We start from the raw sequence: 72,089 nt of genomic DNA, 5'->3' as shown, positions 1-72,089 counted from the left end.
GTTTACTAAGTTTGGTCTTTTAAAAACACTGTTTTAATGCATTAAGCCACATTAAACGTTGGGTGTCCCGAATCATTCCAGTTGAATGACAAGAATCGCTCAAGTCACAAAATGGATATCGAAAAAGATACCAATTTATTATAAATAGATGATACTTTATAAAGTTTATCTCAATATTTGACAGTGGCTGTGAGACTGCACTTAAATAAGAGCACAAATATCATGAAATTTTGTTCATTACTATAGCAACGGTTTACAGGTATGTCCTTTCAGAATCATCACTGGCCAATAGAAATAAAAGTTTATCGATTTCTCCACTTTCAAATAGCAAGGAGCATCATATTTTCCTGAAATAAAGGGGAGAAAAAGTCTATGTTTTGCAATGTAGTGAAGAAAATTTAAAGTTTCATAAAAATGTAATTGGCAGACACATTAGAATATTGCAGTGTCATTTATCAACTGCATGACGTATAATTATTTGCAACAATAATTGTCTTGTCATGCTATATAAATTAAAACAGTAATGATACCCCTTTCATTTTCCTTTCTCATACTCTGATGATATGAAAATCAAATTTTCTAAAATTATTTAATTCATAATTAATTCTTCTGTCTGAAGACCTGATCATCTTACTGTGGATAATCAACCCAATTAATTTACTATATTCATATGTTAGCCTAAAGATCAGCTTAATTTAACAAAATCATTTCAGGGACATGGCGAGTTACAGGTTGATGTTTTTTTTTCTTTTGTGCATTATGAAGGCTTTATAAAACTGTACAGCGTTTTTAGCTTTTTAAACAGCATTCTCAGTCCTACACCAACTACGCACACATGACTATGAAAGACTATTGAACCAATCAGAGTAGGTATGGGGCGGGGCTGCACGTGCAACCCCACCCCAGGTGCAGCCCCACCCCGATCTGCAGGCTGCAGCCGGGTGCTTCTCGTTTAAGTCTATTACACTCAACTGTACTTCCCAAAACTCACCACTGGGGGGCGAAGCCAGTTTAAGTCTATTACACTCGACTGTACTTCCCAAAACTCACCAATGGAGGGCGAAGCCAGTATAAGCCTATTACACTCGACTGTACTTCCAAAAACTCACCACTGGGGGGCGAAGCCAGTTTAAGTCTATTACACTCGACTGTACTTTACAAAAATCACCACAGGAGGGCGAAACCAGTTTAAGATTATTACACTCGACTGCAACTCACAAAACTCACCACAGGAGGGCGAAACCAGTTTAAGATTATTACACTCGACTGCAACTCACAAAACTCACCACTGGAGGGCGAAGCCAGTTTAAGTCTATTACACTCGACTGTACTTCCCAAAAATCACCACTGGAGGGCAGAGCCAGTTTAAGTCTATTACACTCGACTGCAACTCACAAAAATCACCACTGGAGGGTGAAACCAGTTTAAGATTATTACACTCGACTGTACTTCCCAAAAATCACCACTGGAAGGCGAAGCCAGTTTAAGTCTATTTCACTCGACTGCAACTCACAAAAATCACCACTGGAGGGCGAAGCCAGTTTAAGTTTATTACACTCGACTGTTCTTCCCAAAACTCACCATAGGAGGGCGAAGCCAGTTTAAGTCTATTACACTCGACTGCAACTCACAAAAATCACCACAGGAGGCAAAACAATGTTATGTTTTACGTACGTACCACGTGAAAGAATCCATACCAGACCCCACAAGAACTGATTCTTGGCTGAACTGGATCAGTGGCCTATGGGGAGGATGGGGAACCTGGATTCTACATACTGTTATACCTGTTGTTTTACTAATATTGATTCTCCTACTAATAGCACCCTGTGTGATGCAATGTATTAGTACTTCTATTATGTGTTCTGTTGCAGCGCTCACTACGAGAGATACCTATCAAGCGATGCTGCAAATAGCCAATCCAGTACAGACAATTGCTACGGACACGGAGAAATTGGCGATGCATGTGATCACAGCTGGGGATCTTACATTAGACGCGGATAGTTATACTGAAGATGATTAAGTGCATACTTATGAGTAGGAGTTGTTGTATTATCCATTTTTATTCTTAAAATTGTATGACAAAATGAGTACTAACTAAAAGTATATCCCATATGATTAGTGTACGAAAGTAATCAAGAAACATCAAATACTGCCCAAGATTGTTCATGGTTAAGTAAGACATGGCTTCGACTCTCTTGAAGTGGCCATTGTGAGATTCTGCTTGTGCACGTGAACATCTTGTGTTAAAGGACATTGTGTGATGAAAGTATGATGTGCTGAGATTTGAACCTTACTCTTGTTTCATGCTATTTGATTACCCAATACAGTCAGTAATGCTTATTCAGTAAATTATTTTCCAGACATTTCCATTGCCTCATATCCTAAGATGCTGTATAAAAGTGACACCCAAGGCACAATAAAGTCAAGCTTAGAATGAACTGCACCACTTGTGTGTCTCATTCTTTAGTCCCTGGTACCAGCTCTCCTCTGCTCAGATAACCTGAACCAAAATTATATTTGCGATCTCGAAATCAAGAAAACAATTTATTTTTACAATTACACTGTACTTCACAAAAACAACCACAGGATGGCGAAACAAGTTTAAGATTATTTTTCCACTAAAGTATTTCACAAAAATCAAAAAACAACAACATGTAAATTGTCGTGGCAATTTTCTATTTCAATTAGAGTTACAAGACAAAAGTCTTTTGAATATTTATTTTCCTGCAGGAAAAGGTCTAAATTCATACAGTCGTTCAGGGTTGGCTGTGGATTGCAACAACGAGGAAACAGCATTTATACCTTTATCAAATCCAGATGATTTGATCTCATCCAATCATAATGCATGAATTTAATGCAAATCATTTTCTAAGTAGCCAGGACGTCTAAGAAACTACAATAACATTTCTGTCTGACACACTTGTCTTGCACACATAGATTATATATATAGATTGCATAAATAGATTTCCTGTTAGCTCTCAGCTCATAAAAAACTCTGGCATACTGAAGCACCCAGAGACAGTGTAAAGAATACTTTACAGTGAAGCAAATAATGCAAATATATTTCAGATTGAAAACATTTCTTCCACACAAATATAAAATGTAAACATAACCTAATTTGGCAATAATCAGATAAACATCTAGAAATACACATCACATACTTTCTTCCTCACATAGCCGGACTGTTAAATGAACAGTTGGAAATAATCATAAGGTTACAGGACATCTTAGACTACATTACTATGATTAATGTTAAGGATAAATCCACAAGACACTTCAAACTATACGTATGTAGCAACGTGGCGTCACGCAACAGAAACAGTGTAGAGACGAGTACGCCATAGGGCTTACACCCAGCGAAATACCACGCACCCTCAGGTGCTACTCAAGGGAACAGGTTCAAGACTACTAAAGAGAGCAAGAGACATGACATACCCAGATAAAAGGTTTAATTTTACATTAATCCTAAAACATTAAAGAATGGTCTCATCAACAGTTTACCAGTTAAATACCCAATAGACCAATACAGCTTTACCAATAACAAGAAGGGACAAACCCCACAGGAAATCAGTGCATACAAATCCAGAAGCAAGTGACAAACCAAAAATGAACTAAAGCAAAAGAAACAAATACACTTCCCTCCTGTTAAGCTTCAGTATCACAGCTCATCAACACATTCACCTGTAGATATAAATGCACAGAACACTCAGGGGAGCAGCAGTCCAGTACCATGATGGCCCACTGTTAGCTGCATGCAAAGGATAGGCCTAATGAAACTGCAGGATCAGATGGTATTCTTCAAAACAGATGAAGCCAGCGTGAGAAACGGCTGTAGATATAGGCTTGTGAAACAACAGCCAGCGCTCAGGCTACACCTCATTCTTAGACCACAGTAAGCTTTACGCTACCTGCGCTCATCACTTCAGACATACACACAAAAGAGGAAAGCAACAGGACATAAACCCCTTGACCTTTACGGAAGATGGAGCGAAATAACCCTGTGCCACTAGACTTCGGTCTCTGCAGAGCAAAAGTGGGCTTTTATCACCTTGTGGGTGTTTTCAAACTGCTGGGTGTTTCTTAATCATGCAATCAAAACGATCCCCCTTACCCAACCCCACCCCTAAACCGAACATCACTATGACATCATCCAGTCAGGTCACCCTGATCTCTAGGAAAAAAGTGTGGTCTCTATCCAACAAATATCTAATCACTAATCAGGTTAAAGAGGTATCATTCAAGTTGCTACATCAATTTTTAACCAGTAAATCTTTTTATCAAAAAAAAAAAATGTTTCCTGAGTTTGATCCCCTATGCTCCTTCTGTGGAGTGGAAGACGAGTCTATACCTCACCTTTTTTATGGGATTGTGTTCATGAAGCTACTTTTTGGGAACAATTTTGTCTATTTGTACGCGTTTCCTTATTAGTCAATTTTTCTATGGGGTTTAAGGATGTGTTATTTGGTTCTTATAACTCTGACAAAAATCTAGAAGACAAGTATTTTCTTGTTAATCTATTTATTTTTCTAGCCAAGTTTTCTGTACACAAGTGAAAATGCGTCTGTCAAACCTCTTATTATTGTCTTTTGCAATGACCTGAAATATTATTTGAGTATATCTTCTTTCAAATTCCAAAAATTCCAAAGCTTTCAAGTCAGTTACATTCGTGCACAAAGCATAATATTTATGCTTTTTTATAATGAAAACAAAAGAGACTCGAGGCATTTCTATCTCTCTTGAATTTATTTAAAGGATATGTTACCCCTGGCTCAATTATTATTATTATTATTATTATTTTGTAAATATATTATTTATTTTGTTTTACTTTTGTCTTTTTTACTTGCTTTTTACTTTACTTCCTCTTTGTCTACTGGTTACAATTATATTATCTTTTGTTTTTGTAGATGAAACTGTATTTGCTATTATGTAACACTCTGATCTGGTAACTCCCATTACTATCCTTGCTAGCCACTGGACCGTCACTAGAACGCAACTCAATAACTGAGCCAGCAGGTGTAATCAATGACAAGGTATCGCTCAATGCCAGCGGGCGTGTCTTCCCATTGAGAAGATGCAAAAGTTAAAATGGAAACTGATTCCAAGGCATCCACAAACCATGATAACTCATCCGGTCACATTAATATGAAAAGCATTATCATGATTAATGCTACGAATAAATCTAAAAGACATTTTAGACTATACATATATGAAACATGACTGATGTTAAAAGGCATACGGTGTAAGCTTACTATTATTGTATGGAAGAAGTAAAGGTTTGCAAAAGCTTATGAATGAAACCTGTTTTAAAGGTAAAGTACATTTAAACACGCAGATTCTCAAAACTCGATTCACCAATGACCATGGTGTTGGTGTGTTTCGCTGGCCAGCAAACTCACCAGAACTGAACCCCATAGAGCAGGGGTCGGCAACCTTTTCGGCATGACATGCCATTTTAAATTTTTCTGGTTAACCACTGTGCCAAAAAGTATTATTAAAAGTTGACTAATATTAAATGATTTGCAGCTTTATCTTACCTCGTTCTCTTTAACGTTAAACTGACGCTCCGCGCTCTGCTTCTGTGAACCGTAAACCCCGCCTACTTTGATTTGATTGGTCATCTCAGTCATTTTGTCATTGATGAGCGCTGTTAGACCACTGAGAGGCTTTGATCTAAAGCGCTTATTATGTGCAGCGTTTGCGCGTGCATCTGTAGACTAGCGCAAATTAATCCTCACACTTTAATACAGTGGTCTCAAACTCAATTCCTGGAGGGCAGCATCTCTGCAGAGTTTAGCTCCAACCAGATCCAAATCACACCTGCTTGAAAGTTTCTAGAAATCCTGAAGACCTTGATTAGCTGGATCAGGTGTGTATGTTTGATTAGGGTTGGAGCAAAACTGTGCAGAGCTGTGGCCCTCCAGGAATTGAGTTTGAGACCAATGCTTTAATAGTATTTATAGCTCCTAACAGACTGTGTGACTATGAGGAGTTATTACCTCAAAGTGTTTTCACTATGCCATTGCTGGCACGCGTGCAGTAGTTTGCCGACCCCTACCATAGAGAATCTATGGGCTATTGCCAAGAGGAAAATGAGAAACAAGAGACCAAAAAAAAAGGAGATGAGCTGAAGGCCACTGTCAAAGAAACTTGGACTTCAATACCACCTCAGCAGTGTCACAAACTGATCACCATGCCACACTGAATTGAGGCAGTAATTAAAGCAAAAGGATCCAAAACCAAGTATTGAGTACATGTACAGTAAATGAACATCTTTTCCAGAAGTTCACTTTTTTTTTTTCTTTTTTATTGCTCTTATGAAGTATTCTAATTTGTTGAGATAGTTAATTGGTGCGTTTTTGTTAAATGTGAGCCAAAAACCATTAGAATTAAAATAACCAAAGACTTAAACTACTTTAGTCTGTGTGCATTGAATTGATTTAATACACAAGTTTCACAATTTTTGTTGAATTACGAAATAAATTAACTTTTCCATGACATTCTAATTTACTGAGATGCACCTATGTATTACAAAGCACACCACTTTTTGAAACTGCATTTGGTCACATTGTTTTTCTACACCAATCTGTACTGTGAAAAAGAAAATGAAATAATTCTACAGATCATACCCATCATAATTGTTTGATAAAATTATTAAAGTATGAATGAACTTGTGGTAAATGTTCTAAGACATTAAATGTTTCTGCAATAACAAAGAACCAAAGAAGCTTGAAACGCAGGACAAGTAATTTAGAATATGTATTAAGTGACACAAAGGCCTTTCCAGTAAACTTTCCAGTCATGTATTTCGAAATACAAATATATATTTATATTTTACATAATGCAACAACATTCAAAAGTACTTCAAATAGTAAAAAACTATTCTTACAAAATAACATTGCAAAATGACTGCAATCAAAGACATACAGTCACATACTGTGTAGAATATTACAAACAATAATTTCCTTAAAAAAATAAACTTTCCATTTAGCTCTCAGTAACAATAAAAAAAAAAACATTCAACATGGTCATCAACAGAAAGCTGCCACACATTTCAGCTAGAGTTATTGTGTGTAAACATACAAGTAAATTTAAGCAATAATTAAAAAACTTAGACACAGGTTAGCTGCTTAGGGTTTTCATAAGCTGCTTAGCTGCTAAATGACTTGTCTCTCTTTCACTATTGTACAATAGCTCGGCTCTGTGAGTCAAATGGTTTCTCAATGCACTCATATTTGACTTTAAGAGGTCCTGAGGTTTCAGTGTTTTTTTCTTCGGTGGTCCACTCTCCTGTGTTGACCTGGGGCTGGGAGGACAAGTCTTTGTTTTAGGTATAAAGGTGCTACTCCATTGATTGTGAACTTTTTGTTTAGCACAAAGCTCATCTGCATAGTCTTTGCAATCAGAGACTGTTAAGGGAGCAGGGGCTGAAAAATGCTGCTTTGGGGTGTGGTACTGTTTTTCTGTTTTGGACCCATATAAATCAAATCTCACTTTTTTTGGTTCAGTTCTTTTCTGTTTATTCACTACCAGAATACCATGCAGCACCAGCTTCTTTTCTGATCCGTGGGGTGATGCGTCACTTGAGTGACCAGACACTTTCTGCGTCTGGAGGTTTTCTCTTTGGTTTGTTGAGGTTCTGTAAGGATTATCTCGTTTTTCTTGCCGGTGTTCTTTTAATTTTTTCACTTTACTACAGTTCTGACTCTGACCACTACGGTGTTTGTTTGCAGATACACCAGGTTGAGTTTTCTTTTGTTGCCAGTTCTTTTTAACTATAATATCTGGAGCGAAAAGCACAAAATTATCAGAACCAGTACGAGTGCTATCAGATTTTAGCTTATGCATGGAAAATGTAGTTTTCATTGGAAGTGGTTGGCTGCACTGGGTGAAAGATTTGGGCTTGGGTATTCTAATTTTCTCATTTTTTTCTTTTTTCTGCTTTTTTGGTTGAATCTTGGTTAGCTCCCGTTCAGCTGACCCCTGATTTTTAGACATTGTCTCAGTCACTGATTTTACCAGTACTTCATCTGCAATGCATGTCTTTTGGAAAGCAAAATTTGACTTCTTGACTTTCACTTCAAGAGATGGTGAACAATGATTTTGTCCCATTTTTGATTTTGCCCTAGTGTCTTTTTTTGGTCCTTTCAGTCCTTCATCTGCAATGCATTTCTCCAGAGAATAAACTTTTGGCATCTTGACTTCTTGTTCAAGAGATGGCAGACTACAATTTTGTCTCAGTTCTGATTGTATTATACTGTCACTTTTTTGTCCTTCATCTGCAATGCATTCCGTTGTTGAAGCAACTGTTGTCGCCTTGATTTCTAGTTCAAGAGATGGTGGACTACGGTTTTCTACCAGTTCTGATTTTACCATACTGACTTTTTTTTGTCTCGTCAGTCCTCCCTTTAAAATGCATGTCTCCAATGGAGAAACATTTGGCTTCTTGATTTTCAGTTCAAGAGATGGTGATTTACAATTGTGTCCCTGTTCTGATTTTACACTCTTTTGTTCTGCCAGTACTTCGACTGCAATGCATTCATCCTTTGGGGGAGTTAGCTCCTTGACTTCTATTTTAATAGCTGGTGGACTATAATTTCCCCACGGGTCTGATTTTACATGACAATCATTTTTTTGTCCTTTCAGTCCTTCATATGCAATGCATTCCTTTGTTGAAGCCACATCTGGCTCATTGACTTCCAACTTAACACATGGCAGACTGTAATTTTGACCAAGTTCATTTGATTTAGCAGCAGAGCCCAGAAGATTAACCTTATCTGTCATAGGAGAGCATGGCTCCTCTTCTAGCTCAAACAACAGTGCATGTTCCCCACACTGGAGGCAGAAAAGATCAGCATCACTGTCCGACTTTGTCACATTAGTGGAACTGGATTTCACAATTTGGGAACCACAGCGAGAGCAAGTGTGTGCTTTGTTGCACTCCTGGTTAAGTTGAATGGGTGCATCAAAGCACGCTATAAGATCTGGGCACTTAAAGTTGGACTGGGATTTGGTTTTGATGGTACATTCAGGTTCTTTTTCAAGCTCTTGGAAAAATATTTTAGCATCTTCAGATGATAGCACCGTGATTCCCATAAACAAGGATTCATCACTTGAATTTTCATCAGGAGATTCATTTTTCACTGCACATATGTCTGCGGAGTTACTAGGAGTGCCCATATTGCCTGGATTCTCATTAGACATGTTTTCCTTTTTCCAGTTGTTTGAGGAATTAATAAGATCGTCCTTATTTCCAGAATTTTCATCATCAGAAATATCCTTTACCAGCCAGGTGCCTGAAGAGTTATTCAGAGCCTCTTTATAACCTGTATTTTCATCATCAGAAATATCTTCTACAAGCCATGTGTATGAGGTGTTATTAAGAGCTTCCTTTTTGCCTGTATTTCCATCATCAGAAATATCTTCTACAAGCAAGGTGTCTGAGGAGCTATCCAGAGCCTCTTTACTGCCTGTATTTCCATCATCAGAAATATCTTCTACAAGCAAGGTGTCTGAGGAGCTATCCAGAGCCTCTTTACTGCCTGTATTTTCATCATCAGAAATATTGTCTGCAAGCAAGGTGTCTGAGGAGCTATTCAGAGCCTCTTTACTGCCTGTATTTTCATCATCAGAAATATCTTCTACCTGCCATGTATCCATGGAGCTATAATGAGTCTCAGTAGAGAAAGACACCATAGAGTCTCCAGGACTCAGAGAAAGTGAATCTGAAACATTATCATGTGTTTGCTTGTGATCTTGTCTGAATACTTCTTTTGCATTGCTGAGGTCTGTAAGTTTCTCTGTAGACCTTTCAGTTAAAGGTGTGATGTCCAAAGGTTCTATGGTAAAAGTTTGGTTTTGACTGATGTCCTCTTGCTTCTTGAATGTCTCTTTCTCACCTACTTCTCTGAGCACTATATATGAATGCCCATTGTTTTCGGCAGCCTCTTCCCCCCTTTCATTTCCTGCCCTTTGTATGAAAAGATCTGTTGGACTGCAAGTGTCTGGATTTACACTTTTCTCCTCAGGCATGTCTGTGAGGGAATTTGCACCTAAACTGGCTGAAGCGACAACAGTGTTATCTGAAAATGACTGTGAAGTTGCCTTAAACACAGTTATGTCATCCAACAGTGGTTCTGATAGCACCTTTTCAATATCAGCTGGCTGTCCATCAACATTTAACCAAGAAGATCTGAACTCCTCTGACCATGAATACGTCTCATGTTTGAGAATGTCGCAATGAGCTAGCTTCTTCAGGTTTTCAGTTTCGATGCTTTTAAATACCACAGACCCATAATCCTTTGCATATTCTATAGATAACTGCAGTGCCTCTCTAAATGATTTAAAAGGCTCCAACATATTGGATGCTTTCCCATTCCAGTAGAGTTGCAATATCCACTGCAAAATGCTCTGAGATTTCTCAGGATTTCCGGCTGATAACTCCGTCATCTCTATAGACTTCACTAACTCCATCAGCTTCTCCAGTGTGTACTCAATCACTGGCACACTGGACAACTCCAATGAAGGATCATCTGAATCACAGTCACTTTGCTGCACATCATTTTGACATTCAACTGGGCTAGCAGAGCTTGTATCAAGATCTGCCATGTTGCCTGCAGTCGCATTTTCAAGGCTTTTGTTGTCCTGTTGAGCCATTTGTGACAGCTTGTCACTTACAGTTTTTTCTTGGTTAGATTCTTCAAAAAGTGACCAAACGGAATCAGTCTTTAACAGTGGACTTTCAGCTTTTTGGAGGCTGGTATCATCCATTGGTGCAGCTTTTGAGATCTGGTGGGAAATGGGTGGAACAATGGCAATGGCCTTGTGAGTTTGCTGAGCAGCTTTCTGTAGTGCAAAGACCACTTCAAGACAGTCTGCTGGGTTTGTGCTGTACTCTATGATGTGTTGGCTCATTCCTTTAAGTCTGTTCTCATTGCTACTTGTCTGATGGGTACCCTGTTGGGCAGACTGCACCCCACAATTCCATATGTCTTTGGACACTATTGTTTCTTTGTTCCGACAGTCTCTTTGAAACATAACATACTTTATTCTTTTACTGGGTGGTTCATCTGTACACTGTTCTCTTGGTTTAGAAAAAGGTTCCTTTGAGTGATTGTCACTTCTTTTGGTTGCACAAACCTCAGACTGCTCTGGACAAGTGTCCTGGTGAGCAGTTCTTTCATTTGATTGCTGATTATTTGCTTGTTCATTGTCATTTGAACACATTAATTCATCTATTATTGAGTCAGCATCATCTACAGTTGTAGATTGGGGCTGAAGCTGGGCTTCATTGGTCTGTGTCATTTGAGAAGTCTGATTAGTGTTATCTGTCTCATTGCTTGTGCCCAGAGACTGAAGTCCAGCATTTTGATTATTCTGAGACTGGGTCGCAGATACATTTGGACCAGCATTTGACTCCATTTCTGGCTGGTTCTGGTTAACAGGACTTTGGTTTATGTTATTGGAAGGTAATGAAACATTGCTCTGTGCTCCAGAAGGTGGTGTCGTAGAGTTGCGTGAAGTATTATTGGCCTCAGTCCTGCTCTGAGCTTGATCGTTACAAACTTTCTGGGAGACTCCACTGCTATAAGCCAGATAAGAGTAGTGTCTGTGGCGTCTTCGTTTTTTGCCTTCATATTTTCTAGAAAACCATTGTTGATTTTGTTGTTGTCGATGATGACGAGGAACCATTCTATGAGGCTGAAGTTGTTGCTGATTGTTCATGGAACAAAAGCTGTCATTGTTATAAATGTGTGAACCCCAACCCCTTTTTTTATCCACAGAGCTGCAATGGTACATTTGAGCTTGACTACAGCCTGTGTTTCTGTAGTTCTGTGGGGATGAATCATGCCATTGCCAGTGCTGCTGTGTGTTGGAGGTTGGAAACGGGTATTGGGGACGGATCTGGTTTGTCTGATTAAACCAATTATATCCATCTGATTTTGATTGGTCCATACTGCCTGAGCAAGTTCTCCACTGATGTTGTCCATTGGAAAATTTTCTCTGTAATGTGTCATGAAGCTGGGGAATGAGCTGGTCCTGCAACGCATTGGGTTGATCATTCTTGACAGCGTAGCACATAGATGAGAATTGTTCTTGGTTCTGAGTTGGATGCCATTTTTGGTACTGAGGAGGAAGTCGTTCTTGGTATTGATGTGGAGGACGATCTTGGTACCTCGTTGAAGGATGTTGATTTGAACTCCATGTGTATCCCTGCATGGTTATGGTTCCTCAGTGGCTGCTGCCGTCGCTCTTATGCTGAGTTATGCAGTAAGAGTTCTAAACAAAAAATACAGAAATTAGGTTACAAAACACTTGAAAATCTAAGAAATAACCTTTAAGTCAAATCAAGTCACCTTTATTTCTATAGTGCTTTATACAATACAGATTGTGTCAAAACATCTTCACAGTGATTAACAAGAAAATAACAGAATCAATTAGGGGAAACAACTAAGGATGAAGTGGTCTAGTGTAATATGCCAAGATGTGAAAATAGATGTCATTATTTTTTTATTATTTTTGTGTTATGTTTCCTTAGAATTTAATGCATTCTGCACTAAGTACTAGATGTTCTTTTGCTGCAAATGTTTGCAAAAATAAGATATATGGGGGAAGTCATGGCCTAACGGTTAGAGTGTTGCAATACAAGGATTGTGAGTTTGAGTCTCGGTCTGGCAGGAATTGTAGGTGGGGGCAGTGAATGTACAGCGCTCTCTCCACCTTCAATACCACGACTGAGGTGCCCTTGAGCAAGGCACCGAACCCCAACTGCTCCCCGGGCGCCGCAGCATAAATGGCTGCCCACTGCTCCGGGTGTGTGTTCACGGTGTGTGTGTGTTCACTGCTGTGTGTATGTGTGTCAGAGTATGGGTCCCCATACTTGGCTGAAAGTCACGTCACTTCTCACTTTCATATTTGTTTAACAAAAACCACAACAATCTATCAGACGCAGCATTGAGAGGTCATGTCAACCTAGTCACAATGTGCATGACATTGAAATGTACATGATGTAGGGGCTTTCCCTTGTTTTATCTTATTAGTGCAATGGTATAAAGAGTGTTTAGTTCTCATAAGTTTTACACTTTCTGCTTTGTATGCTCAAGGGGCCCTTTTGTTCATTGTTTTGGTGGCAAGATACTCAGACTCTATTTTACTCATTTTGTTTTTCATTTAAACTTACTGGTAATAAATTTTATTCACCTCCCCATTGTCAATCATTATCTTTGATTTATTAAAAGTTTGATTCACATTTTATTTAAATTTATTATTTATTTGTCATTCACTTATTCAATATTAAATAAAAGTTTGCTTTTTATCTTCATCTGACTTGCTCTCAAAAGCCCCTTTCACACTGCGATTCCGGAAAATACACGGTAATGTATCCCGGCAATTGTTCACGGGTCGCTAGATTTTGCACTTTTACACCGACATTGATTACCTGGAATATTTGTGTGCGTTCACACACAACCCGTAAAGGTCCCGCTAAAAGAGTCACGCGATAATGTGCGTCATCAATGCGACACACCCTTTATGGCATTAGTTTTGGCTTTCGTTCACATCGCTCGTTCCGGGACTGAACTGTTCCGGGGTCGCCTTCTGTGTGAAAGCAAACACGTCCCGGGATTGATTCCTGGATTGATCCCAGGTCGGGGACCTAAGCCCCTTTCACACTGCATGTCGGACCCGTAAAAATTGCCAGAACATTGCTGGGTCACCCTCTGTGTGAAAGCAAACATGTCCCAGGATTGATTCCGGGACTGATCCTGGGTCGGAGAACTAGTAACATTGCCGAGTTCAGTCAAGGAACGAGCGCTGTGTGAACAAAAGCCAAAAAGGGTGTGTGGTAGTGATGACGCACGTTAACGGGTGACTCTTTTAACGGGCTGTTTTGAAGGCAGATCAACGTTAGTGACAGAAAAAATATGTGCAAACTGTAATGAAGCAGAAATCAGTTAGTTTCTCAAATTCCACGCTGAAGCTGAGATCATTCGCCAGTTTCAGTGAGAGTTAACATGCCCAGAATTTTTGATTCGTACATTACACATCACATCTTGATAACATGTGTCTTTACAGGACCTTTACGGGTTGTGTGTTAATGCACGCACATATTCCGGGTCATCACTGGCAGTGTGAAAGTGCAAAATATAGCGACCCGGTAACAATTGCTGGGACACTTTACCCATGTATTATACGGAATTGCAGGGTGAAAGGGGCTAGAATTCCACATTCCACCTTCAACAAACATATTTTAGTCAATGCATGCAATCTCAATAGATGTTTATTTAATGAGATTTCCAACCTAAAATGAGTGTTCATTTCATTCATCTTTAAATTTCAATTCACATTTAAATGTTATCTTTAATGGGATTTTCTTTTTTGTAACCTTAAAATATCACTAAAAATAAATGTCCTTAAATGTCACTTAAAATGGATGACAGCCCCAGAAAATGTTTAATAGTTCAAAGCAAAAATATTTAGTACAGTGTGTAACTTGGTGTCCATTTCTATTGCAACTAGGCTTACTTACAACTTACACACAGCTGTTGCAACCCCCCCCCCCCCCAAACACTGACAGCTGTTGTTCATAGTCCATAGGATCCCTGAATTCCTATGTATTCTGAGCTGTGACCAGTCATGACCTTAAATGCTGTCTAACTACAGTTCAGTGTTTATTTTTAGTACAGTATGTGGCTTCTGTTCTTGTCACGTGGAAGTGAAAGCTCATAAAAGAAACCAATTTAATTCCATGTTATATGCAGACTACAAGCATCCTCTTCTTGAAAGAGTGGATGCTGAGTTGCCATATCCTTCATATTGATATTAATTATATTATAACATTGTTTCTTGTTTGACTATTAATCAAGTTATGGCAAAAGTGAAATGTGTTACCTTATGTGCGCTTATGAGATATTAAATAATCCTGCTTAATGCTGTACTTCTGCGCCCTAAGATGATGACTTCATAGTGTGTGTGTGTGTGTGTGTGTGTGTGTGTGTGTGTGTGTGTGTGTGTGTGTGTGTGATGAACCATACTGATAAAATTCTAGCTAGGGCAAGGAGACCTTGAAGTTATGATAAGTTTTCTGCGTATGTGTGTTAGTATCTGTCTGTACTGGGAGAAGCTTAAACAGTCCCAGGAAAAACATTCAACTGCCAATGTCCAGTGTATCAGATATACTTTGGAGCGACATACTGCGTTTGACTTCCAGTCACTGGTCACCAAAATAATTGTCAGAAGATATGTTTGAATCGTTAACCTCGTTCTACATTTCAAATATAGAAAATACAAATCCAAAATTAATATAGTTTTAAAAAGCAATCCATATATGATGTATTGTGCCCAACTAAAATTAGTAAAATGATTATATTATTCAAAAGTACTCAAACTGTTAAAAAATATAGAGTAAATAATAATACAAGGTATATAAGAATACTACGTATCCAAAAATCAAAGTATCAAAAGTCTAAGTATATAAAAAGTTAAAGTATCTGAGTTGAATAAACCTGTAAAAGTTCAAAGTTCAAAAATACCCAGATATGCCTTGAATACAGGGTTACAAATACATCAAGAGACTGACGGTACTGTGTTTCTCATTAAAACCCAGACATACAGAATCATAAATAGCTCAAGATACAGACATTGTGGAACTAAATGGAAAGCCACTGCAATATCTATTGCTGTCTCTATGTGGCTGCAGAGGTCCTCTAAGGCATCTGGAAGAGACTGTTACTGTTATTGTTAAGCACGTAGCAAATGAACACGTGGCAGAAATCAGAATTTCGATGCACCACAGCCCCTCTAAAATAAAACACAATAAATATGTGTTTAGAAATGTATTAATTAAAAATAATTACTCATATTTTAGTTCAAGTAGGGTATAATCCCATGTCCCCAAGTAAGCTTGCATAACTTCAGCCACAAATAAATTTACTTCAATAGTAAAATACAATGATAACCCTACTTTAGTAGCCTAATAAATGGACAGCATAACAAATTAGACATTTTTATAATGGGTATAAGAACAACTTACTTTAATGTAATTATAGCCCTTATATCCTATTCCAGGGGTCTCCAAACTCAGTCCTGGAGGGCTGGTGTCCTGCAGAGTTTAGCTCCAACCCTAATCAAACACACTTGAACCAGCAAATTATGGGCTTAGGTGTACTTGAAACTTCCAGGCAAGTCTATTGAGGTAAGTTGGAGCTAAAATCTGCAGGACACCAGCCCTCCAGGATGGAGTTTGGGAACCCGTCAAATACATTTTATATAAAGAACCATTTATCTGTTTTAGTGATTGTAAATTGTGACAATATGCTTCTTGTATTAGGCAACATGTTGAAATATACTGTTTTTAAGTGGTGTGGTGTCCACTCTGTTATATCCTGCTCCTGTTTCCCCCTCTGTCCACCCTGTCACCTCAGTGTTTTTGTGATACTACTAAAATAAGTTCAACAAATACTATGCATATATTACTTGTTGGGAATGAAAGTTAAAATGGTTCCAAAATTCCAATTACATGTACTTTTTATTCAAAAAGAAATGTTGAAATTATGCTGTGTTTCAAAAATACAACAACTTTTTTTCAAGATAATTGCCAATAATTAACACTTTGTTAAAATACATTTAATACAAGTGTAGAGGGGAACATTTTGCTCTTTTTTCAATTTAAATATTACAATAACTGTGCATTCAAAACATTTGTTAAGTGAAATGAGAATGTCCTGTAACAGGGTGGATATTTTGTCCTTGCATATCTGAGGAATTTCGTGAAGAAATATTTAAGTATAATATCCTGAGCGGGTCCAATATATCTTTCTTATAGTGTACCAAGCCATTCTTCAGCTAATATGATTAGATCATGGAAATAAATCTATATATATGGAAAGTTATCAAGCTGAAATGGCGCCGAATTGTAAGAATGACCCAGAAACCCCGCCCCTGCATCTAATAAACACTTAACCTACTACTTTTAATTAACTACTCGTTGTAGAATAACTTAATGGTGATCAAAATAGCTACGTGCAAGTAATACAAAAAGATAGATAGGCTACTAGTCAGTTAAAACTTATTTTGCAACTTGCGAATGTATGCTACTGTGTAGGCAATGCAAAAAAAGAAAAAAAAAAAAAAAGATGGATGAAGAGCAAGGCAAGAAATTTGTGAGGTTTCATTTTCTTAACTCTGTATAACCTAGATAATTACTCACAATATATAGTTACATGGTCGCGTCGATTCCGTGTCCGCTTTAGATCTCCAAACGTGTCCTGTTGAAAAACAAAGATTGAATCCGCACGAGAATCATGGAATCCCTTGGTTTTAACGCATCAAACTTGCAAAACGCGCATCAATTTCCACTGTCAGAGAGTAAGTGAGAGCGGACACCACTCGCTTTGCAATCTGAGGCTCTAATAAATGCCAGACTCAGAGCATGACAAAAGAAGGGGCTGTCTGAAGACACACACCCCGCCCACCACTTAACACCTATACCCAAACCCAGGATATTAACATACATACAGATTGTGAGTGGTGAATCGACCTTTGAGAATTTACTTATTCTGATGTGTCTTATGCATTTTTAAATGTTTTATAAATTATCTTCCAAGAGTGATGTCAGTATTAACAATGTAATTAACATTACTAGCCTATATGAATGAATATTAAGTAGTGTTGAAATCTGCTTTATAAGAATCTTAAAAGATCTAGTGTGCCCTTTTGTACTCTGATGATGAATTTCTCTGAATAGCTGCCAGCATTGGTGGGGGTGAGTTATGGGGGGGGGGGGGGTTGTTGTGTTTAATTTAGAAATAGCCCTTATGCCCCCTTATGCAATGGATATATATATATATTTTTTTTTTGCCTTACTCTTTAAACTAGTTGGGTGCAACTTAAACCTTAAGACTTAGACTCAAACTTTATGAAGGTTTTTATTTGATTCAGGTGGTATACTCATTCATTCCACATTGTTTTTATTAATTGTAGTTTGTGTTCAATCCGTCATAAATGGATTGTTACTAATATTTTCTGGCTTCAGATATGATTATTAAAATGTAATGTTTCATTGTCAAGTTTTACTTAAGTTGCAATGAGTTCTTTAAACTTTTCTGAATACATTTGCATATTTCTAAAACCCAACCGTCTGACTGGATTTGATTTTGCATCAGTGAGTAAGTTATTTTGTTTCTTATTGTTTTAAATTATGTCAGCTTCTTTCAGCTTTGTTAATAAAACAAAAATACACCATGGAGAGAGATCAGTCAATAAAGAGACTGATAAAGAATAAATGAACAAAACTGGGTTCTTATATGAATAATAAAAATGTACTAGCATAGCATTATGAGTTTTTTTAAATACCACAACAGTATTGTTATTTGTGAGAATTTAGTTTGCTAAGAAAGGCTATTTGCAGTTTAGTTAGTGCTGTATCTGTTCTATGCATAACCAAAAACCGGTGATGCATGGGGTGTGAAACCTAACATCATGCAGATGTGAAAATTAGATTAGATTAGATTCAACTTTATTGTCATTTTGCAGAGTAAAAATACAGAGCTAATGAAATGCAGTAAATAAAGATGCACTGATGTCATCACAGCCTTGAAACATGACAATAATCAATCTGACAACATTAACCATAAGGGTTACATCTAAAGCAAAACGCATCACAAATGATCCCAATATCCTTACTCAGTGAACAGCACAATCGTCTAAACATTTTATTTTCTGTAACTATTAGCCTTGTAAAGAACCACATGTCCTATTTGTATCAGCATCATGTGACATGTCATGTAACACTGCATGATATAGTATGTGGTTTTAAGTTTAACAATGTTATCCACAAGTCAGCTCTCACTGTTTAGCATATAACAGGCTACTGCTTTCTCTTTGACACTATTCACCAATGAGCTAAATTCACATTTCCTGTGGAGCTCTTGTGAGAGTTACTGTTGTGCAGCATACTTACTGTTGTTGCGGTAGAAAGTCGTACCATTTTCCAAAAAATCTCTCAAGGCAAGTAGTTCCAGATGTCATATTTTCAGACTTGATTCATCAGACAGCAAAGCAGAGAAGCCTACTGAACATCTAACCATCCCACTTGCAACTCATACTTTTATACAGTCCTTGAAAAATTACATTGCAGGTGCTCCTGTGCTCCTCCTCCTTTTTTGGAATCTCCCCAATATTCTCTGCATGCATCACAGTTATTTAATTAATTATCTGACCTGTACATCATGACATGCTTCCAATCATGTAAACTATGCAAGTATAATATCGCTTAAAATTGAGTAAAAAGTGAACTTACATGACCTAATTCGTATCTGCATATTTGATTGACATGCCAAGTCAAATTCTTCGTGTGTAATGAAGCTCTTTCTGACTTCTGTCTCTTCTCATGATGTCTTAAATCATTGTTAATAATAATAAAAATGTACTATATTGTTTGCGGTCGTCCCACCAGTATCTCCTGGAAGACTTCACACTAGTTCAAACAATAAACACAGTAGGATACATAGCAAATAAATATCTACTCAAACCAAAGAAGTTAAATTAGTCTATTTCAATTTCCCTATATTAATACAAACAAAAGCCTTGATATATTGTTTTGCCTACTATTAATAATATATGTAGCCTAGTTAATTTCTTTGATTAAAGACTTATAATTTAAATGGAAGTTGGTGTAACCCAAATTTTGACCTCTGTCTTGAGGGCATTTGCTACGTGCTTAAAAGTGCAGAACAGTCTGTTCTGAAGGCCTCAGTTGAACTTTAGACTTTAGAAGACGTCTGCAGAAATAGAAGAAAACAAGCTGAGTATGTGCATCATGTATCTAAATTTGAAGTTAATTTAAAGTCTTCTGAGCAATGCTCAAAGTCCAACAGCAACAACTATCTGCTGACTGTTCTGAAATAGGGAAGTGAAACTAGGCTGCAGAGCTCATCTGGTATTTTTGGATATTTTTGGTAAATTTTGAAATTTGCTGCAGAGACGGTTTTTAGTTTTGATCACAAGTCCCTTTGTTTCGCAGAGCTATAAGACGAGGCAATTCACCCCTTCTTGTTTAGCTCAGGCTGAGTTCAGACTAGTCACTAGACCCTTCTGGACTTAGTCTTTTCTCACCTTTTTCTTCTCATATTCCAGGGGCTCACTTGAACTCTTTGATCGACTTACAGGTTTTTATTCAAATCAGATACATTGTCTTTTATTGTTATCTTGAAATGCAGGTATTTTATATACTGGTTATATACTTTGTATTATTTTACTAACAGTTTGAATTGCATTTGAATACTTCAACCAATGGTATTGTATTAATCTTAGATGAGTAAAATCCACCATATATGGATTGCTTTTAAAACTATATTAATTTTGGAGTTGCATTTTCTATATTTGAAGTTGATTGTAATAATTAATAACCTGTTCGTAAGACACGAGTTTTTGTCTTATTTTCTATATTCTTTGAATAAATTTGCATATTGAAAACTTTACACCGTCTGACCAGGATTGAAGTCTCTTTTTTGCATCAGAAGTTTACAAAAATTAGCAAGCACAAAAAGCAAAGAATTTAATACATTCTGAATTTTTTATTTTTAAATCCATGGGGGCTGGGAACTACATTATTCAACAATTTGGTGGTGATTGCCTATACAATCTGAAGTGACAACGAGGGGCAATTTGCACCAGGAGTGGCGCCCTTTTGCCTGCCAATTGCGCTTTAATATGTTTATGACTTGCAGGATCTGCATTATCACAAAAGTGAAGGGTAATTTACACGATGGATAGATCTGCGCGATTAGTCTTTTACGCGATGCAAACATCAAAAACATGCCGCTGAAGCCCGTCCCAAGCTGATTTCCGTTCGCGTTACGGGGGGAGGGGGAATACAGGAGCTAGAGCTTTTTTGAGCTAGACGTAGCTACACCATTTCTTCATTCAATGTTACACAACAAATTAGTTATTTTGCACGTTCAGGAATAAATGATTCGGTTTCATGCCTTCATCTTTGTGTACCCTCTGGTGTGCAACATCCAGGATGATGGTGCTGCTTTTGCTTTATATACAAAGTATAAACAAACTGCTCAATGAAGATTTGGGACCAGACTCTGTTTGTGTAATACTGTATAGTTCTTCCCACAGCTGTGCAGATCATCGCTGACTGAGAGGGACTGAAATACAATCCTTACTTAGTACAAGAGAAATCTAAATCTTTGGTTATGCAGATTTCCAATGTTGTTATACTTTTATTTTTGCATATACATTTATACATTATTATTCATTATGAATAAGCAATGCGTTTCCTTTAAGATATAAACCCAAAACACTTACCCCTTTTTATTGTAGGTCCTTCCCTGAACTCCAGCATGCTTTGGTTATCTTTCTCAGTCTCTGGACTTTTTCACAGTTCACAGGAAGAATCCCACTTTTGCGGACAAGCCCCCAACTATTAAAATATATAGTTGAAGAAGATCAGATCCGGTTGAGCGATGGAACACAGAAGCGAATTAGCGGGTTTTTTGTTAAATGTGAGCCAAAATCATCACAATTAAAAGAACCAAAGACTCAAACTACTTCAGTCTGTGTGCACTGAATTTATTTAATACACAAGTTTCACAATTTGAGTTGAATTACTCAAATGAACTTTTCCATGACTTTATATTTTACTGAGATGCACCGGTATTACTACTACCCAACCGTCTGACATGGATTCAATTCTGCATCATAGATGTTCTTTCTAAAAGCAGATATTTGCAAGATGATATTTGAAGAATGCTAGAGCTATACTATTTCTGCTCGCAGGGTGTCAAAACCACAACTCATACCTCTATATTTATCTGACTTTACCTATTGTATTTCACAGGTCGTGCCTACGTGACCTATCCTCACCCAGCCTGTGGTGGTGGTGTGTGTGTGTGTGGGGGGGGTGTATAGCAAAATTTAAATTAGTGACACAATGGATACATTTGTGTGACATTCATTCATCAGACATAAACGTGGTGATCTGAAGATGCAAGTTCTCCTGTCTATATATAACTAACCTACTAACTAACTAACCTACTCCGTTGAATTTTTATTCAAATAAACTAACATTTTATTGAAACACTTTGTTTGCTTGGGTCTCACTGTATCAGCCACTTAAAAAGTAAAATTGACACATGCTTCATTAAAGCTGTAAGTGATTCATCATTGTAATGATGTAATGTAATGTAAAAAAGTGACAAAAACTGTTAAAGGGGTATTAGTCATCTTTATTTAAGTGCAAGTTGGTCATAAAATTTGAGTGACAGGACACTGTTCTTTCTGATCCAGGAACAGTGTTTGAAACATGTGGTCATAAAACTTGGGATGATAACGACAGGCCCGCTCACAGTCTGGGCAAAAATTCACCTCCAGTATTTGAGGCTGCATCACACGCTCTCCTGAAAAGAAAAGAAAAGTATGGAACTATTACATTTATGAAGTTTAATGGATGTTATTCATTTTTGCTGGTAAGTAAACCACTCTACCACTGTAAAAAAAAAAAAAAAAAAAAAGGTAATTGTGAATTTTTTTCTCACAATCAAAAAAATGTCATATAAAATTCTGAGAAAAAAGTCAGAACAGCAAGATATAAACTCTTTCTGACTCTTACCCTTCACAATTCTGAGTTGACATCTTCGGAATTCTGACTTTTTTCTTTGAATTCTTAGTTTAAAAGAAATAATTCTCACTTCGTTTTTTTATATCGCTACAGAAAAAAAGACAATTGCCAGTTTTCTTTCACAATTCTGACTTTTTTTCTCTTGCAATTGTGAGTTAATACCAGATGATTAAGTCATAATTTTGAGATACAAATTTTTTTTTTTTTTTTTTACTTCTCTCCAAAACAAAAATCGAAGTAAAATGTATTCTAAGTTTCTGAATGAATGTAGCATGGCCATTAGGGAGAGTGTGATTTGAGACCATCTACAGAAAATACCTTCTGTCGTCTGGTCCCATTTGAGCATGAGGTCAATGGCGTATATGGCTCTGGAGGAGGGGTATGCACAGATCCCATATGGAGCAGGGCGGCAGGAAGCTGCTTGGAAGAGCTCTGAAAACGCTTTAAAGATATCCGTCTGAAACAAACAACATTTAAAAAGACAACACATAGTGAAGCTTTTTAGATTACAGTGAGAATGCTAACCATAGATGTGTCTCTGTTTGTATGTGTACAGGTTAAGCAATAACAACAAGTGACAACTTTTGAGGTCTGGGACATGTGTAAATGGATACTTTCACATACTGGGTACTATACAGTGACACCCGACTCTAAGGAAACTTATGCAGGAGGATCATGGGTGTGCATGGTGAGATTTAGCTTAGTTTTGTTTAACCTTTAATATATATATATAAAAAAAACGATTAGGGTAATTAAAAGATTACAATTTTAAGTTTTCCTCAGCTGCTCTGGTACATCTATGATTCATCCTTAACATCTGCAAATCAGTTCATCTCTCAACAGTATTAATAGAAACAGCACAACACACTGGATTACCTACAAAAGCCTGTAACCTACTCAAAATCCTCAGTTCATCTCTCAAAACTAAGTATTTATGTCAATGAATTTATCAGTGCCATCAAAATGACACAGCAGTGGCCCTATTTTCATCAGTCCTTGGCCTTTTCTGCTTCTTCCACTTTTTTGGTTTCTCTAGTCTTCCTCCACACATCCTTCTCTTCTTTGTCCTGACGGTTGACGCTGTTGGTTTTCTTATTGTTCTTCCATTGTCAACAAATGTAACACTGTGTTGTGCTCTGACTATAATATGCTTGCCAAATTAAGCTTCATGAGATGATAAAGAACTGGTTCATCATTGGTTGATCTAATGTTTTACATTTCCTTTCATAAGTGAAATTCAAGATTCAGCTGAACAAGTCTTCAATTCAGGACATAGTGACAAAAAGTCTAATGGAAATTAATAGTGTAAGAATAAATTGTATATTCTTGCCTTCAAGATCGCAAACATAATTTTGGTTCAGGTTGGGTTATCTGAGCAGAGGAGAGCTGGTACCAGGGACCTAAGAATGAGAAACACCAGTGGTGCAGATCTTTCTAAGCTCAACTTTATTGTGCCTTGGGTGTCACTTTTATACAGCATCTTAGGATATGAGGCAATGGAAATGTCTGGAAAATAATAACTGAATAAGCATTACTGACTGTATTGTGTAATCAAATACCATGAAACAAGAGTAAGGTTCAAATCTTAGCACATCATACTTTCATCACACAATGTGACCTAATCTTTAAGAACGTTTTAGAGAACTGAAAAGTTCTAACCTTTGGTATTGTTGGGGACTAAACAAAGGGGACTAAGCTAGATGTCTTTCTGAAAATAGTAACCTTGTGATTTGCCATATAAGTGAACCAAGCAGATTATAGGAGAATATATAATGTGACGATGTTACTTTGGCTAAGTACTTTTCTAATATAAAGTGTTGTCTCCTTGTTACTAGGGGATTCTCTGTGATTGGTATGAAGTCCTACCAGACATGATTAAAGCATACTTAAGGGCATTGCCTGGAGTCTGTCTGGTTACTGCTGTGCAGCAGGTACAGTGGAAGTGATAGTGTTCAAAAGGGGGCGAGATGTCAGTAGAGGGGCGCCAGGTGTTACACACAGTTGAACTTAATTCAGGTGCATAGGGGAATTTCTACCACACAGCAAAAATGATAATATTCTAAAATATTATTACAATTTTGGTGCATCGAAATTCTGATTTCTGCCACGTGTAAACTTGCTACGTGCTCAACGCCACACAAAACTATTTGTTCCAGAGGCCTTAAAAGACCTCTGTAGCCATATCAGGGACAGAGATAGATAAGGCATGCAGCAGCTCTCAGTTCTTTATTTTTGGATAGAAAGGAGACTTATCACCAATACTTAATATCTATTTGAGACATGACTTCATTTTCGGTCACAAGACTCTTTGTTTTGAAAGGACTACAGAAGGAGGTGCAGACCCCCTCTTTTCTCAGTCTCTACCTAACTGAACTTGGGTTTCTCATCTTACTTTATCTTTTATTTCGGGCTCACTTGAATACTTTGAACTCTTACAGGTTTATTCAACTCAGATACTTTGAATTCTTAATACTTTGACTTTTGATATACAAGTATTCTTATATACTTTGTATTATTATTTTAAAATATATTTTAACAGTTTGAGTACTTTTCAAATATTATAATCATTTTTACTAATCTTAGTTGGGCAAAATCCATCATATATGGATTGCTTTTAAAACTATATTAATTTTGGAATTGTATTTTCTATATTTGAAGCTGGTTCTAATACTTAATAATGACTTTCTATATTCTTTGAATAAATTTGCATACTAAAATACCACCCACCGTCTGACCTGGATTGAAGTTTTTGCATCAAATTTAAAATAACTATTTTCCATTTTATTACATTTAATGATGCAATTTATTCCTGTAATGGTAAAGCTGAATTTTCAACAGCCATTACTCCAGTCTTCAATTTCACGTGACTCTTCAGACTTCACTCTAATATGATGATTTGGAGATCAAGAAATATTTCTTATTATGAATATTGTAAACAGCGCTGCTGCTTAATATTTTTTTGTGTTAAAAAAAAAAAACATGACACATTTAGAAAATAAACTGACAAATAAAAACGTGATACCTAAGGCGAGAAGACTTTTGAAAATCTGTACAGGAATACTGATGCTATACACAGCTGAATACTTTTTTGGAAAAGGGGAAAATTTGCTGTATGCTGTATTGTAGATGGATGGACTGAAAATTAAAGTGCATAAAGCCATACCTCAACCTGTTTCCATGGATACTGCGGATACTGGCTCTCAAACATGGGGATAAATTCATCATAGTGAATCTGTCCGGAAACAAAACCACCAGTGACTTGAGATCAACTCTACAGAGCCAAACATACAGACTGAGCAGAGTTTTTATACCTGTTTGAGCTGCACATCAGCAGCGTAGTTCATCACAGTGTAGTGCTTCTGATAGTCATCAAAGTGATCCAAAGAGAAAGGTCTGGAAGTAAAGACAAGCATATTAATGCAGAGAGGTATGCAGAGTTGCAGACATGGTATTATATGCTCGATGTAAAAGCATAGGAAAAAGTTTGCTAATATGATGACAACTGCCAAGTGTTAGGTCTCAGTGTTGGAGAACAATTATGAAAAAAAAAATTCATATATCCCAATCCCTTTATTCTTTCACAAGCTAAATTCCTTTCAGCAGTAAACTTTATTTATATAACAAAACATGGTTAGCATCAGGAAATTCATTGCTGTTATCTTCCTAACTTTAGCTGACATGGATCCCCACAGTTTAAAAAAAATGTCAACTGTGACTAAGTATTTCACTGCATGACATTGATATTGTTTGTTCAGGATAAAGGGTTTTTGGGTTAGTCTACAGGATGTAGATAAGGTTTACTTGTTTGCGAAACGCAGCCAGAAGACATCATATGCATAAAGACGCAGAGGTTCCACAGAACGCAGCATCACCATGTAGCGGATGTCAAACTTCACCATGCCCACCTCCTCTCTGAGAAACAGCACAGGGTCCTCCAAGTACTTACTCACCACCTGAGAGAGACACATACAGGTTAAGTCCTGATGCGTGTGAAGGAACATCTAATGTTATCTGATGTGAATGCTTTTGCTATTTTGCATAAACATGCAAAATAAAATTCTCAGAGTATTCATAGTAATAAGCATATTTATATTTAGGTGTATTCCACTGCGTTTTCTTCTTCTGGTGTATTGTTATATGAGATACAAAACTGAAAGATCTGTTATGAGAAAATGTCACAATGATGTGCTTGTTCTTGCTTGCTGAGGAAAACAGGATCATATCAGAAAGCTGGGAGGATGCTATGTGAAAAATGATTCATATTAAGTGTTTATCTCGCTTTTTTTTCAACTATATTGCAAAATTAAGGAGACTGCTTGTGAAAACAATGGGCCAAATCAGAGAAGCATGCTCACTTGTCACACATTTGGCAGGACTCTGCTGTACTGTTTGACCTTTTTGCAAGAATAACAATTTTAACCTGTTAACTGTCGCTCACGTTTTTGAAGATAGACATGAATGTGCATGATACAAACCTAAATTTTTATAATTCATGACTGAAAACATTTTGTAACATGATTTTGATGTACCATTTACATGGTAATGCAATGTCTGATTTTAAAATGGGTTTTGAAGGATGAATTTTGAGATTTTATGTTTTCAAGTGATATATAACTTCTGATGATTTCTAAAATGTGATAGAGAAAAAGGCAACGAGGAAGTCTTTTTTTTAAACAAAGGTCAAAGCTCCTTTTGTAATGTAGATTTCTGAGGGTGCACTCTTGTCATAAATTCATCTATTACTTTTCCTACATAATTTTTAACAAAAAATATTGGTAAAATATATATTTGGGAGTCTTAGACCTTTCCAAAGATATATAGTTTGTCAAGATTAGATTAGATTTGATTGTCTCTGACCATGTAAGATCATTAAATAGATTTTTTCCACAACAGCATATATAGCAACACACTTCAGACACATACATTACCAGTCACAATAATAATGTGAAATATCAATACAATTTAAACTGTTTTCTTTTTTTAAATATATTTTAATATGCAATTTGTTCTTGTAATGTCAAAGCTGAATCATTACTCCAGTCTCACATGATCCCAAAGAAATCATTCTAATATCCTGATTTGGTGCTCAAGAAACATTGTGATCTGATCTCAGCCTGACTTACTCTCTCTCTCTCTCTGTATAAACTCAACAATCCCGGAAAGCAGGAAAACATTGACATCTGTTTTTAATACATGACTTCATGTGTAGATCTTGGAAATCAGCCTAGAAAAGAATTATCCAGTCGAGGATATCTGCTTCCAAGACACATCTGGGATGCACAATCATGATTTTTCATGGCCGATTCCTATACCGATTATTTACAAGCAAACTGGCCGATTCCAGAACCGATTACCGATTTTAATTTTTTAAGCAACAAACAAGAAAGAAGGAAAGTATGCATAAACAAGATGTTTATTTGGTATTTAATAGGCCAAACTGGCTTTTGTCTGTTGAAAACGCAAAAGCGTTTAGCTTTTGTTTTTGAATTGTGTTGAAACTACAAACTACATAGAACTGGCCTTAAATTAAAAGATTGACTGTAACCATGTGAAATTAAAGGCAATAACTGCATAGTTCTACAATCCAAACAACACAATTAACACACATTCAATAAGATGTTTCTTAATCAACATTCAGTATTTGTTTTAGTTTTTAAATTTGGATTTAAATAATAAAAAAAAGCTTTACCAGTAAGACTAAAAAAGTATGCTAAATAAATAATTCCAAAATGTTAAAATCAAATAATGTTGGTGCGAATAAAACAAGGATGCAAAGCGTTTCATTCGTCCAATTAAAAATAATAATAATAATAAGGTAATGATTCATATCTATATATTTTGTAGGGGAATTTACAGTTAAAACCTAAGGACCAGATGTTTGGCAATGAAGACCAAGAGTCAGAGATAATAATAATTTTACTTTAAGAAAATAGTTTGCAATTTCAACAGCAGAAGTCAGCTTCAATACTCTCGACGGAGTTCGTAGGCCGCCCTCCGTACAACTCAAAATCAACCCCAGTTATACCCTGACAGAGGATACTAATTGCGTCAATACATAAGTCAACAAAATTCTGATTGGTTCCAAAACCTAGATAAACTCTCCAAAGACATATATTTGATACGCTGGACACTGGCAGTTGATCGTTTGACCTGGGACTGTCTGAGCTTCTCCCTGTACAGACAGATACTAACACACATACACAGAGAACTTATCTAAAATTCAAGGCTTTCTAGCACTGGCGAGTGTCTTATTACGGTTGGATACACACATAATCTGTGGACATTAATCTTGAGGAAAATAAATACAGGGTAGAACAGGATTCTTTAATATCTCATAAGCGCACATAAGGTTACACATTTCACTCTTGCCATAACTTGATTAATAGTCAAACAAGAAATCATGTAATAATTTAATTAATATCAGTATGAAGGATATGGCAACTCGGCATCCACTCCTTCAATTTTACTTGAGCCAATGAAAAATAAATAACTATTTGCTCGATTTATGGCCGGTTAACCGGTGCATCCCTAATATAAAGTCAAGTGATGTAATGTATAATCCTTATTGGTCGAGCAATACACCACCCCCTTGGCAATGTACAAAAGCTGATACTGTAAAGAAGTCTGTGGACAGAGATTTTGTGTTCCTTTCTATTTCCACTGCCATGCGAGGGGACTGAAAAGTATCTGACGGAACAGAAAAATTAAGAAATAATATAACATTATCAATGTTAAAAACAGTGGTGCTGCTTTATAATTTTGTGGAAACTGTGACTTTTTCATAAAAACAGCATTTATTTGAAATCTTTTGTAACATTATAAATGTCTCGACGGTTATTTTGATAAATCCTTGCTGAATAATAAAGTATTAAAGATCTGGTTTTTAGTATTGTTTACTTATCTGTCTGATGTTTTTTAATTTGCTGAATGAAAAACAATTTGGAAATTGATCAGTCAACAGATTTGCATTTTCTTTTCTCCTTAAAAACTGCATTGTATCATTATATCCACTGGTCATTTGTTTCTATTTACAATGTGTTTTTGCAGCATTGAGCATTGTGGCCAATCACAGATACATTTGTTGATTTCATTAATTGCAATGTCCAATCAGAGATGATTCAGTTACACAGAATCCAGAAACACAGCTCACAGACTCACAGCTCAAAACACCAGAGCTTTGTTCAGTGCCAAGTTCCCTCTCATTATAACAAACAAAGTGCATACACAATCTAAATAATAAATTAATTGTGAATTGTAATGCTTAATTTATTATAAGAGAATTGCGATAAACTAAGATGTGTGACAGTTTTAATGACCAATGATCGTGTAGGCCATTTAAAAAAACAAATTTCACCTGTCCTGCTTTTCACAATTAAATAATCACTCCTCTTAGCTTTTTTTCTAATAGTAGAGTTTTGCTAGTTGGTCTGTTTTCAAAAATAAGCTTTAAGAACCATTTCCAGGAACCAAAGGGTTCCCCAGGGACATATATTTCATATGACCTGACAGTCACCTTCAACATCCCCAACACCTCCTGGTTTTCATAAACAAACTAGTTCTACAATTGTTTAAACATATGTTAGACAAAAATATTCCAAAATGCATATACTAAATCTAAGAAGATACTTTAATAGGGAAGCATGGCAACACTGCAAAATAAGGTTTGTAAAGAGTGATGCCACTTTGATGTGAACAAAATAAGTGTAAATGACATAAGAAATACTTTAAACATGCTGTAAGAAGAGCTGTTCACTTGAAGAAATGCTTGGATGTTCTTGGCTCGGTTTAAAAGTTACTATGTATTTGACTTCTTTTGCGTTAAAAAATAGATTAATAAAAAATGTTTGTGAAAAAAAGAGTGAAGCTCATAAATGTTTCCATCTTGATAGAAATGTTACTAAAAGGGCACAAGAAAGTACAGACGAGGTGAGAAAACTAAAGCACAAATAATGATGTCAAAGACCAAAATTAACATGAGAAGATGGACATTGACAAAGGAATGAATCCAATCCAACAATTAATGTATTGTGCTTATAAGAAACTAATCCATAATAAAGGCTTTTTATCTTTTAACCACTGGTTCTGGTCAAAGTACCATAATCACAGTTCCTTTAGTGTTTAAAAATAGCATCAAAATCCACCAATATATTTGTTTAGAACTGTTTTGGACCGTTTTTACTTGTAAAAAGTGTTTGATATGTGCATATTACTCAACTGATTCAGACTAGATGTTTTTTTTTTTCCACTGGAGAAAGCAATATTATGGATAGAGGAAGTACCAATTTTAAGATAAAAATGTCTTAATTTAAGGGAGGTTTTTTTTACAAACACGCAGCTTTTCACTCCACAAGATGAGGATTAGTTGTGGATTATTGTGATGTTTTTATCAGATGTTTGAACTCATTCTGACAGCACCCAAATCTGTTCCGATGAAGAATTTGTAGAAGATATTTATTAATCAAAATATGAAATAATCAAGTATAATCAATGTGAATATAGTCATGATTGTAATCTACTATTATGATTGTGTTTCTTGTAAGAAAGGAGGCCTACAGGACAGTAATCAAGTTATTCTACCAGTATGATCATATGTTTCCTGTTTGTATGGAGCACTGCAGGAGAGTAAAATGTGATCATTATAAAGAAGTAGTAGGACTGTGTATGAAATGTGTTAAACAGACCTTGAGGAAAAACGATATAAAGAGTGTTCAGACACAACCCGACAGATACTCTGCTTTATTGCCAATGATAATGAAGTCTTGGCATCAAAAGCTCAAGACCTTGAGAGGGATTTCTCTCAGAAGTGGAAAAAACCAACACACTTTCAAAAGACTTCATAAAACAGTTTTGGAAGTTGCTAGGTTATGGATCCAAGTCTAGGTCTGTAATTCTGAGCGCACAGACTCAGTGCAGGAAGTAGGATACGTGGCAGTATTGTGTGTGCAAGTATACCTTTGGGGTGCTCTCTCGCTGTCTGATTATGTAGCTGAGGTTGTTTGTGATGTGTGTGTCCAAACCGCGGGCCAGATTCCAAGGTTTGCAAATCCAGTGGTTATCCAGTCCTCTGAAATGATCATAGACAAATAAGGCTGTCAAGAATTCATCTAATAATCTAATTATTAGCACCATTTGATTTGCATTTTCTATATTTGAAGCTGATTTTAATACTTAATAATCTGTTTGCAAGAGATGATTTGTTGTCTTACTTCCTATATTCTGTGAATAAAGTTGCATACTGAATAACACCACACCGTCACGATTGAAGTTTTTTTTTTTTGCATCAGTAATGAAGTAGTTACCGACCCTCTTTTTTGAGTATAATTACTGCTATATTGAGTGTGTATGCAGAGTGGTCTATGAACAGTCTACAGAGTGTTGAAGCTGACTTTTGCTGAGGAAAGTATGCAAACTATTTCCTTCAGTAAATTGTCTTCAAATGACTGCAACTCTGACTCCTTGTACTAATTAGTACCTCGCTAAGCAATAAATCTCTGAAGAAGCTTGAACACAGAACGTGCATCTTCATCTTGTTTTCTGAGCGAGTGGCAACTGAGAGCACAAGGGAAAAAATTATGAACTTTTCTAGATTGTGTGACAAATAATGGCTGCATGCTTTTGGTAAACTACTTTTTCATCATTACCTTCAGAAAGTATGAAAACTATATGAAAACAAAGACAAATTTTAGAAAACAGAGCTAAAACCAGACATTTTATGCAAAATAAAAAAATTAAAGGCCAGGACATATCTGGGAAAAAAAGAGGTACTGTCACCTTAATCATAGGGTACAAAAAATATTAGGGATAATACCGAAGCTTAGTATTCAAGATCTCGCTTTACGGTCATCTTTTAGGAAGAATGCCGTATTAATCAGACTGTTTCGTGTATTCTGTGTAAAATGTTCATTTGCTTAGCATCCAGTGATGGAAATTTCTTGGAGTGTGAAATGTCTTCTTTAAAAATTTAATAAAAACAGAAATTGTGAGAAAATAAATCCCACCTCAATCCTTACGTTTCTGAAACTCCTTTATAAAAAGTTTAAATATAAATATAATATACGAAAATGCTACATTTACTATAGTTAAGATTTTATATAACATATTATATTATCATAACTAGTAGTTATTAGAAATAGGGCAGGAAGAGAATGCAACCACCTCAGTTCACAATGGCAAAATATTACACTGGAAACTCACATATCACTGAGATCTTAACAGAAATAAGAAGTACGCTGTGCATAGAGTTCCTTCCCGTTTTATATTTGATGCATATGTTGAAATACGAAATTTTGAAATGTACATTGCATGTTTAGGAAGGTTCAAAAGTACATCTAACATCATCCACAGAAGGAAGCAGAACAAATGTATGCTATAACTAGATCTGTTTTAGGATTAAGAAGTCTGTGCAATCATGTCAGTTTTTATTATAAATGTGTCCGCAATTTTTAGTTTACTGTGTTTCCAAGATTCTCTTAAGTTCTCCAATAAAGTATGTTTCAACCAAGCATCTTTAACCACAGTCCATTACATAATCTTTTTTTTTTTGAGCACTATTATCAGACAGATGCTCACCTCTCCTGTCTCCTTAGGTAATGTCTGATGAACTGAGGGAGCTCAGTCTGTAGATTAAAGGTTTTGGGGAGCCATGGAGCCCCCTGACCTCCCCTGGCTCTCCGTGCCACAGATGCCAGGCAGTCTTTAGTGGTCAGCACAGTCTCACAGGGGAACTGGTTGAGTAGGACATGAGGCCGTGCCTCACTTAGTTTTCTAAGAGTAAATGAATCAGTTGAGCAAAGGAAATCACTTAAGTAAAACAAGAATAATAGGACTCAAGTGTACATAAGAACACTCAAAACATGCTCACCGATAATCTCGGATATGGGAGAAGGCCCAGATTATGTCAGCTTCTTCCTCGTTTTCGGTGAACTGGAAACGTGGATGTTTCAGATGGTCTAAAACCTGCTTCATCTCAGTGTAGACCCTGAATTGTATACATAGGAAATGTGAATACCAAGTGAATACACACACACACACACACACACACAGTGATTAAAAAAAGCTTAATGCACTTTCCACCTGTTTCAATCATCCACTCTCAAAGGCTTGAGGTTTTGATACCACAAGGCAGACTTTATTATCAGAGATAATGATGCCGAGAGACTTGATTAGAGAGATTTTGACCAGTCTGTCTATGCAATACTCTTTTTATATAGGTTTCCATAAACAATACATATCATTCAGGCCACTACAGCTTATTACCATTTGATTCCAGTCTATATAATCTCCTCGCGACAGAGCAATACAAATACAGTTCATCACTTCAGCACAAGATCATCACATGTTTCTCTTAAAGGAACACTCCACCGTTTTTTGAAATAGGGCTTATTCACATTATTTCCTGCATTTAGATAGGTGGGCAAATGCATTTTTGTGTCAGTGCATGCATTGTTTTAGTTTGACTGGGTCGGCGTTAGCTTAGCTTAGCACAATGAATGGAATCCTTTGTTGCCAGCTAGCATGGCCTGAGTAAAAGTGATCAAAAAAATAAAAAAACCCCACCTAATTACTTCTTGTGGCCTGCGTATTCACAGCGAGTACAAATAGCGATCCAGATTAACACTAGGCGATTTCCTAGGCAGATATTGATTTGGGACTATATTATGGGGAAGCACAGGCGAAGCACTGCTGCTTAGGCGAAGCACTGCTACTTCGGCGCAGAGATATCACGCAACACATGAAATCCCACGACTTCCGTCAACATACCGGCGTGAATAGTAGCTGCCTGGCTATTTTCCTTACAATACACGAATGGCGATGAACATGGCTGATTTTGAGAGAGACGAAGAGGGTGACTTCTCAGACAGTCAAGAACCAGAACCATACCTATTTGAACCAGAGTTTACAGAAGACGAGCTGCGTGCTTTGGAAATAGAACGACAGGAGGAGGAGGTTGAGATCGCTCAACAGCCTGAGGACGTGAGGATGAGAGCCAACATGAACTGGTGGTGTGAATGTGGGGGAATATGCCAATCTATAACCGACGGAAATAGAGTGTCTGTGCTGTAGAGAGTGGGACATGTTTTTGCCATTGATGACCAGGCTCGACACGTCAGATCAAGATGAGAGTGCCCGAAGTTGTGTCACATCTACAGAGGATTTCACGGCGCTGATCCATTCTGCAGTACTCGATTTTTTTTTCCGGTGTGACAAAGTGAACTGGAAAAAACGCCCCACGCCGAATGGACCAAATGGACAGCTGTCCACAGAGTAAGTGATTATTTTAATCATGACGCATGTATAGATCGACCCATATTATACCTGTATTCACATAGAGTTGATGTTTTCATGTGTTGCGTGATATCTCTGTGCCGAAGTAGCAGTGCTTCGCCTAAGCAGCAGTGCTTTGCCTGTGCTTCCCCATAATATAGTCCCAAGTCAATATCTGCCTAGGAAATCGCCTAGTGTTAATCTGGATCGCTATTTGTACTCGTTGTGAATACTTGCGTGGCCACAAGAAGTATATAGGTGTTTTTTTTTTGTTTTTTTTTTGATCACTTTTACTCCGGCCATGCTAGCTGGCAACAAAGGATTCCATTCATTGTGCTAAGCTAAGCTAACGCCGACCCAGTCAAACTAAAACAATGCATGCACTGACACAAAAATGCATTTGCCCACCTATCTAAATGCAGGAAATAATGTGAATAAGCCCTATTTCAAAAAACGGTGGAGTGTTCCTTTAATCGAGGCTCATCGTAACGGAGCACACACAGTTGAATATACTGCTGTTCCTGTGGAAGATTTTTATTGGTCAATATGTAAACTAATCAGGCATAATCATTGTGAATCTAGCCATTTATGTATCAAGTTATTCTACTGATATAATCATGCATTTGACTGTATGTAGAGGCCTGAATGAGAATGGAATGTGCATAGAGTGCAGGGGTATAATAAATGGTACAGCTGCACATCCTATTTGGACATTAGACAAAATATATGATCAGACCTCCTTGGTACAGACATTACCAAAAGCATATAGTAAAGTTGCATGTCCTGTTTTGACATAAGACAAAATATATTATTAGGCCTCCTCGTTTTCACTTAAAATAAATTCTACACCCTAAAAGCAAGCTGGAGACAACCATAAAAGGAAAACGAGTTGATAAACAGAACCTTATATATGAAATGTATTGAACATGGGCACGCCTTCAGAAGCACTGTATAAAATAGAGAACCGACACAGATTCGACAGACTGTTCTGCAGAGCTTTCTCTGTTTTATTTTCTCTTGAAAATAAAATCTTTCTTCTGGAAACAAAACCCAGAGACTGTGTGATTCTTCAGATCCATGGCAGACGAAAATACACTACATTCCTTAAAGGGTTAGTTCATCGAAAAATCTAAATTATGCTATTAATAACTCACCCTCATGTTGTTCCAAACCCGTAAGACCTCCGTTTATCTTTGGAACACAGTTTAAGATATTTTTGATTCAGTCCGAGAGCTTTCAGTCCCTCCATTGAAACTGTGTGTACGGTCTACTGTCCATGTCCAGAAAGGTAAGAAAAACATCATCAAAGTAGTCCATGTGACATCAGAGGGTCAGTTAGAATTTTTTGAAGCATCGAAAATACATTTTGGTCCAAAAATAGCAAAACTACAACTTTATTCATCATTGTCTTCTTTTCAGTGTCTGTTGTGAGAGAGTTCAAATCAAAGCAGTCTGAATATCCAGTTCGCAAACGAAAAATTCGATGCAACTGGATCTTTTTGAACCAGTTCACCAAATCGAACTGAATCGTTTTAAACTGTTTGCGTCTCCAATACGCATTAATTCACAAATTACTTAAGCTGTTAACTTTTTAAATGTGGTTGACACTCCCTCTGAGTTAAAACCAACCAACTAAACCACATTAAAAAAGTTAACAGCTTCAGTCATTTGTGGATTAATTTTTGGACCAAAATTTATTTTTGATGCTTCAAAAAATTCTAACTGACCCTCTGTCGTCACATGGACTACTTTGATGATGTGTTTTTTACCTTTCTGGACATAGACAGTAAATCGTACACACAGTTTCAATGGAGGGACTGAAAGCTCTCGGACTAAATCTAAAATATCTTAAACTGTGTTCCAAAGATAAACGAAGGTCCCATGGGTTTGGAATGACATGAGGGTGAGTTATTAATAACAAAATTTTGATTTTTCAATTAACTAACCCTTTAACGCTCCTTAACTGCTAAGGACTATAATATTAGGGTAAATGCACATACATACATACATAGCATACAGTAATAGCACACCACAATAAATAGTCTAAATTTACTGTTCATTATTTTCAACATAACATTATTACAATGATTTCTATTTCAAACAAATGTTGTTCTGTTGAACTTTCTACTCAGAGTGTTCTATTTATAATGTGTGTAACCATTTATATCCATTAACTATTCTAGCGGATATGTATACACTTTGACAAGAATATGCATGAGTATAAGCATTTTCAATCTGTTCTTTAGCCTCTAAAATTGGCAGGACAGCTTGGCTCTACCCCAGATATTCTAGCCCCAAATAGTACTTAAGCAGCAAGCATGCTTGAGTTAACCCATACGTTGCACGAACCAGATGTGACAGAGAAAGCCACCACAGAGTAAATGGTACAACCCACATAAGAGTGTGTGTTAAGCAGTAAAGATAATGTTGTGGTTAACTGAAAATAAAGTAATTATTTCATGCATCATTCTGTGCTTTAAATTTTTGGTGCCATCCAGGATATCTGCTTATCCATAAGTGCTAAATCTGTGTTTCATCTAAATACTTGACAGCTTTGAAGATTTTCTTTTAAACCTTGTCAGCCTTGGAGGAGGAGGAATGTTTCTATCTAGATGGGGAACACAAACTGCTGATTTTATGACCCAAGATTTATAGATATTGATTAGGGGCTGTAAATTACTGCATTCACAGACATGTTCCAGACCCTCAATTACACCTCTAAACACCCAAACACACACCCTTACTAATACTAACCCTAAAAGAAAAGATTTAGCATTATTAGAAAGAAGGAATGATGGAAGGAATGTTTTATCCCTGAATATCTCCAGGGATGTTTTGACAGATTTGGCTCATTTTTAGGGGAAATTGTGTCCTCAACACACGTCGAAGGACATATTAATTTTGTTTCTGTTTTTTTTTGTATGAAGTGTCATTGGTGTTTGTGTTTTTGCTTTCTTTTTCTCTCTTTCTGTGTGTTTTTGCCAGATAGGCAGATGGTTAAACATCTGTGCTCATCCACAGGTGAGCGTGGTTCAAGCCCTGATTGGTGCATGTTCGGAGGACTTCAATATAAAAACTGACATCACAGAGTTTGGGGTTGTTCTGCTCTCCAAACCCAAGAGAGTGTAGCGCTATTTGTTGCTTTGTCTCAGTGTGTTTCTTGAGTTGATGTGTCTTTCTTTTTTTTTTTCTTTTTTTTTATTAAATGTTCAGGTAAGAGTTTTTGGGTAACGTAGGGTGTAGGGGAACCATATCTTTTCTCCTGTTTAATGGTTAGTTAGGGAGTGAGGGAAGTTATACATGTTTTTGTTTTTCTCTTTTTTTACTGTATAGGTAAGTTAGTGTTCATCCTCCTTTTAGGTAGCTGTATTTTGGTTTTCTTTTATTCGAGCCTTCCTCCTGGGGTAAAGTGTCTTTTTGTTTGATTTTGTTTTTATATCCCTGTTAACCCCTGATTAGGTTGAAAATAAAAGCCAGTCAAGCCATTTAACAATTTGTTTAGTTGTTTGTGATTTCTGGGGGCTTGAGAGCTGGAGATCCTCAAAGTTTCTCCACTGTTTATTGTTGGTCGTTCCCTACAGGTGAATCACCTTAAGAATTTACATTACATATATATATATATATCTTATGCATTAATAATAATATTAAAAAATTAATTAAAATATTAACAAATTAATGTTATTAACAGTATGATTAAAGGGGTCATGACATGGTTTTTTTTATTTTATTATTATGGTCCCCTAGGTGCAATTATAGTATTACTTAAATTTAAATTTAAATTTAAAAAAAAAAAAACTTTTAAAATATAGTAAATTATGACATTTTCCCACCCTGTTTCTCATCCTTTGATTCAAACAGTCTGTTTTGGGTTGTTTCCTCTTTAAGAGTTCAGTGTTAACGCCCACTGTTATGATTGGCTAACGACATTTGACGGAACATTTGCGGATTGAGCGTAACTGTTTAGTAGCGAGTGATGCATTCGAAGCGATGGCTCTTGCGATGATAAAACCTTATATGTTTGAGCTGGAATCAGATGAGGAATCAGAGGAAAATGAACCATCACCACAACAACGAAGACTGGATCAGCCCGTGTCCACATGGAAAGTGAAACTATTTTGAATTAATAAAAAAATTGTAACCCGAGACACTTGAAAACGGATTATTGTTGCATAATTATTCTATAGCTTAATATGCTAACAGTTCAACATTATTTACCAAATTTCAATGAAATGATAGGGTGTACCGCGGACAAAAATGCATGCACAGGCCATATTTGAAGATGCTGCATATAATGCAGTATCATAAAAATATGGACTATAAATACTTCATTTTAGGCAATAAAGCTTTTAAGCTTCTTATAAATATAATTATGATGACACAGGTTAGGATTAAATAAATAATACCTTTGCTACGACACTTGGGTCATCGTTAAAATTTATAGAACAAACACTTAAATTAGCACTGCCGTGACTGGGACGTCCGCAAAAAATAAACTGCATCCATTTTTCCCTGACGTCAGGATCTTTCGGCAGCGTATTCAAAGATGTTGTTTGTCCACAGCCAGGAACAGCACATCTGCGTGGCATTGTAATTTTCCTGTACACAGACCCACTCGCTGTCCGTCGACTGAACACTTGTGAGGCGCGCGGCGCGACAACGATCCGAAATGAGCGTAGTTGTCTTGTGCTGGAGGCGGTCATATGCAAATAATTGGAACGTCACTTCGCACCGTGACGTCACTTCTTACCATGGATCCAGAACGAGCTGTATTTAGAGCTTGATTAAATAAATGGCTCGTTTATAATGGGGAGGACGTCTTAAGCTATGAAACTTGCAGGACGTTTTAATGGTACAAAGACCTCTTATATTCCAAAAGATCAAGGCAAATTTGGTTTCTCATTTCATGACCCCTTTAACTGGGTATTAAGTCGAGTCTGTTTTATACAGGGAGCTCAAAGATTGTACTGTTTTCCCTAAAACTTCTGTCAGTACATATATATTGTGTCCCTAAAGGGTGGGGAAGGGGTGAGAAACTGCAGAGCACACCAGAATGCTTAGCTGTTATTGAATTAGGAACTTGCTATGTCTGATTTAGGAATAGCCCTTTTCCTGTTTCGCTGACGACAGCGTCTTTTCTGAACATATAATTCTTTGTTCTTTGTGTGTTTGCAGGAACATAAAATTATGCGTCTCGCACCCCCCTTTATTCACTCCTCTCTCCTCTTCTTCTCTCTTCACTCTCGTGAAACTTTTTGGCTTCACTCAGTAGATTAGCTGGGTGAACCTTAAACCTTAAACTTTAAATCTTAGAACTTTTATGAAGGTTTTTATTCAATTCAGGTGGGATAATTTTTCATTATACCTTATTCATTTTTATTAATTGTAGATGGGTTCAATCCATCATAAATGTATAAATGTAACAGTTGATCTGCATTTTCTGGTTTCAAAGGTTATTATTATAATTATGATTTGTAGTTTCTGTTCTCTAAACTTCTCTGAATAAATTTGCATATAACTTTTAAATCTAAAAGTCTTTTAAGTCCGAGAGCTTTCTGTCCCTCCATTGAAAATGTATACTGTACATACATTTTCAATGGAGGGACAGAAAGCTCTCAGACTAAATCTAAAATATCTTAAACTGTGGTCCGAAGATGAACGGAGGTCTCACGGGTTTGGAACGATATGAGGATGAGTCATTAATGACATCATTTTTATTTTAGGGTGAACTAACCCTTAGAAAACAAACTTTAAAAGTTGCCAAGAACAGAAAACAATATCTGAAATTTAACACAATGACTTACTTCAGCACTTTTCCATCTGGTACACAGTAAAGCTGGATGTCTATAGGAAGCTTCTCTTTGTTCTCCTGCAGAATTGTCTAGAAAAGTGCAGTGGTGTAGAGAGAAAATGGCACTTAATGATTTTACTGAATCAAAATGTTGTCCACAAAAAGCACCCAGGCAGTTTAATGCATGCCAACAGCCATTAAGACTCCCCGTAGACAAACATTTCCAAAGCAGACAATATTTTAAGGATAATTAAATTCACTCACTTCATAGTAAAGGTCAGACGGTTCTTGGACGTCATCGCTCACATCCTCAAGGTCATCAGGAAGCCATGCTAACAGACGGCATCTCCTCACCAAAGAGTCGGTCTCGCCATATGCAAAATCACGTGACACCTCATCTGATAAATGGTTAAATGTCTTACTTTAACTAACATTCATTACCAAATATTACTACTATATATAGTGCTTAAAGAATCATTAATCAATGTACTTTCAAACAGAAATGTGAAAACTTTGACATTTTCATATGCATGATGAGCATTACATAAACCTCATAAAGCCTACTGTATCATATTTGACATGCACAATTGTGTTTTTGCTGACACGAGTTAATGCTCTCATATCAAACATATCTCATATCAAACCACAATAAACTATTTGCTCAGATCTGCTGCAAATTATTCAGGTAGCTTCGCCCATCATGGCATAAAATGTAATAAAAGTAATTGTGACATTTTCACATTCAATCCTGACATTTTTTCCCTTCATAATTCTGGGTTTATATTTCACAATTCACATAAAACAAGTCTGATTTGAGAAATATTAATTCAGAATTCTGACTCTACAATTTTGAGTTTACCTTTTGCAATTCTGTGGTTATATCTAACGATTCAGTTTTTTATTTCGCCACAGAATAAAAAGGAAATTGCAACTTTTTCGCAAGTTTAAATGCGAGTTTAAATTTCACAATTCTGATGTTTTTTTTCTCTCAATATCAGAGATATAAATGTTTAAAACAAGCTTTCATGTTATTGTATGTTGGATGACCTATGCAGGGTGGTGAGCAATATATTCAACAGACTTCCTCTCTCTATCTCAGTCTTGTAGATGCACTGAAAAAAAATTAAATAGTTCACTAGAGTTCGACATTCAGCATTCTGCAGTTTTCAGGACCCTACTGATTATGTTCTCTTTTAAACACCAGATAATTAACAACATTTCCATTGTTATCATTCTCAGTATTCTCAGTTTTATTCAAAATGAATTTAATTCTTATTTAATAAAAATTGTATTCCTTAAACAGTAAAATTATCTTTGATATCATTTTTCTCATCTGGCTGGATCAGGATTTTACTACACTATTATGAAGATCTCCCTGTTATACTATTACGAACTATCTGATCTTGCTTAGTGATGTGGACCAGAAATGTATTCTTTCAATATTAAGTATATTCATAATTGGATGTATAATGTATTAAGTGCATGAGGAAGTTATATATACTCCATGGCCTTGGTTCTGCATCAACATGTTAGGATCATATGGCAGACATAGGAAAAAGAGATAATTTTGGCCATACAAGAATGTGTGTACATGCAGGAATGTGTCTACTCGTAACATGTTTCCACCATGCATACGGTGGCTTGTTTTTCTTCTGATCTATGTTTTGTGATACATATATATCAACTGATGTAAGCATGAAGTATACATTCTATTTTAAACAAGCCAACATGTTTCTTTACCTTGTAAGGAATTGCAAATCCTTTAGTCAGTGGTATATAAGGCTATGCTCACGGTTAATGCCCCAGAGACACATACAGCTGGCATGAAGACAACAAGTTTCTCTCCTATGCCTGATACATATAACAAAGAGTTTTTGGCAAGGCAACTGGTATCCGGTCCTGTGATTCAACCATAACAGGGACAAAACTTAATTTCAGATCAACAGTGGTAATTATCAGTATTTATTTCTGACTAGAATTTCATATGCCAAGTTTCACAGGGATAAGGACTTCTCAGGATCAAATGAACACACTAACTGCTACGTGACAAGTAGCCAAGCAGTAAATGACTTGCAAGTTGGTGTGAACGATAACCTCCTTTGTTTCCTGTGGGGTGTAAGACCTTGAGTCCTAAAGACTGCAAACTTTCAAGTTAAAAAAGGTCCTGTTAACATCTGATATTAACACCTGTCTAATGGAGAATCTTTGATGTGTCTTGCATCATCATGCACAGACATGTGAACACATTTGTTTCCATTGGGGGCGTGGCCTGTGGTGTATTCCTCTTTGTTCCCTGTGGGAGTGTTAAGAACAGATAGATAAGTATCTATCTGATCTTGCCATTTAAGACATAAAATGAATGAAGTGTACTATATGCTCCTTAAAGCATGCAGTGATTAAAGAGTTATCTTCCAGTTGAAGACTTATGAAATCAATTGTAGATCTTCACTTCAAACTTGACAAAAATGATCAAAAGAGATTGTTTTTTTTATTCACTGTATCATTTAAAAACAGACAGATTTATCATTCAAGCATAAACTTATCATTGAAAGCCTGTAATGTAAACTATTCTTCAAAAGTGTGGGTTCACATTCTTTTTAAAATAAATGTACAATTGTATTCTTCGAGAATGCATTAAATAAATATAATATTAATAATATTAAGTATAATATTAAGTATAATATTACAAAATATTTATTTTTGAAATTAATTTCAAACTTTCTATTCAAAGATGTACATTTATTGATGATTACATTTAATGAGTTTTTCTAAATGACGTGACATTCAGCCAAGTATGGTGACCCATACTCGGAATTCGTGCTCTGCTTTTAACCCATCTAAAGTGCACACACACATAGTAGTGAACACACACAAACTGTGAAAACACACACCCAGAGTCATGTTGCAGCGTCCGGGGAGCAGTTGGGGGTTCGGTGCCTTGCTCAAGGGCACCTCAGTCGTGGTATTGAGGGTAGTGAGAGTACTGTACATGCACTCCCCCACCTACAATTCCTGCCAAACCCTTGGATTGTGAGTCCGACTCTCTAACCATTAGGCCACGACTTCCCCAATGTGGAAATGTGCATTTAATAGTCTGGCTACGTGAGGCCGACCATGTACATTGTATTTATTTCTAACTGTGTATTTTTAGATACTTTGTATTTTTTATAGTTTGGATATCTTTTTGGATACGGTTCTCATTTTTATTAATAATAGAAAAATAAAACAAGTCTGAATTGGGAAATATGAACTCAGAATTCTGACTCACAATTTTGAGTTTACCTTTTGCAATTCTATGGTTATATCTCACAATTCTGTTTTTTATTTCGCAACATAAAAAGAAGGAAATTGTTTTGCAAGTTTAAATGCGAGTTGAAATTTCACAATTCTGATGTTACTCATTTTTATTAAAGGGGGGGGTGAAATGCTATTTCATGCATACTGAGTTTTTTACACTGTTAAAGAGTTGGATTCCAATGCTAAACATGGACAAAGTTTAAAAAATTAAGTTGTATGTTTGAAGGAGTTTTTCTGTTCCAAAAATACTCCTTCCGGTTTGTCACAAGTTTCGGAAAGTTTTTTTCGAGTATGGCTCTGTGTGACGTTAGATGGAGCGGAATTTCCTTATATGGGTCCTGAGGGCACGTTTGCCGGAAGAGCGCACGCTCCCGTCTAGCGAGGCTGAGCAGCACAGACTCACTGATCAGAGCGAGAGCGTCGCGAAATGTCACAAAAGGAGTGTGTTTTTGGTTGCCAGGGCAAGACAACCCTGCACAGATTACCAAAGAAAAAACAGCATTAAGGGACCAGTGGATGGAGTTTATTTTTACAGAGCATCCACGGAGTTGTGCAAGTGTTTGTGTTTGTTCCCTGCATTTCTAAAATGCTTGTTTTACAAACAAAGCCCAGTTTGACGACGGATTTGCGTATCGTTTATTTCTTAAGGATGATGCAATCCCAACGAAAAAGGGTCACGATTGTGTGTTGGAACCACAGGCGGTGAGTAAAACTGCTTAAAATATCTCTGCCTCCTTGTTAGTGCGTCCGCCTCCCATCGGAGACCCGGGTTCGAGCACCGCTCGGAGCGAGTCCTTGCTACTGCTGCTCAGTTTCAGTTTCAGTTCAGTTTCAGCCTTCACAGCAGTCACAGCTTCCAAACGCTCTCAACGCAACTGGCGCTCGTGATTCTTTAGCTCCGCCCACACGTCACGCCTCCAGTCAGTCGTGTTTTTCCGGGGAAAAATCGGTAAAGACTATCTTTCTCTTATGAATATAATAAAACTAAATAAAACTAAATACTTTTTGGAGTTATGATGGATGCAGTACTACTCTATAGGTACTCAAGATTAACATGATATTGAGTGAAAACGAGCATTTCACCCCCCCTTTAATAATAGATGGGCACAATCTGTCGCAAATGGATTGCTTTTAAAACTATATTAACAGTGGATTTGTATTTTCTATATTTGAAGCTGGTTATGATACTTTATATACTTTAGTTTCCAAGTAATTTTTTGTAGTTACATTTTTCTATATTTTTCTGAATACATTTGCATATTATTCTACCTCCACCGTCTGGCTTGGATTAGATTCTGTATCAATAACCATTAATCAAATGTCTGATGTTCCCTGTTACTGGACCACGGGAATAGTCCCGGTACCTTGGACATTTAAGAGAGGTCAATAAATGCAGTATCGGTTACTTCGTCAAAGGAAATATAAGAGCCGACTTCATCCCATCTGCGATCTGAACTAAGGTAATGATTAGCTGAAGAGGAACAATACTTAGATTGTCTGGACCCATTTCCTGTCAAGGAGAACTGCTAAAAAACCCTATGTCGACATTAAGTGAAGTGATAATGTGATCATACAACAGAGGACAAGTCTGTTGCAAAATCGAGCAAACTAATCTTGAGCTAAACATGTGACATCAACATCTGGGTTTGTTTCCTGACCCATCCCATGACTCTGCTTCCTGCTTGCTTGAAAATCTTCCTACAAAAGGACAACCATTAAGAAATCTGAATTTTTAACTATATTCACAAACAACGTTTTATGTCTTTATATATGTTTGATGTGCTCAAGGTAATCGGTGCAAGTTTAACCAAAGTTTTATGTATTGTTTTTATAACTTTAACAGATAGTGTTATTAAATGTGTGCAAGATAGGGAACATTTAATATTGAACTGAAGCTTATGTTATTTGCTTAAATTTGGAGAGAATGAAATGTCCAGATTTTGTCCATATTATGACAGTTTATAAGGTATTAACCCAAAGTTTCATCTCGCATGAAGATGTCACATGATGTTTAATTGACGAGAAATAGTACGGGGCGTGTCTAAGCTCTGCAACAGCATCCCATTGGAAGATCACATCGTGGGATGGACCAAATCAACTTCGATAATCCCAATGCTTGAACTAATTCAGCGCGTCTAGTCTAGTAAATGCGGCGCACTCTTCCTTCTTCCCCATGGCTGGAACTACCAACTCCAACACTGCTAGTTTTCTTGCCATCCAGAACTCAAAACCATCCAAAACTCTCGGAAGTTCTACGTAACCAGACAACCAACCAATCACCAGGAGGGTTTTCCCAAAAGACGTCATCCAGACATCAGATCTGCATCCAACTGTGGTAGTTCAACAGTCTGTTGACAGTTTAACAGGTCGACAGTTTTTGATGGCACATTCCACCTACCACATGAAGAATAATGATTCAAGACAAATGTGGTTGATTCCCTTCCCAAGACTTAAAAGCTAAAAACAGACCCCCCTTTGAAACCTTTTGACCTCTTGTTTGAACACAACACCAAAATCCTCTTCAAACCCCTTTCTAAATGGCACAGAGACTGCCTTACCTTACCAAAATACATTAGATCATTCCAAAATAACGCAGGCAGATTTGTAATCAAATATTAAAGTGTTGCATAATTCAATATTATATCTGTAACCACCATGCTTGCCAATTATGAGACATTACTCACTTCTCACTTTTCACTACTCTCACTTCTTTTCTTTTCACTACTTTCACTTCTTTTCTTTTCCAGTATTTCATTTAAGCTTTCATTCCAATGTGGAATATTTTTTATTTGTAAACTTTTTTTTTTAAACATTATAATATAATTGAATTTTAAGCCAAGTCTGCTTTATATAAGAAGCTTAAAAGATTAAGACTTTAATAGAGACTCTTTAAGACTTTAAAGAGTAACTGCCAGCGTTGCAGTAGATGAAGGGGGTGAAAAACCACAATCTAATCTTATTTTAAAGGTCACGGTATACTTGGTCAATACTGAGTTTTGGGTGTTTACATTTAGAAATAGCCCTTCTGCCCCTGATGCAATGTACATTTCTTTGTTAAACACAATCTTCTTTGTATCTTGCAGGGGTATAAAAGAGGTTATGACTTGCACCCTTTTACTTCTTCTTTACTCTTATTCTCCTCACTCTCTTAAAACTTCCCCTTTTTCAGCTTCACTATAGAAAGGGTGCCCCTCTAACCTTAAACTTTAAAGACTCAGACTCAAAACTTTATGAAAGTTTTTATTCAATTCAGATGGTATACTTATTCATTCCACATAGTTTTTATTAATTGTAGTTTGTGTTCAACCCATCATAAATGGATTGTTATTAAAACTATAGTAACAGTTGTTTTGTATTCTCTGGCTTCAAAGGCTATTATCCAAATTGGTAACACTTTATAATAACTGCATGCTATTAATCATTAGTTAAGCATTAGGAAACAGTTAATTCATAATTTATAAAGCATTAATAGACATTTATAAGCAGTTTATAAATACAGATATAAATGCTTTATACCTGATTTAAAAGCATATCTATAATGTATTTAATAATTGTTTTTTCATACTTTATTAATGATCAACTTATCATTTCTAAATTAAGTATAGCATTATTTACACACCAGTTATTAAGGAGTTGTCAGTGGTTCATAAGATCACTTAGAAATTGTAAGTAAATGATTAATAAACTATTTAAATGTGCATTCATACATCTTTTTATTCAGACATATAATAGTTACTTATAGTGTTAATAAATGGTTTATTAACATGTATTTCTACTGTAATTCAGGGTTAATTCAGGTAGTTATTAAACATATGTAGTTGTTAGTTAACTATTTTTGTGAGCTCATCTAAAGTGAGGACTATTTATGCCTTGTAAAGCTTTTACAAATGAGATTTAAAGGCTGTTAAAATGTCTATGTTCTGTATCACTGTGTGGTGTTTGTTTCCGTTTTTTGTTTAGAAGATACCTGAGCCTTTAAATATCCTTTATAAATGCTTTACAAGGCATAACTAGACTCACTTTAGATGAGCTCACATAAATAGTTAACTGACGACTACTAAATGCTTTATAACTACCTGAATTTACTACATTTCTTGTGATCTTATGAATCACTGGCAACTCCTAAATAACTGGTTTGTAAATAATGCTATACTTCATTGAGAAATGATAAATTGATCATGAATAAAGTATGAAAATACAATTATTAAACACATTATAGATATGCTTTAAAATCAAGAATAAAGCATTTATATCTGTATTTATAAACTGCTTATTACTGTCTATTAATGCTTTATAAATTATGAATTATCTGTTTCCTAATGCTTAGTTAATGATTAATAGTGTGCAGTTATTATAAAGTGTTACCTTAAAATTCAATGTTTCAAGTTCATGTTATGATTTAAAGGTTCTGATCTTCAAACTTTTCTGAATAAATTTGCATATTCCTACAATCCAACCTTCTGACGTGGATTCAATTCTGCATCAATCAAAAATGTGACAAAACAGTGGTTTCACCTTTAAAAAGAAGAATATCATTACCAAGTCAAATAAAATATCAATATCAGTACTACAATTTTGTCGCCACTAGAGAACAGTGCTGGCTAGAATATAATATAACCCATTTAAGGAAATATGCAGGCAACACAGCCTGTGTGTTCTGTCTGCGGCTTTGGTATTTAACATACAATGAATAAGGTAGTATATATAGTCCATAGGGACATTGTGTTCTTTTATGTAACTTGTGCAAGCAACTGCTTTAGGTTGAAAAACAACATTTAAGGGGAAACTGTTTACCAGGGACGGGCAGTTTTGAGAGTAACCAAACATCTACAATGTAATGTGCATGAGATGTGCCTGTGTTATGGGTTGATGTGCACTGAGCAACATGATTGGCTCAAAGGTCCTAATCTGTCCTTCAATATATCTTTTTACATACTATAAAAGGTGAGCTGTGAGTCTGTGTGATATCTCTTTGCACAGAGACTCAAGCTGTGTGTAAACCAGATCATTCTCTGCAGAGAATTAAAGCAATAGAAAGACAAAAATCTGTTAGGGTTTTCATTCTCAGTTTCTACAAATTGTTATTGAATTAGAATTTCGCTGACATCTAGCACAATGGGAAACTTCATGATTGAGGTCACATGAACCAGACAGGGACTGAAGTGTTTCATAAGACACATGAATGTATCTGGGTATTGCCTGTTCGCCAAACTATACACATTCGTTAAGGCACCACTATATTGGGTGTGTGTGGTGAAAAAGAAGCTGCACTTTTCCAAAGTACTTCGGATATAAAAATGAATACATTTCATGCAGCCCCTAAAGTCTATATGCTCTTTATGACCTTACAAGCTGCAAGCACAGAACACACAACTGTCATGCAAAACACAATAAATGATATTCAATTTACACACATAAGAAATCTGTATAAAATAACAGGCTGCTGCAGACCTTAGAAGACTTCTGCAGCAATATAGAAATAGAAATAGATGATGCAGCGGCTTTCCATATAGTTCAACAAAAAGTTTATATTTTGAGCTTTTATGATTCTGTATGCCTGGATTTTAGTTCCACAATGTTTATTCTCGAGCTATTCATGATTCTGTATGTCTGAGTTTTAATGAGGGACGCAGTCCAGCCAATCTCTCTATATATTTGTAACCCTGTATTCAACTGAGCCTAGTCCATGTGAGGAAGTTAAATCTAACCATCAGTAATCCTATGATTGGTAACCATAAGATGTTCTGACCTTCTAAAATGTGGAAGCGAAACTAAACTACACGGCATATCTAGGTATTTTTGTATAGACCGGAGGCATATGACCAATATTTATAAATCTATTTGAGACATGACTTCAGTTTTAATCACAAGGTCTATTGTTTTGAAGGGGTATAAGAGAGGTGCAGTCACCCTCCCTTATCAGACTGAGTTCAGTCTAGTCTATACTAGCTGAGCTTCGTTTCTCATCTTTACCTTTCCTTGTATTTCGGGCTCACTTGAATACTTTGAACTTCTATAGGTTTATTCAACTCAGATACTTTGAATTGTATTACTTTGACTTTTGATATTCAAGTATTCTTATATACTTATTATTTTTAAAATGTATTTTACTTTTGAATATTATAATCATTTTTACTAATCTTAGGCAAAATCCATCATATATGGATTGCTTTTAAAACTATATTATTTTTGGATTTGCATTTTCTATATTTGATTGTAATACTTAATAATCTGTTTGCGAGTGATGATTTGTTTTCTCACTTTCTATATTCTCTGAATAAATTTGCATACTAAAATACCACCCACCGTCTGACCTGGATTGAAGTTTTTTGCATCATGAGCGTATAAATCTCCTTTTCTGGAATTGGTTTTTGGATGATACAGATGTAAATTAAAGCATTCAGTTGGTATATTTAAATACAACAATACTCAAACACATCTCTCACTTGTCTCTATTTCTCATAATACTGATATAGGCTAATGTTTGACCTCTGAAAACTTTGACTGGATGCCTAGGACATCCTGTGTGTTATTGCATGAATATAAACACGACCCATCTTCCTTAATAATACTGACAACGTTGTGGTGGTATACTAGCTCTCTGCATCTACTTGATCATTCTCCCGGGATCTCATGATCCTAGAGCTGCCAAACAACTTGCTAAGCAATAACAATACTATTTTGTATAAGTTGTATTTTGGTTGTTGTTTTTTTTTGTGTGTGTTGCAGTTCAGTGGGAGTATTCAGTATGAATTGAGAGTTGTCTGACTGATTTGGGTGATTCAGACACCATATGTTTTGGATTAAGTATATAAGGGCAGCAAGTTTGACTGAGTCATAAAAAAAAACAAAAAAAAAACAGTTCACACTATATGTCATAAATGTCAAATGTATTTTGGAAAATACATTTATATACATTTATCTGTCTTTTCACAACATTACATTTATATTAAAATGTACCTGAAAGCTGTGGTGGACTGAAAATGACTTCTTGCTCTGTTACACATGTTTTCATGTGTGCATACCTCCATTCTCCAGGTCTTGCAGTGGCCACAGCACTGAGTAAGCGATCTGTTGTGGGGCGTAGAACAGAGGAGCCATACAGCAAGTTGGCTGGGAAGAGTGCTGAACCCGAGATCCGAATTCATCCATGATGTACCACACAGGCACCTTTTCTTCTGCAGACTGCAACATCCTCATTTTCATCACACCAAATTCAGCAGCAACATCATATCTCAGAATTTCACCCAAAGATGATAACTTGCTGAAAATGCACTCAGCCTCATATCATCCAAGATGTAGATGAGTTTCTTCATCAAACCAGATTTGGTGAAAATTGCCATTACATCACTTGCTCACAACTGAATCCTCTGCAGTGAATGGGTGCCGTATGAATGAAAGTCTGAAGCTGATAAAAAATCTAAAGCACCACAATAATCCACACGACTCCAGTGTGTGTTTGTAACAAACAAAAGCATTGTTACAGCATTTTAATTTGAAACCATTGCTTTGGGCTAAAATATCATTTTATCATGCAACATAATCCACAATAACTCTTCTTCCTGTGCAAAAAAGTCACCCCTGTTGTTCCCTCACATCAAAATCCATTTATATATTTGTTGAGAAATGTTTTGGACTGTTTTCGCTTATAAACAGTGCTGAATATGTGCATATTTCTGTCCTAGTATAGATGAGATTACTTTTTCACTGGAGACAGCAACATTATAGATAATACACTCTGGATTTTTAATATTTTAGATGGAAGCAATGGTTTGAAGTTAGAAATGCCTGGATAAATCTGTTCATTACAAACACGCAGCTTTTCACTTCACAAGACGTTCATTTCTGGACTGGAGTTTTGTGGATGATGTTGTTATCAGCTGTTTAGACTCTCATTCTGACGGCACCCATTCCTAGCATCCACTTGTGAGAGATGTCATGCAATATTTCTCCACATGTGTTCTGATGAAGAAACAAAACTCATTTACATCTTGGATGGCCTGACAATGAGTACATTTCCAGCTAATAATCGTTTTTGGGTTGAGCTATTCCTTTAATGTGATTTTCTCCTTCTCTTACCCCCTGGGAAAGCTGATAGGTTTGATTGTATTTCCACATGTTGTCCAGGACCAGATCCACGATGTCTGGATCAGGAGCCTCTCCATGAAAAGGCGAACCCATCAGACTGGCCATCCGGATCAGCAGGCCAGGCATCTCCAGCAGCTGCTGCCGGGCGCTTTCCACCCTATACGTCCATGCGTGATCTACAAGAAACACACTACAAGCCAAAAGAGACAGAAATTACATATATTTTTTAACATATACCATGGTAATAACCGGATTTACACAAACACAGTTTTATATATATATATATATATATATATATATATATATATATATATATATATATATATATATATATATATATATTAATACCACATAGTGCTATGTGCCATGAGATATGTATTTTTCCTTTACTCTTTTATCATTACAAACTTACTACTATGTTTCCTATAAGAGCACTGGACTGCTGGACTAATGGCTCACTGCTGCCCTCACCTGGTGGGATCAGCAGCCTGCAGGCCACTCTCTCTGGTCACAATCACTTTATAAGCCACTTCATCTCCAGGATTGACTCTCTGTTCATTCCCTTCATCCTCGTCCTCTTCTTGCACCTGCATTATCCCGAACACCTCACCAGCATCAAACACCTACAAGAGAAAACCAGTCGATAAATCTACCTGTCCATACTAGTTCAATCAACACTGGAGTACCTGGTTTTATAAAAAGACCAGTAAGTCTTGTATTTTGAAGACTGCGGACTATTTTTTAAAGAAAAAAAAAAATAATAATGGCACAAAAGTAAGATTATTTCCAGACACTGTCAAACTGGCCCAGCAGTGATGGCCGTGTATTTACCTCATTGGCAAGTTTTAAATGCAGACTCTTCCAGTAAAGCGGAGGGATTCTCGCCGCCTTTAAAGCGGGGCTGTGCTGAGAGAGGAAGAGCTGATACTCTTCATCCTCTTCTCCGTTCACATTACCGTTCTGCATCTTTGCTAGTTTTCTTTCTGAAAACTCACTCACATGTGTGACTGTGAACCGTGCAGCGGTGCATCATGGGAAACGGGGTTAAAGGGCCAGCTCGTCTCGTTTTGCTGTAAATATGTTGTATTATTATTTGCTATTTTACTTCACTTTGCAACAGAGTCAGATGCGAAATATGAAGCTAAAAAGAAAACACATTAAGTAAATTCTAAATGTTCGTAAAAAAATGTTGATACAGTTATTTCCTGTGCTAATGTATTCAACACAGTTTTAGTGTCATTTCTGTCTCCGCTCTTTGCTGCAACAAAGCATAGAGTCATTATTAGCAACTTATTAAATACATAATTTATAATAATACTAGTATTTCAGCTTCCGAAAAGAAAAATAGTCCATACAGTGAAGAAAGCCGCCAGCCCAGAAACACAGTTACTTTAAAAATATCTAGTTAGTTAAACTATTAACTACTAATCCGCATTTATTTATTTAAATTAAATAATAAACAGTGTCCTTTAATGGTTCGTCGTTGCTTCCGTCAATATCTTTGATACTGAAATAATGATGCAGTCAAACATTTTTACATTAAATCACAAAAAATAAAACTGTTGTAGGTCTACTTAACTGTAACAGAGCACATTCTGAGTTTGTAGCACACAATGACAAAGCTTTCCCATGCATACACATATATTATTATCTAAATACTATTTATAAATATATGGTATCTTCAGTAGTTAGATACAATAGAAGTACATTATATCATGTTCTTACATGTTTTTGAATTTTTTCTGTATCATTTTTCTTTGCAAAGTTCACTATTTGGCAAGGAAGTGCTGTGATGAGGTGTGAATGGACAAAAAAAGCATACTCTATACAGCATGTTATGTGAAATCAAAAGCCAGTTTTAATGGGCTCAGACTCTTTATTGGATTGTACACCTTAGTGGCATTAACTTGTGTGGCTCATGTCAAGTATTTTGAGGTTTTTGAAAAGTATTAGCACCAATTGTAAAGTAAACTGTAACATACAAACAGTGTCCACATCAGCAAAACACAAGGTACAGGCTGACACAACAGATCAAACACATCTTTGGTTCTGAATGGAGAAGAAAGGCACATTTGGATAATGTCCAAAATGTCACAGGAGGGGTGTTTGAAGGACATGTGTATTTACTCTCAACGCTGGATTCCAGGGGGTTAAACTAACCAAGCTCTTTCTCTAACTGCCTACATTTGCAGCATGATGTCAACGACCAGAGGAATCAGGCACAGCATATACTGTATTAAGCTGAAAAGGTCCTGCATTGGTCCATTTGCTTCTCATGATTACTTTGTGAGCCAACAAAAAAGCACATCTGCCTAGGGGAGGTGCTGGTGTCGATAGGACTGTCCAGTGAGTCGACAGAAGCTGCACTGAAGACACCTGGATAAGTCCAGTTGCAACTATCAAGGTTGCTGGCAGAATGAGGCATGTGTCCATTGCAGTTTGCTGCAGGCATCTGTAAATCTATCATTGGCGGCTCACTCATACATCTTCTCAAGGGGGCGCCGCTGCACAATAAACAAGAAGGCATCAAGACATTTTGATCTTGGCTGTTTCAATGAAAATCATTGCTCTCCTTTTGCTTACTAGACACTAGGTATAACATATCTTTCATGTAACTATGTCAAACAGTAAACTGATAAACTTGGAATTGATTCAAATTTCAGATTGCTGTGTAATATCATCTAGATATTCTGCATTAATTTATATTGTGAGTGCCGTCAGAATGAGAGTTCGAACAGCTGATCTGAGCATATTTAGATGATGGGACTGCTTGTGGATGATTGTGATGTTTTTATCAGCTGTTTGGACTCTCATTCTGACGGCACCCATTCACTGGACAGGATCCATTTGGTGAGCAAGTGATGTAATGCTAAATTTCTCCAAATCTGATCAGACGAATTAACAAACTCATCAACAACTTGGATGGCCTGAGAGAGAGTATATTTTCAGGATATTTTCGTTTAAGTAACTATTCCTTTAATAGTCGTCTCGAATGATTCCTGTGAGATCTTACCTGCTCATCTCTGACGCGGCACCTTTCCATGCCTTTCTATAAACACTGCTTGCTACCTCAGCAAGCCAGCGCACATCTGCAGGGACTTCTGGGATCCATTCCCAAAACCTTTCAAACACAAACAATGCTGAAATTAAAAACTCATCCATATACCACATTGTGACATCCACAAAAATATTTACAGTTGTGCTGCTTAATATTTTTCTGCAAATTGTAATATATTTTTTGGAGGATAGCTTGAATAAGAAGTTCAAAAGAACAGCATTTATTTGAAATATTAATATTTTGTAACATTATAAATGTCTTTACTGTCACGTATGAACAATTTGATGCAACCTTGCTAAACAGAAGGATTAAAAATAACATTAAAAAATATTACTGACCCCAAACTTTGAAATGGTAGTGTATTAAAAGTTCAATTAATAGAATAATTCTGTCATTCTGATGAGCAAATGTTAAATGATGATATTGACCGCTGTGCTGCAGAGTACACCGACTCCACTGGCAGTGTGTACGGCATCAGCATGTAGGACACCACACGCATTGGCAGCAAACCAGTCACCTGTGCCAGCAAACCGTGCTTTTCTCTGCAGGCCTCGCAAAAAACTGCAAACACATGCACATATTAGAGTATGAAAAATAGCCACAATATATTATACAGTGCATTAATCAGCTTTAAAAGTACATTTATTAACTCTACCTTTCTTAATGGGGGTTGGCAGGTTATTGACAAGCTGCTCATCTAACCACCAGTGGTGTTTTCTCAAAAGGCGGAGTCTCCGCAGCACCCACTCTTTTCTGGTTTCCATCACGACTGGATTCCTGGTGCATGGGCTGCAGCAGGTGGGCGTGGTCTGAATCAGAGCCATGTCTGCTCTTGGACATGCCGGCTGTAGCAAATCTATAAAGAGACAGGACTGTTATCTTCTAAACCACAGCACATATCACATTTGGCAGAACGCATGAATGAACATTAGAGATTAAGTGACACGAAAGATAAAAAGTGTTCACTGTTTTCCTGGAGAAATCGGAGGGCGTCTTTATATCCACTTTGACACATTTCTGCCAGCACCTGCCAATCACATGCACAGACATTTAAATGATAGATATGATTTAATTAGTTATTGTGTTGTGCTGGCCTTCCTGGTCAGAAATGGCCGGCCTTATCCCGTATTATGCTATATTATCAGCAAATTTTGCATTCAATCTTTTTGTTCTTTCTGTCAGAACAGGTTTGTATGTCTTCTTGGAAACTGATAACTCATATGCCTCATTGATCTGAGCTTATGCACCTCAGATTTTGAGTGAAAAAAGCATGTTCACACACAAAACTGAGGTACATTAGGTCAGATCAGTGAAACATATTATATGACTGGAAAATATCATGAATGATACACAACATGAGGGTTAAACGATGCTTAGATAATTATGAACATGAGTGACTCCATGCAGACTCCAGCAGAATAAAGAAGACAGTGATTGTGTAAATGCACTGCAGCTCATGCATACCACTCTTACTTCACTTACTTCAGGCATGTGAAAGTGTGTGAATGTGTGTGTGTGTGTGTTTGGTGTTCTTACTTTAGGCTCTGGGGGAAACAAAGCTTTACTCAGTCTGTACATGTTGTCTAGATTGACTTGTATGCTGGTGTTTGTGAAACGCAGTTCGTGGAAGCTGGTGGAATTGTCTTTCGGACAGATGTCACTCTCTCCTGAGAACGGAGAAACCGTGATGGTGTTCTTCAGCTCGGACTGGGGCAGATTATCACTGATCCCACCATCCACATAACGCTGATGAGAAAGAAAAAGTTCGAGATATGTCCTTTTAAGTTTCACTGATCACTTTTAAAATTATATTATATGATTATATATATTTTTTTAAAACGATCTATCTAATGTTTTAATCATAGTTTTTTATATATGTAGTTCTACACATTATTTTTCTAAATTGAAAGTACAGATATTACATGCTGTCTCTATTCATATATATTTTAACTGCTTGAAATTATTTTAGCATAGTATGTTTAGATTACCTACAAACCTTTAATTTCTCTTTCTTCGTCTGTTCTTTTGAAATTTTTAAAAGCAAAAATATTTTTTTTGATTAATAAAAGAGCTACAAGACCCACCTTTTTCATTTTGTCATTTTTAAATATTACATTTATAATAATATTATTTATAATTAATAACCACACATCCATCTTAGACCATCCAACCTTTCTAGTGATTAAATGATAGCTAGCCTGAAAGCAGTACTTTCTTGATCCCTGATGGGAATGTATTGTTTGTAATGAGTCACTTGGGATTTGCAGGCTATTGCGAATGACAGAGGACTCAGCTGAGAGTGGGCTGATTCAGGACTGACCAGCAGTAAGTGGTGGTGTGATCCGACCAAAAGACTTGCATAACAGCCTTTATTTGTCTTTTTAAAAGGTCAACTTCACAGCCAAACTCTCTTCAGTTAATCACTTTTAGACACAGCTTAATCAAAGTTTTGATAGATTCATTAATCTGGGTGAATTTTTCAGTGCAAGTCATGATTAGTAACTGGAAAGTGTATGAATACAGTATAATCTGCATTACCAGAAAAAAAGTTGAGGAACGTAAAGAAACTATTATTTCATGTAGTAACCAAATAATGAACAGCACTGGGTTGTAAGTGGTTATACAAACAGAGCTGAACCTTTATTTGAACTGTTTGGCCTCTCAACTATTTCTATACTGTACACCGACGTCTCCTCCCCTTTCTAAAGAACAAGTACACAATGTACAGGCTAAGGGAATGAGGGTGGGTTTAATCAGAAACACTGAGTAACTGTAACTGCAAAACCATAAGCATATTTAATTCTCTTATTGAGGCCAGTGTTAGTTCAGTGTGCCCCAGTGACTGAATACTTTGAAGTAAGTGCAATGAACTCTTGTTGCAATGTCCTAATTTTCCCATGTGAAATAAATCCAACTATCTACTCATACAACGCCTATTTAGATTGGCTCAAGTTAAAAAATGACATCACATCAATGAAGTTATGAACTTTAATACTTACCACACCACGGAAGGCAGGAGGGATTAAACCACAATATACAGGAATGAAACAGCTGCAAATAAGAGCCTGGAAATGAAGAAATAAATATAAAGTGAAAACAGAAAAAGAAAGTGAAGATACAGTTGTATTTTAGATTTTTTTTTATATAGTATTACATTTTTATTAATATTTAATATTATTTACTTATTAGTGACTCTTTAGTAAATTATTAGTATTTATTATATATATTTTTTATTTTCATTTTAGTTTATCTTTTAGCTGAGTAATTCTTTTGTTACGTGCTTTTGTCATTTTATTTTACTTTTAAAAATATTTCTATTTAGCTTTCATTTTTTATTCTTTTATTTTAGTACTTCAACTAAAACATATTTTAAATCACTTCTAATTTTCATCATTTTCAAATCAAGTTTTTATTTTCATTGAATATGTTTTATTTCATTTCAGGCTTATTTCAATTAGCAAAACACTATTTTCAATAGATTATTTTTAATAAATTATTTAGTCAACAACAACACTGAGCTAAAGCAAACAGTAAATCTGCAGGTATTTTAAATAGCAAATAAATAAAAGTAACATTTTCATGTAGATAAAGGTATATAAAAGTGAGTTATCAGAGTAATATAAAGTGGTGTCCTCAAATTCTGAGCTGTTTCTTTGGTAACGCAATGCTCCAACCTGGATGAGTTCCTCTTTGGAGCTGAAGTCTGACACCAGAGCGTTTTGCCCATCCATGACACGTGTGAGGGACACACACAGACGACCAGATGCCAGCGTGTGTGCATTGGACGGCAGGTCGCGATACAGGCCTCCACGTATCACCTTGACTATGTTGAATGTTGGGTGCAAAGGGCCCAGATTTCGCTTCCGTGCCTCCTTGGCAACACTGATGACGCCTTCACAACATTTCTCTACATCAGTGGAAAGACACAGACACAAATAATGAATAAAGCAATACACAGGCAAGACTGAAAAGAAGTCGAGAAAATAAGAAGTTTGCTCTTGATAATTCACAATCTCTGAACCTGTAATAAACCAACCAAAGATTGATTAGAGTCTGACTCAGCTTTTTTAGTTCAGATCCTTAATGAAAGTGAAAGAATGAAGTCATGCAAATATCACACAGACATTCACAAACAACACAGTTCAGAGTTCTTTGATAACACAATGAGAAAAACCCAATGAATACAGATAGCATAGTTCAAATACTTTGAACTTGAAAAAAAAAAGTTGACATGAAAAATGAGGTCGTTTCATTTTAATTTGAATATATTTTTGTATATATATTTTTTTTCAGAATAATAGATGACTATAACAGGACAACACTAAACATTTCTCTCTCTATAAATATATATATGTGTATATTATATAAATATTTGTATGTGTGTGTGTGTGTGTGTGTGTGTGCATTTTGTTACCTTTTAACCATCTATTGAGTATAGATATTTAACCACCAAATAAGTAACTTTAAAATAGTCAGCAAAATGCAGAAATGCTCTAGAAAACCACAATCACCAGAAGCTAAAGAAGAATGAATCAAAAACCCAGTTAGCTGCGTACAAAGATAGAACGTTTAAGTACCACGGGGTGAGTTCTATTAGGCAGGGACTACCATGGGGTGATCTTCATACCTAAACATGCCTCGGTAGTGAGCACGGAGGCAGTGAGAGCCCCTGCGGAGGCTCCGTAGATCTTGGTAGCCCCGCGGATGAGATACGGTGCTTGCTCCAGGAAACAGCTCGCGACACCGATGTGATAGATCCCTAAAAACCCGCATCCAGCGAACGAGAGATTCCACCCACCCTTTAAATCAAACATGACTGCTGCAAAATCTCAGGCTGCTCCTGCAGTAAACTATCATATCTTCTGTAAAGGCGTTTGCCTGAGTTTTGCTCTCAACGTCTGACAGCACGGGAGCCAATAGGAAGATTGCTGAAATAGGCGGGGCTATATATATATAGGGCCTATATATATATATATATATATATATATATATATATAGGGCCTATATATATATATATATATATATATATATATATATATATAGTTTACCGTTGTCATGTGGTTAGTGTTACTTTTCTCAACATTCGTCGAGACAGCCCAATCACAATATCGTGACATTTAAAACAATTAAAAATTATATTTAACGTTTTTCGAACATATTATTTATAATTCAAATATCACTTCTTGTAATGAGTAAATTTCACCATTTATATTTATTGCAGTGAAATGTCTCCAGTGTGGGAAAAAAAATCTCCCTAAGATTTGAATGCAACTCAGTGAACGTTTTTCTTACTATTCCAAGTTATTCGTGTTTATGTAACACTCTATAATTTGATATTCATTTTTAACAAACATAAGTTTGCATTATATAAACGCTACAATATAGTTTTACACACACATAAAAAAGACGCATATTATTGGTCTTCTTTTGGGTTTGATTGCTTCTATTTTCTTCATTTGTAAGTCGCTTTGAATAAAAGTGTCTGCTAAGTTACTAAATGTAAATGTACTTTTATTGTAATAATAGACTACTACTATATTTAAGTGTACATCCACAATTTGACATTGACTTAGTTAAAATTTAAAAGCAATATCATGGTTATGTGAAAGCAGACAAACGTGATAAACAGAAGACAGCATTAGTGCATGATTAGATTCTACCTCCTCACTCAGTAACCACATTTTTGTAGTTTTACTTTTAGACCCGTTTTGTTTATTTACATAAGCGATGAACAGCTGGCCTGCTGGAGGAACCGCCCCGGCGATTGGTGCTGATGCTGAGAGAATCCCATTACATCATCTCTCCTCCACCTGATTGGCTGAAGGGCACGGCGCACGCAAAGCTGCACGTCTTTGCCAAACAATCAGGGCTGTTTGGATATCGAATGCGTCCTCTTCTCCACAGATTTCTTTAAAAAGAAATCCCTTCAAGCATTTCGTTTTGCTCTCGTTTGAAAGGATGGCTGAAAGCGAGGTGGACACGCCGAGCACCCCGATTGAATATGAGAGCAAATACTTCGAGTATCATGGAGTTCGACTCCCTCCTTTCTGCAGGGGCAAGATGGATGAGATCGCCAACTTTTCGTTAAGAAGTAGCGACATATGGATCGTTACATACCCCAAATCAGGTATTAAAATACACGCGTTAGAATCCAGCTTACACATGCATGCTTTTCCTTTACAGTGGATGCAGTTATTTGAGGTGTTTACCAATATAAAGTATCATCCGAGACCTTTGCGTCACTGCACGTCACTTTTTGTGCATATTTATTTTTAGACAGTCTTTGTGCCAAAGCATATTTCAGATAGCTTGTGAATATCATAAAGAATAAAAACAAGCATATTTATATGCATATTTATATCGTCTGTTTGCTTAGTATAATATCACTTATTAAATTATACAAACATAAATATGTGTTTGCTTGAACAACAGCCTGGATGATACAGGCAATATTATTAGTTTCAAATAAGATCAAAATATTATAGATCATAATAAGAAACCAATCTGGCCCACCTTATCATATCCGGTCCACCCCGTCTTGTATCTGAGCCAGGCCTGTATGAGTTTGATTAAAAAAATTATTGCTTATTTTACAGATTGTGTGATCTTTGGTCAATAAGAATTAAAAATCAAAACTGGGTGGTATTGTATTGTGTGTAGATTTGAAATGAACAATAAAGCAAGGTGAAATGTCTGCCATGCACATGCTCATTCACTGCAGAGGCGCTGTTTCCTATTAGGATGTATTACTCCCTCTCCCACGCATGCTTGTTGCTTTGTTGATTTACTTGTGTAATAAGTCAGTTAAAAACTAATGTATGTTACAGATTTCTTTTGTTTGTTTATTTGTTTGTTTCATGCAATGAAAAATGCAATTAAGCTGGAGAGTTCTCTGCTTGCAATTGAGAAGCCAAAAAGAAAAAACTTTATAGTAAGGTTCCATTAGTTTATTTTAGTTAACTACAGGAATTGATTAACATTGCATATTACATAATTAACAGTGCATATTAACTAAGGCCTTTCAACATGTAGATGAGTTTGTTTCTTCATTGGAACAGATTTAGAGAAATGTTGCATTCCATCACTTACTGGCCAATGGATGCTCTTCAGTGAATGGGTGCCATCATAATGAGAGTCCAAACAGCTCATAAGTCCAATCACTGCAGAGGACCATTGTGAGCAAGTGATTTTCTTCAAATCTGTTCTAATGAATAAACAAACTCATCTACATCTTGAATGGCCTGACGATGAGTAAATTTCAAGCAATTTTTTCTTCTTTTAACATTAGTTAATAAAAATATGACTGTTCATTGTTAGTTCATTTCAGCTCAGGTCCTTTAAATAATGTAAACCGATATGTTTAATTTTCGTAATTTATTAGTATATGTTGAAATTAACATGGACTGAGATTAATAAATGCTTTAGAAATTATTTGTCATTGATAATGTTAAGTAATGTTAACAAATGGAACCTTATTGTAAATTTTTACTAAGAAAACCATCACAGGCCTGTCAACAACATTGGTTCAGTCAAAGTGTATCTAAATGGATGCAGTTGTTTATATAACATGATACACATACAGCTGTGCAGCTATAAAGAGTAGAACTGAGATAGACAGACAGCAGTATAGTAAGAATGATAGCACGAGGGTCTGAAATTGCTTGGCTTTGCAGAGGATGTTGTGTCGCACCAGCATCAGTGTAATTGAGTTCGGAGCGCCGAGGGAAGGCCGAGCTCTGCTGAGTGTTACACACTGAAATGTGTGTCTCCAGCGGGGGGTGATGGATGACAGGTCAATAGAGTCACACGTTGCACTGACAGTTGAATTGGCAGAGTAAACAGACATTGCCTTGTTGATAGTTGTGACGGGAATGAAAGAGTCAAACATTACAGGCTTCTTGATATTTCTCAGGTATCTTATAATATGATTAAGCTCAGCTTTTTCCACATTAAATATTTTAACCTGTTGGACCAAAAGGGTATTTCAGTAAATTTCTATATTTTTAATATATAAATTTGAAATAAAGTTTGTGTTTGTAAGATAACTTTTTACTGTATGTGGCTTCATTTTGTTTTGCAGTCCAATAGGAGATAGTGGCCAGAGGGTCATGTGACACTGCTGCTGTGTTTTCTTGGAAAGGAAAAAAGAAAATGTTGCAAATCAACCACATTCTCCCACTTTCATAACTAGCGTCAGGAAACTGATATAAAATGGATTTATAAACTCATATAAGGTCATTATCTACAGAAAGATGGATGTCTGTTATGTACTTAAAATCATTCATTTGTTCCAGATCTTTAAAGTAGCTAACACAAGACTGTTTGCATTATTCTAGGAATCAGTGCAGCAATCAGGTCTTTTCTTACAGTATTAAATCTAACTTTAAGGGTAGTTCTGTGTATGTTGTTCATGTAAAAGCATGCAGAAGCATGTTTTTGAATCATTCATGATTTTTCTGTCTCCAGTCATTGACATTTCAGTGTATATTATTTTCTTAATAAAAAAAAAAAAACAATGGTAAAAAATATTTACCATTTAAAGCATTTAGCTTATTCTGACATTGCATAACCTAACCAAATTGGATACCAATTGCTGTATATAGATCAAATGAATGGTTGTAAGATCCTTTGATGGAGAACATCAACTGGCTAGAGGCCCTCAAGTCATTTGAAGTTGATACCTCTGCCATGGTTAAATAATATAATAACTATAAAAATATATTTTTCAGTTATGTACTATTTAATTATGAATATATACAGAATAACTTGATTGTCCATTTATGAGGGTCCATCAGAGGGTTTAATTCATACTCTCAAGCCAGCCAAGAGTAAACAAAACTGCTGAAAGAGAGTGAAAGAGGCACGTTAGGATAATTTCGATAATTTTGTTTTGTGCTCCTGAAAACTCCTCATGTAGTCAACAAATAAGAGATCTGCTGAACTGGCAAATCTTTGTTTGCAGCTGGCAAAGTCATCTTTTTACCATTTTTTATAATACATCCATAACCACTTAGATTTTTCTTCCTCTCATGCATGTAGGTACGAGTTTGTTACAGGAGGTGGTGTATCTTGTGAGTCAGGGTGCGGACCCAGATGAGATCGGGCTCATGAATATTGATGAGCAGCTTCCTGTGTTGGAATATCCACAGCCGGGATTGGAGATCATCCAGGTGTTTACTCTCTCACTCACTTCAGCATGGGAATAACATTTCGTTTTCCTCTGACTTCTTGGAATGGTAAAGTTGAGATCTATGTTTCTGTAGGAGCTGACATCACCTCGTCTGATCAAAAGCCACCTGCCGTATCGTTTCATGCCTACAGCGATGCACAATGGAGAAGGCAAGGTCAGCTGGAAAACACAATTCAACTTATTAATCATGACTTCCAATTGTCCATTAAGGACAATTAGTGCAACTAGATTTCCAGTATATTCATCACAATTGACAGTAGAGACAATTATAATGTAACAAAATACTTTCAAATAAATGGGATTCTTTAAACCTGAAAAAATAATTGCATATAATTGCAAAATAATTAAATTGCAGTTTCCACAAAATTATTGATAATAACAAGAAATGATTCTTGAGCACCATATCAACATATTTAAATGATTTTTAAGGATTATGTGATACTGAAGAATAGTGATGACTGCTGACCATTTAAAATATATTATTATAGAAAAGAACATTAAAATAGAAAACACTTATTTCAAATTTAGAATTACTATTTTTGATAAAAAAAAATGCAGCCTTTGTGGGCATAAGAATAGTATAGAAATGCATCATTGATTTTATTTGACTTTTCTTTTCACTCTGCTTAAGATGTGAACTGGTATGAATGTGCCTTTACACAAACTTATCAATGCATGTCCTCTAGGTGATCTATATGGCCAGGAACCCTAAAGACCTGGTTGTGTCCTACTACCAGTTTCATCGCTCCTTACGAACCATGAGCTACCGGGGTACATTCCAGGAGTTCTGCAGGCGATTCATGAACGATAAGTGTGAGACACATAACCTACTTGCTCAAAAGGACAGTGTACTAGAATGCACCTTTTGTCTAATCCTGTTTTTCTGGTCCTGTTTGTGTGTCCCTGTAGTGGGATACGGCTCCTGGTTTGAGCACGTTCAGGAGTTCTGGGAGCATCGCATGGACTCGAATGTGCTCTTCTTGAAGTATGAGGATATGTACAAGGTACTGCCTGCATTGACACACACACACACACACACACCGGCGGCGCCAGGGGGGGTCTTGGGGGGTCTCAAGACCCTGCCAAAAAATGCCTTGACCCCCCATTTGACCCCCCAGCCTCTTCCTGATTGAAAAATATATATATATTCGGGATAAAGATCCAAAAATGTTTCTCTTCAAACTACGCAGAACAATAATAAATAATAATTATTTCGACATTTATTCATACACTGAACCGAGAACCGTTTCTGTCGGACGCGTCCGATTCGAGAACCGATGAGCTGATGATAACTGCGCATGCGTGATTCAGCGCGAAGCAGACTGACACAGAGCGCATCTGAACCGAACTGATTCTTTTGGTGATTGATTCTGAACTGATTCTTTGCTAATGTTATAAGCGCGGGTAAACCAAAGGCTTGAATGAAGGGCAATCATCGCCAATGACGGCATTACATCGAGCGCAAAAGAACCGGTGAACCATTTTTTTTTCCAGCTGGTTTATTTGATCGAATTGTCCGAAAGAACCGGTTTACTTGAGCACCTGCTCCTTTGCCCCTTAAGTGCCCTTTTGTCAAAGCAAAATTTCCTCAATTTTTTTTTTGTAATAACATAAACTTTTGTGAATGCCTGCCCACGTCCAATCATAATATTAGTACAATTTATTATTAATAATTTAGCCGTAAATAAAATGACCAACATGATGACAGTTCACCTGACTACGACCTCATCCAACCGGGAAGATTCCTCATGCTGCACGCGCATTTTTTAATTGCTAGAGGATATTTTCAACACGGTGGCAGCTGGTAAGTGGTGTTTCATTCTCAGCGAAGTGATTTTGGTGTTTATTTACTTATTATTATTTTACAAGAACGATGTGATGTGAGAACATGCAGATACGTTGTTTATATTGCTTTGTGTAGCCTGTAGTGTAGAAGTAACACTAGCGTGCTGTTTGAGGGAGAAAAGTTTCACAGGCATCGAGGGGTCTGGTCTTTTTTATGTTATTTGAATAAACTTTTATTATATTACAGTACTTATTTATTTTTAACACGTAAAAATAATTATCATAACACTGGTAAGGCTTATTCAGATTTTCTCATTCTCTGAATTATCATTATAAAAATAAAAACAATTCAGAAATGAATTAAAATATAATTATATTTTAAATGTGATGCAAATATTTTTTTCTACAAAAGCAACAGTGTTTACAACAGCAAGACCACTTTAGCCTGTAAACTCAATAATATCTCTCTGGAAATAAATGTAAAAATATCAATGTCAATAATAATGCATAATATACCTGACATGAAAGTGCTGTGTGAAGGATATGAATAACAAATGTAGCCTGTCATTTGTTTACATTGCAAAGGTGTTTTTGTTGTTTAGTAGCAGAAATATGCAGTTATTAGCCATGTCCACTGTATTTTTTGTTGGTTTTCATGAGACCCCCCTTGAAAAGACCAGGACCCCCCCATTGCCCCCCGAATCAAAATTGTCTGGAGCCGCCACTGCACACACACAAATGGTTTTTATTATAGATTTAATTGTCTTTATACTGTATAAACTATATTTTCTATCCCCTACCCTAACCATTACATTATCATAGATTTTATATTAAAATTCCCTCTACTTTAATTCAGTTTCCTGTAAACTAATGCAGAGATGATCTCAAACTCACCTCATAATGTGTTCTGCTTCATATACTCGATAATATAGAATACAGTCATGTATAGTATTTTGAACATCTCTTTTAAACCTCCACACATTTTTTGTCCATGTAGTGTCAGTACAAAGAGGCCCATGCCAATTAATTTAGCTTTATTTATGTGTTAAGGACAACAGTTCCTGGAAATTGTGATAGTATGTTATGTTATGTTATCTTATGTATGGATAGCAGAAGGGAATCACTGATAGTCGGGCTGCTTAAGTTTCCATTAATATACCATTAAGTTAATATACAATGTTTTACAGTTTTTAAAAGACTGTTGTCCCTTAATTTTCAGATTCAACAAACCTAAATCAAAGTATATAAATAAAAAGTTAAATACATGTAAGTAAATGTTTGATTATTAAATTTGTTAAAGAATTAAGCATTATTAATTCAATTGCTATTATTGATTAAACATTTATAAATAATAAACTAACATCAAATAAAACTATAAGCAAACATTGTTGGTATTCCCAACTTTATCAACACTTATTTGAAATAATTTTCTCTCAGATTATGTGAAAAAAAAAGAATAAAATATGCATTGTGTTTTATTAGTTTTGTTTGTATGAACTATTTTTATATGTGGTTATTTAAATATATTCAATAATCAAATTAATTTATTTCACTTTAATTAATTGAAGTGATTGACTATTGAAATAACTATTATTTAAATAGTGTGTATCAGTGCAACTGATCTAACAGAAAATATTCAGACGTACATTCTTGAATTGGTTGCTTTGCATTATTTACTATTAGCAATTTAAAGTTTTTTTAATACAGAGCATTTGGTTGGGGGAAAAAAATGTCTCCTGCACCTTGAGGTCCATGAAGTAATTTAAAAGCTGAAGATAATTATGTAAGCTAATGATGTTTTCATGTATTCATCTGTGTGAGACCGAGGCGTGAGTCATGATTACATAACCAAAAGATTGTCATTCTCTCTTTCTCTGCACCTTTCCTCCTGCCTGTAATTTTCTTCTCTGGAGGATCTGGGAACCCTGGTGGAGCAGCTGGCTCGCTTTCTTGGCATCTCGTGTGATAAAGTCCAGCTGGAGAGCATGGTGGAGAGCTGTAACCAACTCATCGACCAGTGCTGCAACTCCGAGGCCCTGTCTATCTGCCGGGGTAAGGGGAGACAGACAGTCTCTGCATGTTCTGTTCCCTGAGCTAACATGACCCTAAGCACACTGACCCTATACCTTATTTAGCCTACCATTAGAGGAATTATAAAAATGGATTCCTGAAGATTTCTTCTTAGGCAAGATAAATCCTTAGTCTTTTTCTAGGAAGGAAAAGTGAGAGTGAACTTTAACACGTTTCATAAGCATGTATATGTCTTCCAGGCAGAAATGTAGCCCCTTGTATAGCCCCTTGTGGCTTATTGGTTTTACAAAGGAAGGATTGTTGGGTAGTGCCATCATGTGGTGAATATGTGTGGTGCAATCTCATTTCTGTTGCTATTTGATGTCTTTGTGCTATTATTTATTTTATTAATCAGTAAACCTTATGTGAACATTTTTTTTTATTATTTTACATAAAAAAGATGATTTGCAATTTATTTTAGATTATTTTATCATTTCTGTTTTGTTGGTTTCCTGTATCTTGTTCATTTTTCCTTTAGTGCATGGATTCTTGGCTTGGCATGATGCTGAATAATCTCACTACATACAGTAGGGACTTATTATATAAGTGTACATGAAGATAAACTGTGAACACTGAAGATGGAAAAAGGGTAAGAAAGGTGAGTCTTGTCGATGTCAAGTCTAAGGGATGTCCTGGATATGATTGTCAAAATATCAAAAAAGCGTACTTGTCAAATAAAATAAAATTATAAAATAAAATGCACTTCCAGAGGGTATAAAGCAGAAATGCTAAGCTTATATTTTTGTTGACACATAAAAAAAAAAAAAAAAATATATATATATATATATATATATATATATATATATTTGGATATCATTATTTGGATGTATCTTACTGATGCAATTCCTGTAAGTGGTATCCTTAGTTGTATCATTTCACAAGTTCACCTGCCCATGAAGTCTTGTTAGTTAAGGCTGTCCTCGTAGGAGGTTCGAACCCGGGGCTTAGCTCAAGCTCTGAGTTATACAATGTAAAGGAGGAATGAAAGAATTAGAGGACAAGACGGGGAGGTGGAGGGTTCCTTATGATAGTATCTACTGACTCTGGTTTCATCTGCTCCAGGTCGCGTTGGACTTTGGAAGGACATTTTCACTGTGTCCATGAATGAAAAGTTTGATGCAGTTTACCGACAGAAGATGGCAAAGTCTGACCTGACCTTTGACTTTATCCTGTGAGGGAGTGACACTGGACTATCCAGCCAGTTCACCTGCAGTGCTAGATGTCACCTGATGGACATTCCCCATCCAGATTTGATCTTTCCATCGCTAATATCTCTTGCTCATCAATGCTTTCTTTAGTTCCTCAAAAGCTACTTCTTCAGTACTAAGAGGCCTTTTTTTTCTCTCATGTGTATTTGTATAAACAGTGCATCAGCAGTGCTGGTCCAAAGTGTAAGCACAGTGCTTGTTGCATTTGCACATTGTACAGAGCTACTCCATATCCCAAAGGCGCTTATGAAAAGTGTATTTATTAAAAATCAGAAATGAAAAATAATTTAGACTATATTCCATATGCTAATGCGCTTACGACAAACTCTCAGAGAAAGTCGTTGTCGTTTCTCAGGAGGATTCTTCATATCATTGGCTAAGACATGCACCACATATGCAGTCATCCAATCACAGTTCAGGTTGTGAAAACCCGAACCTCACGCTGAATGCTGATTGGCTCCTGGCCAAAAGAAGTGTGTGTAATGTCATTGCGCTTCTTCTAGTGGCTACTAAACGCTTTGACCTATATTCCAGTATAGCTATTCATTAATACGTAGATATTTCACATTTTTTGTTACATTTACTCACATGTGCATCCATAATTTTTGTGTGTCTACATATTTGAATAAGTAAGAAACATCAGTGCAGGATCAGTCACATGAGCATACAATTTCTGTGTAAAGGAATATGAAAGAAAACATGTTATTTCATTTACATGCACATTATTACTGTATATATTGCATGAGAAGTGTTAATACCAGATATGAGTTTGTATTCCGTCATTATGTCTTGGTAAAAATAATAAAAGATGCTTAAGGAGAACTCAAGTGCTCAATAACAAAGTGACTTAACCTCACATATCCAACAATTGCTGTGTTTGGAATGGAATACTAGCATACTACATAGTATACTATTTCTAAAAATGGAATGTTCACCAGGATGCACTATGCCGCTTACTAAATTTGTAATATTCTACACTGTCACATGACCTCACATTTAATTCAGAGAGAGGCAGTGGTGTCAGAAATTTAAATGAATACTTTACATTTTTTATCCAATTTTTATGCGGCAGTCTGATCAAATAAGAGACGATTAGATATTACATCTGGTTAATTTGCAACACTGAGGATTAGCTGAGTGCATTGTATTGTGTGATTTCAGACTTCAATGTTACTTGCCGGTTCTTTATTATATAGCAATTTCTAAGTAAAAACTGATTCTAAAACCATTTTAAGTCCATTTCATGGTAACCTGATAATTAATGCATAAAGAAAATAGTATGTTTTTTTTTCAGAAAATAGTAATTGTAGTATATAAGCTATTAAGAACATTATTATTATAATTTTTTAATTATTGCAAAATAGCATTAATACACTGAAAAATTCATATTTTCACTCAGAAATTGCTAGTAAATTTGAAAAAAATAAAAATAAAAGGCAAGTAACAATTAATTGAATGTGAAATTTTAAATTAGAAATTTTGAAACAGTATTCTCTTGTAAAACATAATTGTTTTATTTACAACTTGTAGTATGCTAATATGCTACTCTGAAGTCGGGCAATGACTTGATTCAGGAAGAGAACTTGTGTTCAGACAGGAGAGAGGCTGTGATGTCCTAAAGCTCTGAAACCTCACGTCCAATCAGGAGGCTGCATCATCACAGTCACTGAATTCATTCTTCTACACCATTTTCTCTTTCTTCATGCTCACTATTATGCCTCTTTTCAGTTCTTTCCTCTGGACACATTAGCCTGTTGCTCTGAATGTCTTTACTTTGTGGGACTCACAGAAACTCACAGGCTTCTACCAACAAGTATTAGTTCTGCTCTACTACATGGCCAGCCTGCCCTGATTTAGTCCTGCTATGCTGTCTTATGTAACTTGATGCATTGGTTTCTTTTCAGTTTTGCTTGCTGGTTTATTAATAAAGTGAGATCTTTAGGCCTCAAGGTTTTGTGTTTTCGCTATTTAGTTTCTGGATCATGATAATGATATTAATTGATTCTTCCTTTTTGATTATTTCTTCTTGCTTTAGCAGGTAAATACAATGTATCAGAATTAAAAGGCGCAAAATACAGCAGCTTAATTCTAAGATGCTGGATTAACAACAGTTGGAAACTGAAGCATACTGAGTACAAAGAGGTTTCTGAACAATCACAGATGCCACCAAAGGACAAATGAAGTTCCTATGGCAACAAATCAGCGCCTCTGATATACATGTGTCCTTTAAACTGCCAGTCAGATATTAAAAATGAGACCAGTGTAATCACTACAACTTTGTATTTTGATGTTACACTACAGCATGGTCTCATGAATTTTTGTTATTTAAGAAATAGTTAACACAAAAATGACCATCAAATCTGTGGATGAGTTGATAATGATGATGTTTCTATCAGCTGTTTGGAATCTCATTCTGATGGCACCCATTCACTGCAGAGCATTCACTGGTGAGCAAGTGATGTGATGCTAAATGTCTGTTTTGATGAAGAAACAAACTCATTTGCACTTGTATGGCCTGAGGGAAAATTTTCAGCAGATTTTGAGTGCACTACATTCATCGTTCACCTCAAAATTAATGAATGAATCAGTTACGAGACACAAGCTAATCTTTAAAGGAAAAAAATAAATAAAAATAAATTGTATTTAATAATCTAAGTACTTAAGTTTCTCATATCTTTCTTTATGCTTAAATTTCATTTGGTGAATTCTGTAATGAA

General features: G+C 36.2%; 4 protein-coding genes across 7 annotated transcripts; 1 reads left to right on the top strand and 3 right to left on the bottom strand.

The window, feature by feature from the left end:
• Window positions 1-6,789: 6,789 nt before the first annotated feature.
• On the bottom strand, window positions 6,790-19,122 carry LOC127977188 (uncharacterized). Of its 3 annotated transcripts, XM_052581913.1 has the most exons (3): window positions 18,956-19,121; window positions 17,204-17,261; window positions 6,790-12,276 (listed from the first exon to the last, which is right to left on the bottom strand). In XM_052581913.1, the coding sequence occupies exon 3, from the start codon at window positions 12,214-12,216 to the stop codon at window positions 7,120-7,122; it is 5,097 nt and encodes a 1,698-aa protein (XP_052437873.1). In that variant the 5' UTR covers window positions 12,217-12,276; window positions 17,204-17,261; window positions 18,956-19,121; the 3' UTR covers window positions 6,790-7,119. The 3 variants fall into 3 exon arrangements, with proteins under 3 accessions (XP_052437873.1, XP_052437882.1, XP_052437866.1); XM_052581922.1 differs by lacking the exon at window positions 17,204-17,261 and having other exon boundaries at window positions 18,956-19,122; XM_052581906.1 differs by lacking the exon at window positions 18,956-19,121 and having other exon boundaries at window positions 17,204-17,748.
• A 3,089-nt stretch (window positions 19,123-22,211) lies between these two features.
• ttll12 (tubulin tyrosine ligase-like family, member 12) lies at window positions 22,212-53,125 on the bottom strand. Its single transcript, XM_052581895.1, has 14 exons — window positions 52,893-53,125; window positions 52,533-52,684; window positions 52,053-52,251; window positions 50,999-51,158; window positions 40,941-41,074; window positions 40,690-40,766; window positions 33,486-33,602; window positions 33,194-33,388; window positions 31,577-31,688; window positions 26,426-26,577; window positions 25,936-26,017; window positions 25,788-25,856; window positions 22,943-23,081; window positions 22,212-22,403 (listed from the first exon to the last, which is right to left on the bottom strand). Exons 1-14 carry the CDS (start codon window positions 53,025-53,027, stop codon window positions 22,252-22,254), a joined length of 1,875 nt encoding a protein of 624 aa, XP_052437855.1. The 5' UTR covers window positions 53,028-53,125; the 3' UTR covers window positions 22,212-22,251.
• A 771-nt stretch (window positions 53,126-53,896) lies between these two features.
• On the bottom strand, window positions 53,897-60,045 carry LOC127977117 (patatin-like phospholipase domain-containing protein 2). 2 transcript variants are annotated; one of them, XM_052581808.1, is made up of 9 exons: window positions 59,747-60,045; window positions 58,794-59,026; window positions 58,119-58,184; window positions 56,656-56,865; window positions 56,086-56,146; window positions 55,775-55,975; window positions 55,548-55,680; window positions 55,075-55,182; window positions 53,897-54,565 (listed from the first exon to the last, which is right to left on the bottom strand). In XM_052581808.1, the coding sequence occupies exons 1-9, from the start codon at window positions 59,931-59,933 to the stop codon at window positions 54,298-54,300; spliced, it is 1,467 nt and encodes a 488-aa protein (XP_052437768.1). In that variant the 5' UTR covers window positions 59,934-60,045; the 3' UTR covers window positions 53,897-54,297. The 2 variants fall into 2 exon arrangements, 1 of the variants encoding a protein (XP_052437768.1); XR_008158096.1 differs by having other exon boundaries at window positions 54,549-54,565; window positions 55,458-55,680; window positions 59,747-60,034.
• Window positions 60,046-60,941: 896 nt separating this feature from the next.
• sult4a1 (sulfotransferase family 4A, member 1) lies at window positions 60,942-71,321 on the top strand. The gene is made up of 7 exons (XM_052581847.1): window positions 60,942-61,246; window positions 64,159-64,289; window positions 64,383-64,463; window positions 64,996-65,122; window positions 65,219-65,313; window positions 68,008-68,146; window positions 69,227-71,321. The coding sequence occupies exons 1-7, from the start codon at window positions 61,078-61,080 to the stop codon at window positions 69,337-69,339; spliced, it is 855 nt and encodes a 284-aa protein (XP_052437807.1). The 5' UTR covers window positions 60,942-61,077; the 3' UTR covers window positions 69,340-71,321.
• Window positions 71,322-72,089: the final 768 nt, after the last annotated feature.

The sequence above is a fragment of the Carassius gibelio genome, chromosome A4 (genome assembly GCF_023724105.1).
Source record: "Carassius gibelio isolate Cgi1373 ecotype wild population from Czech Republic chromosome A4, carGib1.2-hapl.c, whole genome shotgun sequence".
Classification (NCBI taxonomy): Eukaryota; Metazoa; Chordata; class Actinopteri; order Cypriniformes; family Cyprinidae; genus Carassius; species Carassius gibelio.
The sequence above is the reverse complement of the archived record's forward strand: the minus strand, read 5'-3'. Positions and strand labels throughout refer to the sequence as shown.

Bases quoted from the DNA above. Each gene is read 5' to 3' on its own strand.
- LOC127977188 (XM_052581922.1), bottom strand. From the start codon at position 12,216: ATGCAGGGATACACATGGAGTTCAAATCAACATCCTTCAACGAGGTAC.
- sult4a1 (XM_052581847.1), top strand. From the start codon at position 61,078: ATGGCTGAAAGCGAGGTGGACACGCCGAGCACCCCGATTGAATATGAG. The intron at 64,290-64,382 runs GTGTTTACTCTC...ATGTTTCTGTAG, and splicing joins CGGGATTGGAGATCATCCAG to GAGCTGACATCACCTCGTCT. The intron at 64,464-64,995 runs GTCAGCTGGAAA...CATGTCCTCTAG, and splicing joins TGCACAATGGAGAAGGCAAG to GTGATCTATATGGCCAGGAA.
- LOC127977117 (XM_052581808.1), bottom strand. From the start codon at position 59,933: ATGTTTGATTTAAAGGGTGGGTGGAATCTCTCGTTCGCTGGATGCGGG. The intron at 56,147-56,655 runs GTAAGAACACCA...TGTGATTGGCAG, and splicing joins TGTTTCCCCCAGAGCCTAAA to GTGCTGGCAGAAATGTGTCA. The intron at 55,976-56,085 runs GTGAACACTTTT...GTCTCTTTATAG, and splicing joins CCGATTTCTCCAGGAAAACA to ATTTGCTACAGCCGGCATGT.
- ttll12 (XM_052581895.1), bottom strand. From the start codon at position 53,027: ATGCAGAACGGTAATGTGAACGGAGAAGAGGATGAAGAGTATCAGCTC. The intron at 52,685-52,892 runs GTAAATACACGG...TTTCTCTTGTAG, and splicing joins ATTTAAAACTTGCCAATGAG to GTGTTTGATGCTGGTGAGGT. The intron at 33,603-40,689 runs GTAAGTCATTGT...TATACAATTCAG, and splicing joins CCAGATGGAAAAGTGCTGAA to GGTCTACACTGAGATGAAGC.